The sequence below is a fragment of the Bos indicus genome, chromosome 25, assembly GCF_029378745.1.
Source record: "Bos indicus isolate NIAB-ARS_2022 breed Sahiwal x Tharparkar chromosome 25, NIAB-ARS_B.indTharparkar_mat_pri_1.0, whole genome shotgun sequence".
In the NCBI taxonomy this organism is placed as follows: Eukaryota; Metazoa; Chordata; class Mammalia; order Artiodactyla; family Bovidae; genus Bos; species Bos indicus.
The window spans coordinates 43,222,999-43,291,982 of record NC_091784.1 but is presented as its reverse complement, the minus strand read 5'-3'; the positions used below and the strand labels follow the sequence as shown (position 1 = coordinate 43,291,982).

Sequence of the window (68,984 nt, the reverse complement as noted above, 5' to 3'; positions counted from 1 at the left end):
AATGTCCACCCAGGTGGCTAGGTCCAAGCCCCCTCTGGGCCCGCACACCTTTTGTCCCGGTCCATTCGAATTTATGCAGAAGAGTGTTTTCCGTGACTGAGAAGGCCTGTTTATGTGCTCATTTTTTAATAGACAACTCCCTTGATTTGTTTTCATCTACTCTTGAGTGATTCCTGGGAATAACAGAGAGAGACATAAGTGCCCTTCACCCGGACACAGGTCCAGCACGCCCTCTGATGCGCTTCACTAAAACAGGTGAGAGCTGAGCTGGTATATTTTTAGATGAAATTTCATTGGGAAATAGTTTCTATTTTATCTATAATCCTCTGGCTAGTGTTTAAAACCAGTATTTATAATGCTGCCTAAGAACTTTGGAATGAATGGATTTTAATAAAGAGCTATTTCAGAGTTCTCTTTGGTAAGAGAGGCTCAGCAAGTGAGAGGAGTGGAGAGGAGACTAACAGAGGAGGAGACCCCGCAGGGCCCAGAGGCAGCACCCAGGAACCAGGCCAAAGTGAGCCCAGGGCAGCAGACAGCGGAGCCCAGGCCCGGGCCTCCCAGAGGCAGAGGCCTCAGCAGCTCACAGCAGCCTCAGACGCCCGCCGCCCGTTTAGAGTCCTGCAACGCGAGCACTGCCCGCGCCTCTGCCTCTCCTTCCGCTTTCACCTCCCAGCTCCTCTCAGACGCTCACTCTCCCTTTGTGAACCTGATGCATGAGCCTGTTGTTCTGGAGCCATAGTTAATCCCTGGCCTTGGTGTCAGGGGCTGTGTGCGTGCCTCACACCCCCTGTGTCTCCTCTTTCCTGGTTCCACCCACAATGGCCGCCAACCATCGCTCCCACTCTGTCAGTCCTGTGAGGTGTGGCTTGAACAGGGCCCGAGCAGGAGTGTTTATACCCCAGCTGTACTGCTTTCTGGAGTGTCTCGACTCAGTAAAAGGGTAGAGAAAATGTGCTGATTGTGCTCAATACTGTGTTGAAGCCAATACACCCAACAGCACAAGAAAATGGAGGAAATACTCTTTTCGTATTAGAAAACTAAGATCCGATTCAGGACAGAAATCACTGACAAGCAAGAAAAGATCAGACTGAGTTTTGTGGCTTCACTTTTGTCTTATCCATTAAGGCAAAAAAAAAATAATAATAATAATAAGGAGGAAATCCACCAACGTGTGGAAAGGACCCTTGCTGGTCACCTACAAGTATAGGTTACCAATAGATATGAGTTCTCCAAAAATCAACAGAAGTATTCTGTGAGAGTCAACTGGTTGTCTGGAACTTACAATGAAGAGTATTGTGTGTTTTTTAAATTATTTTTAAACTGTGTTTTCCAGACTCTTTACCAGAATGTACAATAGGCTTATGCACACGTGTGCGTGTGCACTTTCTTGTTTCTGAGATCTGGCTGTTAGACTGCAAAGTCCAGATGCAAGGAGATCAACTTGCTGCATGATGCACCCATTTTTGCATAGATTTTTGGTGATTTTCAGCTATTCTATTTGACTCATTATAATTGTGGCAAGCTGTGCATTTACTCTGCAAATGCCCCGTGGTCCATGCTGAGCACATCATGGCCAAGGATGGTGTTTCCTGGTCCTTGGGAGGTCAGACCCAGGTGGGACCCTGTGAGGGTCACCACACATTCCCAGGTACTCGTGGAAAACCAAGAGCCACTAGACAGCCTCCTTCTCCTCAGCAGCCTCTAAGAGACTGGTGGCCAGTGACCCATCCCCCCTCAGCGGCCGAGCTCTCCAGGGCGCTGTGGCTGAGCCCTCTGCCCCGGCCTTGGACCTGTTCTGCTCCACACCCGGCCTCGCCTGGGAGCCGAGCAGGCCCTGCAGCTGCCCTCAGGGGTCTGGCGCTTCCACAGACATTTGGGGCTGTTTGGGCTGGGGGACCATAGGCTCGTAGGCACTCCTGAGGGCGCAGAAGGCTGACCCTGGGGACAGCTGATTCGTGTCTGCCCGGACACAGTGTGGGTGGGTGGCTAGCCTGGGCTAGGCGGGCCACCTCCCTGGAGCAGGGCTGGAGAACCTGAAGGATTTTTCCCGGGACTGTTCGCCCAAGCTGCTTCTGAGTAGAACCCCCTCACATAGGACACAACAGGTGTGTCCGTGACAGTGGGTCTAAGTGACATCCCAGAGATGTCAAACAGGGGCGGCCGTGTGGCGGGAGCACCAAGCAGCCACGTGCCGCAGCCTGTGCCAGCGTCCTCTCGGCATCGGCCTGCTGCGTGCGTGCGGGCCGCACGGAAGAGGAGCACAGCTTTCACCTCAGGGTTGGATCTTCCTTGGAATAAAGAGGCCACAAGTGTAGCCTCCCATCAGTTCCCCTCACAAGCCCTCCCTAACTGTCCACCATCCAAACAGAGTGCTGCTCTCCAGACATAATTAAATAAAAATAAACGCTGATGGGAACGTTACAGCACACAGCCTTGCTGCCCTCTTTCTGAAGCTGCACCCACGACGGATGGCCCATTGTTGGATTAGTACAAAGGTGGGTCAGCTTACGAATTGCACTGGAATCTAAAACACCATCAGTGAGCACAGTCAGCTGAATGGATCATAAAACCACAGCTTCATTGCTGACACGAAAGGTCTAGAAGGAGGGCCTGGCCTTTCCCAGCAACCTCGGCCTGAGAACATGAATTTTCTCAGGAGCCTTTGTTTCTTCCTGTCCCATCCCTGGAGTTCTGCTGCCTCCGGAATCTGCATTCTCTACAGGACCTGTGTGTCTCGAAGAGCAACGTGGCTGCATTTTGGGAACAACTGCAGATGACCAGGCTGGCTCAGCTGCTCCTACGTGGGACTCAGGCCTCCTGGGCAGAGGACACACTCCCTCAGCAGGCAGGCGTTCCAGGTGGGGGAACTGACGCCCGGACACAGGCTGTGCACGGTTTACATCACAGCCTGTTCACACAGAGCAGATGTCAAGACAACACGTCGGTTTTGGACGGACCTTCAGCACATCCACTGTGTGAACTTGGGTGGTCACCTGCCTTCCATCCCCAGAGCTGGGGTGTCACTGCAGAGAGCATCACAAGGTACAAATGAGGAGGTGACAGGCCTCCTCGAGCCAGCCCGCGGCAGGCGGTTACTGCAGGCGTCCCTCCCAGGCCCCTCTGGAGACCTCTGCCTCCCTGTTGTGTTTCTGCTCGTGTCTCAGCCCAGAAGCTGTGACCGAGGGTGTGGTCTGCAGGGCAGAAGACCTGGGTCCAGGAGGTCTTACCTGGTGACGAGACCAGAAAGGTGAGACTTAACGTTAACTGGTGGGGGAGGGCCTGTGGTGCGCGGTGGACATCGAGGCAGAATTGGAGATGGTGCGGTGGGTTTTTACGTTAACTGGTGGGGGAGGGCCTGTGGTGCGAGGTGGACATTGAGGCAGAATTGGAGATGGTGCGGTGGGTTTCCTGGAACATGCAAAAGCTGCCTCCTGAGGAGGGTCGAAGTGGTCAGCTCTTCTCAGCACCCCGGGGACTGAGCCGTGTCAGCAATGCTGATGGAGGCCCTGTGTGTTCCGGTAGCAGCAGCCGCCTCGGAGCAGTCACAGATGTGGCCAGTCTTGTTTGCTACTCCCGTGATTAGGTTCAGCTGTGTAAACAGAAACCCAAAATAACAGTGGCTAAAATAAGTCAGAAGTGTATTTTATTTCATGTACAGGAAGCATGGAGGCTGGCATTCCCAGGTCACATGAATTCATACCAAGATCACTAATGACGAAGAATGCCTCTACCTTGCTCTCATGACTTCCCGTCTCTCTCCAGCTCTGCTGGAGCTCCAGCCTTCACATCTGACCACACCCCAACTTCAAGATTTCCAAAAGCTCTCAGACACTACTCCTGCTTACACATCTTCATCTCCAACTTACCTGCTGACCTGCAGCCGAGTCTGGAAAATGCAACTATGGTTCAGGTGACTGGGACTTCCCCGGCAGTCCAGTGGCTAAGATTCTACTCCCAATGCAGGGAGCCCAGGTTTGATCCCCGGTCAAGGAACTGAATCCCACATGCTGAGACTAAAGACCCTGCATGCCACAACTAAGATCTGGTGTAGCCAAATAAATAAATTTTCAAAAACTTAAAAAAAGAAATAAGTCAGGTGGCCATGTGCCCACCTAAAAGTCAGGCAGTCGTATCTAGGTCACACCGTTTACTATAATAAACGTAAGGAGTGTTTTCCTTTACTATAATAAAGAAGTAAACATAAAGCGTTTGTCACTTTAGCAGATCTCTGAACACCTCTATGACAAACCTAGACAGTGTATTAAGAAGTAGAGACATTTCTTTGCTGACAAAGTTACATCTAATCAAAGTTATGGCTTTTCCAGTAGTCACATACGGATGTGAGATTTGGACCATAAAGCTGAGCACCAAAGAATTGATTCTTTTGAACTGTGGTGTTGGAGAAGACTCTTGAGAGTCCCTTGGACTGCAAGATCAAATCTGTCAATCCTGAAGGAAATCAACCCTGAATATTCATTGGAAGGACTGATGCTGAAGCTCCATTTTGCCACCTCATGCAAAGAGCTGACTCACTAGAAAATACCCTGATTCTGGGAAAGATTGAAGGCAGGAGGAACAGGGAATGACAGAGGATGAGATGGTTGGATGGCATCACTGACTTGATGGACATGAGTTTCGGCAGGCTCCAAGAGATGGTGAAAGACAGGGAAGCCTAGAGTGCTCCCGTCCATGGGGTCGCAAAGAGTCGAACACGACTGAGCGACTGAACAACAAAGCTGTGGTCTGCGCCAGAATCACCTGGGACTTTATGAACATGCAGATTCCTGGGGCCTGCGGAGTAAGATCTGTGGTAGAGACCCTGCCGTCTGCATTTAATAAGCTTCCTCAGTGAATCCCACGTTCATGGGAGCTTGAGAAGGAAAGGCATTTGTTGGTGACGGGAGCCACGGGAGCTGAGAGAGGCTCCCCCTGTTCCCAGCCAGATGACCCTGGGCACCTCCCTGCCCATCTGTTCAGGGCTTCTGGCTGCCAGACCAAAGATGCCACAGACTGGTCTTTACTGGTCACAGTTCTGGGTCCAAGACCAGGGCACCAGCGGGGTCAGGGCAGGGCCCCCTCCCTGGTTCAGAGACGGCCATCTCCTGGCCTTGTCCTCACTCGGCAGAAGCGCACGGGGGACCCAGTCTCTTCTTACAAGGGCACTCACCCCATTTGTGAGGGCTCTGCCCCCATGACTTGGTCGCCTCCCAAAGGCCAGCGCAGACACCATGCCACAGGGGTTAGGATTTCACCATATGAATCTGGGGGCTTGAACATTCAGCCCACTGTATCATGTGAGTCTCACTTCTCTATTACAGGAGGAAGTAGCATCTCTCTAAGATTCTTCTGGTTTGAAATAAGATAAGTCAAAGCCAAACTAAATCAGACAAAATACAAAGTAAACATAATTTTATTAGCTCACATCATTGAAAATTTCCAGAAGCTGGACTCTGGCAGACAGATTGGCCTAGACACCACAGAGCCTCTGGGCCCTCCGTCCCTTGTCTTCAGGACTGCTCCCTGAGTGCAGCCTCGCCCTCCAGAAGCTCCTGCACAAATGTCAGCAAGACCTATTCTGGACTTACCTCTCTTGAGCTGGTGATCTTGAGAAACAGACCTTTCCTCTCTGTTCCAAACTTGAGTTCACATCAGCCTGCGAGGCAGTCTCTGAGGCCTTGGGGCTATGCTCAGCCAGGGCCCATCACACACTGGAAGGACCAGGGGCTCAGACTGGCCAGCCTCAGCCAGGTACCTGCCCACCAGGTCCCACCAGATCCACAAGGCCCCTCCAGGCCCCTCCAGGCCCCACCAGGCCCCACCAGGCCCCACCAGGCCCCTCCAGGCCACTCCAGGCCACTCCAGGCCCCACCAGGCCCCTCCAGGCCCCTCCAGGCCCCACCAGGCCCCACCAGGCCCCTCCAGGCCCCTCCAGGCCCCACCAGGCCCCACCAGGCCCCTCCAGGCCCCTCCAGGCCCCACCAGGCCCCACCAGGCCCCTCCAGGCCCCTCCAGGCCCCACCAGGCCCCTCCAGGCCACTCCAGGCCCCTCCAGGCCCCTCCAGGCCCCACCAGGCCCCTCCAGGCCCCTCCAGGCCCCACCAGGCCCCTCCAGGCCCCTCCAGGCCCCACCAGGCCCCTCCAGGCCCCACCAGGCCTCTCCAGGCCCCTCCAGGCCCCTCCAGGCCCCACCAGGCCCCTCCAGGCCCCTCCAGGCCCCACCAGGCCCCTCCAGGCCCCTCCAGGCCCCACCAGGCCCCTCCAGGCCCCACCAGGCCCCACCAGGCCCCCCCAGGCCCCACCAGGCCCCTCCAGGCCACTCCAGGCCCCACCAGGCCCCTCCAGGCCCCTCCAGGTCCCGCCAGGCCCCACCAGGCCCCTCCAGGCCCCACCAGGCCCCACCAGGCCCCTCCAGGCCCCACCAGGCCCCTCCAGGCCCCACCAGGCCCCTCCAGGCCCCTCCAGGCCCCACCAGGCCCCACCAGGCCCCCCCAGGCCCCACCAGGCCCCTCCAGGCCACTCCAGGCCCCACCAGGCCCCTCCAGGCCCCTCCAGGTCCTGCCAGGCCCCACCAGGCCCCTCCAGGCCCCACCAGGCCCCTCCAGGCCCCACCAGGCCCCACCAGGCCCCTCCAGGCCCCACCAGGTCCTGCCAGATGCCACCAGATCCAGGAAGAGCCCAGGCTGCTCCCCACAGCAGAGCTCATCTGAGGCTTCGGACAAAGCCCACCCCTGGCCTCACACAGGGAGGAGCTGGCGAGCTTGTGCCTGTGAAGGACACAGCCTGCATCTGTCAGGGCGAGGGCTCTCTCAGTCCAGCTCGGTGTGGTCGTGTCGTGTGTCACATTCACGGGTCTGCGTGGCCCTGGCTACTTCTAGGACCCAGAACCTAAGCAGATGGTACCAGAGCAAAAGCAGGACAGTCCTCTTAGCCTCACACCCACGTCTCCTACCAGTTCTCCCGGCTCCACAGGTGGACATCCAGGCCCTGCTGGACCAGGGGGTGGGCATCGCCCCACACGCACCAGGAGACCATGCTGGGTGTGCTGGGCAGACCTCCCCAAGTAGCCTTCTGATCTGCAAAGTAGAAGCAACAGCTCCTGGCCACTGTTTGCCAGAAGACAAAGAAATTGTTACCAAAATCTCGGCTCCCAGCCCACCGATGCTGAACAGAAATAGGGAGACAGAGTTTGGAAGAAACAGAGTGGCCTTATTGCTTTTCCCGGAGGAAGAACACGGCAGGCTAGCACCTCAAGAACTGTGCCCCCTCCCAGGGGATCATAAGGAGCCTTCCAGGTGGAACTCGTAGTCCAGGGTAAGTGGTTAGGATCAAAGAGGTGACGTGGGTTTGCACCCTTCTTCTCCTCGCGTTGTTTTAAAAGTCACCACTGAGGTCAGGCAGCCAGGTAGCTGGGTCCGCTCGTCTCTGGGTTATCGGCCTGGGGCCTTCTTTCTGCAAATGCAAACAGCTCTGAGGGGTGATTTGCTGTAAGATAGTGCAGGTGGAGCAAATACCAGCTGCAGGACGTGGTGTACACAGCGTCAGGGGGTGACAGGCCAGCTTCATGAAGGACAAGCCTAGTTATGGACACTACAGATTAGTAAAGTTAAAATGAAACTAAGGCTGAGGAACGCTTCACAACCACCCAGGAGTGTGGGTGGGTCTCGGGGCTTAGGCGAACACCCGGGGCCACAGCAGCTCCAGAGGACCAGCCAGGGCTCCTCAGATCGCGCACGGAGCAGATGCACGTCACAGGGCTTTGTCTTTAGCATTTCTACCCCGGCTGGGTCAGGCCTACAGGTCCGCCCTCACACCCGGCCGGCACACTGGCCTGCTCTGCCTCAGAAACGTGCGCAGGGAAGTCAGGCAGCCCACGAACGCGCAGCCGCAGCGATGGCACCGGCGTGCCCAGCGTTCTTAAAAGCAGAGGTGCTCGTGTCTCCCGGAGGACACGGGCGTGGAGCGGGGTGCACAGCGTCTCCGTGGAGGCGGCCGTCTGGCCCCGCTGCACTGCTGACGTCGGCGGGCTGATCACTGCTGCCCGAGTGGTCAGAGCCAGGGAGGTCAGTCCGCAGGATCCCTGTGCGCCTTTCTTCTGGCCTGCAGGGCAGGCAGAGGAGGCTCGGCCTCCGATGGGGGAGCAGAGCCAGCACCAGCAGGAGAAACAGGTCCTGGAGGGCCTCTCCATGGCGGTGGCAGTCGCCCACCCACTCCGTGCGAGGGCCGCTCATCCACCACCCCAGCTGTCTGGCAGTTACGTGATGTCCATGGTTCAGTGGTCTCTCAGGCAGCACAGTCCTCTTGGTCACGGAGACCATGCTTCTGTCCAGACCAACCAGCCTCCCAAACTGGAGTCTGCTTGCGGGGAGCCCCCGCTTTGGGTACCCCTGTGTGGTCTGGCTGGCTGCTCCCAATCTAAAGGGCCCAGGGTCTCCCCAGAGCCCCTCAGATCCTGCAGTGGTGTAGGGGTGTCCCTGGGCCCGCCAAAATCAGGGTCGAGAGATTCCAGGGTCCCCATCCCTTGCAGTTCCTTCAGCAACTCCATTTTGATGTTTTATCCACTTTTATTTACGTATATTTTTGGTTATCTATTCATCCGATCAATCTGTCAGGGTTGAACTTTAACTTTCTTTAATTTTTACTTTATACTGGAGAGTGGTAAAAGAACCCGCCTGCCGATGCAGGAGACGTAAGACACGCTGGTTCAATCCCTGGGCTGGGAAGGTCCCTGGAAGAGGGCGTGGCAGTCCCCGTGGACAGAGGTCCTGGCGGACTGCAGTCCACAGGGTCACAAAGAGCCGGACACGACCGACGCGACTTGGAACAGCACAGAATTGATTAACAGGGCTGTGCTAGTTTCAGGGATACGGCAAAGGGATGCACTCTCGCGTGTACAGGTATCTATTCTTTTTCAAATTCTTCTCCCATTTAGGTTATTAGAAAATATCGAGCAGCATTCCATGTAGAGCCTTGTTCGTCATCTGTGTTGAATACAGCAGTGTGTGCGAGTCAGTCCCAAACTCCCTAACTATCCCCCCCGCCTCAGCTCTCCCCGCCAGTAACTGTAAATTCCTTACCTAAGTCTGTGAGTCCGCTTCTGTTTTGTAAATAAGTTCATTTGTATCCTTTTTTTTTTTTTGATTCTACACATAAATAATATCATATGATATTTGTCTTCCTCTGGTTCCTATTAAATCTTTGAATGTGACGTGGGTTGAAAAAGGCTCATGAAGTCAGGCTGCTCCTGTCCTGATGCCCAGGACGGGGGTGTGTCTGTCCCTCGGAGGCTCCAGCCGCCCCCGCCCCCAAGCATGAGGCTGCCCTGCAGTTTCCTTGCTGTGTGGGCTCCAGCCTGGCCCTAGTCGCACCCACAGGATTGCAGGCAGAGGAAATGGGCCCCCGACTCTGTGCGGATAAGGATTCCCTGAATGTTCCCGCTGACCTTGGCTAAGTCCAGCCTCCTCAGCAGTGCATAAGTTCAAGCTCTCCTCAAGGTCAAAGCAGGACTGGGTGTCCGCTGCGCCTGCTTAACGAGCCATGAAATGAGCCGGGTGGGCAGTTGCTTCTCACGTCCCAGCCTCAGCTTGAATGAGGGCCTGGACGTTGGGGGAGGGAAGCTTCTTGTCACAACAGCTCCAGGCACTGCCCTGTGTGACCACCTCTGACTGAAGGATGAACATATATGCACACACCCCATTTCCCATTATCTTGAATTTTTCCTGTAATTAGTTCCTCCATTATCATTTTGGGAGAATGTTAACATCATTGATCTTCGTTTTTTTGTTATGAGGAGCCTGGATGGGAGGCCCCCAGAGTTGGGGCTCCCTCACTCAGACGCTCTCCCGACCTCCCCCCACAGACCCCCCTGCGCCCCGAGCCCCCAGGCCCTTCTGGCTCAGTGAGGACCCCAGCCCTGAGCTCTTGTCTCCTCTGTTAGCAAAGCCTGGGTCTCTGTTGGAGAGAAATCTGAGGAAACACCACCCGTAATCCTGAGACTGTAACAAATCCTTTTCCACGTTTTCAGCACTGATGTGGACACTGCACGTGACCTCTGTCTCAGGACACAGACCATTGTTCTAGAACGTACTTGACACTGTTTCTCAAGACCCAAGTCACGTTGGAGCCTGTTGTGACTACATCGTATTCAATAGCTTCCTCCGCTGCGATTCGCCTCCCGCCCTCCAGCGCTGAAAGGTCCTCTTCCTCCGTGTGTGCGTTTTACACATTTTGTTTGTTTGTTCGTTTGTTTAGTTGTGAAGTTGTGTCTGACTCTTTTTGACCCCGTGGACTGTAGCCCACCAGGCTCCTCTGTCTCTGGACTTCTCTAGGCAGGAGTCCTGGAGCGGGAGCCATTGCCTCCTCCAGGGGATCTTCCCAAACCAGCGATCGATCTCCTGTCTCCTGCATTGCAGGCGAGTTTTTTACCGCTGAGCCACTGGGGAAGCCATTACCACAAATATCTTTAGGAATGGAGGCCTTTTTGTTGTTGCTATTATGTTTTTATTTTTCAACTGAATAGTTTCCTTCTGAGGTCGATGGGATGAATAGTTTTAAGAGTCTTGACTTTCAAAAAGGCTGACTGACAGACTGCAGGGCTGTGACACTTGCCTCTGGGGGGGACCCGGGTGGGTCCTCAGGATGGAGCTGAGGCGGGCACTTGGGACAGAGGACAGGCCCGGCTCTGGGGTCCCCCGCAAGTGTCACGTCTCGGCGTCATCATCCCCAACAGGAGGCACCCTCCTGCAGCCCCTCACCGAGTGCGTGGCCAGGACCCTGGTCTAGGTTCCGCGGGACAGTGCAGGGCGGAGGCCTCCTCAGAGCTCAGTGATCCGGTTCTGACACCCCCACCTCCCTCCCTCTCTCTTCCCCTCTCTCTCTCTCTCCATTCTGCTGTGAGCAGAAGGAGGCAGAGAGGCCCGTGTGACCTGGACCTACCCCACCCCTTGACGGCCCTCAAGGCTGGAGACTCACCAGGCCACCAGAGCCCTGAGCACGGGAAGCATGAGAGGCCACACGCTGTCGAATTACGACGCTGAGCCTTGGCCTCAGCCGCGCCCACTGTGGGCCAGTTCACACTTCGTGCCTTCCCCCGTCAGGGGTCCACACGTCTGCCCTGGACAGCCAGCTTTGCAGCTGCCCACCGCAGGGCAAGGCCACGCTAGCCCAGGGCTGTCTGCGGGACGGGGCCCTGCTGTAGGAAGCGGCCTCCGCCCGGAGAGGCTGTCGTGGAGCCTCCAAGAAAGTGATTCTGGGGCCCCTGCTCACCCTGGAGAAGGAGCGAGGCGCCGCTTGCCTGGCCGTGAGCGGAGCCCCAGGCAGCCGTCCGGGGGTCCCGGGCCTCTCAGTCCTGGACGCAGCCACGCTCAAGGGCTGAGTGCGCCCGGCTCCCTGTGGGCGCGGTGCCACGTACGCTCAGCCAACAAACAGGTGAGTGGTCCAGAGGGTTAATCAAGATGTGTGAAAGTGCAGGGCCTCAACCCCAGGGGGCCCTTTCCAGGGAGCCATGGCCAGCAGCACAGGTGGAGGTGGGCGGGCGGGGCCGCCCAGGACCCACAGGAGGACGGGGCCGACGGCCGTCCTGCTGCCTCTGCTTGCTGCCCAGGGCGCCTGAACGGCTCCAGGCTGGAGCAGATGCCGCCTCCCAGGTGGGGACAAGAGCGGAGAGGGGGCTGTGGCCCTGGGGCATCAGTGGAGGGTGACCCTTCCAGACCAGCAGGGTCCGAGGGACTTGGACCCTCTCGGGTGATTCTAGCACTCGGTACAGCAGGGCCCGTGGCCCCGGGGGTCACTCACCTCCAGGCAGCTGCTCTAGGATACGGCCGACACCCAGCCTCCTGGATGGGGAGGAGCAGGGGCTTCCTGACCTCTGGGCCCGGGACAGGGCCCTGCACACGCTTGGTAGCTCAGCTGGTAAAGAATCCTCCTGCCTAAAAACCACTACAACATTGTAAAGTAATTAGCCTCCAATTAAAATAAATTAATCAATTGGGAAAAAAAAAGAATCCGCCTGCAATGTTCAATCCCCTGGTGAAGGGATAGGCTGCCTGCTCCAGCTTTCTTGCCTGGAGAATCCCATGGACAGAGGTGTCTGGCGGGCTACAGTCCATGGAGTTGCAAAGAGTCGGACACGACTGACTGACTGAGCACAGCACATGTGTACGCATATCAACACCCACATGTGTGCACACGTATGTCAATGCACCGGCACACATGTACATGCATCAGTACACATGTGTGCACACACCCCACACAGGAATGTGTGTACACACGTGCACACCCATCCACATCTGTGTGTGCACACGTATGTCCCTTGTCCTTCAGCTCCTCCCAAAGGGGCACGTCCTGATTTCCCTGTGATGGGCCTGAGTGTCCAGCGTCTGAGCCCTCGGGCACTGCTTGGGAAGGCCCTCCCCACTGTCAGAGCCCTGTGGGTGGCAGCCCTGCTCGCGCGGCTCCCCTGCCATCAGGACCAAGACCTGGGCCTTCTGGCCACCAGGGCCTTTGTTTCGGGGGCACCAGTACCCATGGCTCCAGGGCCTCCGTCTCAGGCCAAGCCTGGTGTGCCCACCTCGGTTTACCCACTTGTGCAGCGAGCTGAGGGGCCACCAACCCTGGTAGGGGACGACACAGTGCCACTTGCCCAGATCCTGGCCGGTTTTTCCTGCATCCCTGCGGTTTCCTGACAAAGGGGAGCATGTTAGCATTTCAAGTGTTCTCACCTCTTGCTATTTTTGCAAGAGGCCTGAGCACAATTGTTAAAAATAGAAATAATGAGGGAAAGCAGAAGCTCTGACCTTGAGTCCTGAGGCCGGGACAGGGTTCCCAGTCCCCTCTCTGGCTTGAGATGATAAATGATCATGGTGCTGTGTCTGCCCTTAGCTAATTTATCCTTGGCTTAAAGAGAAAGGTTCTGCCTTTTTTTCTTTGTGGGGGCAGGAGCTGGAATGGTGCTCAGGCCTCACCGCTGAATCCGGTCTTCTGAGGCATCCTCTGTCTGGACCTGCTGTGGGGACCCAGTTCCAGGGCCCCCAGGAGCCTCACACCCCCTATACTGGCTGAAGACCAGTGTGTCCCTCCCAGACGTCTGAGGATGTGCAGGAAATCAGCCTCCACCTCCTGCTGCCAAGCTGCACGTAAACACTGCCAAGCGATCAGAAGACGGGCCCTCCTGCACCCACGCCAGTGGGACCAGGGCGTCGTGCCCGCTATTCGCCTCCTGGGCTTGTTTGCAGCAGGTTGGAGATCTGGTATGTGGGGCGCACTGACCCTTCTGGGCTCTCCGGGGGCCCCAGCGGGCTCCTGAGGCCCCAGTGCGCTCCTGAGTCAGGAGGACCTGTGGGAGGACCCGGGTAGAGGCCTGGGACTCTTTTCCAGTTCCCACACCTGCGTATGGCTGTGTGCCAGCCCCCAGCCCAGGACGCGAGTCTCTGAAGTGCACGCACAGCTCTGTACAAGCTCCAGAGCAAGCTCCCCGCCGCTGTGGAGCCAGAGAGCTGGTGCCTCCGACCTCACATGGAGCCTGGGCCACCACTCGCCTCCCTCAGCTGGTGGCCAGCCCTTAGCACGTGGGGTCCTTTGGGCAGAAGGAGCTGCAGAGGGTGGGTGGGGTGGCCGGCCCGTGTGGTCTGATACGTGTGAGCTGGGGGCTGCGTGGTCTCAGGAGCTGCCCCCACCAAGGCTCTGGGACGGGTGGCCTGAGGCCCAGAAGTCTAGGAGGGACTCCAAATTCTGCAGCAGGCGTGCTCCTCGAGTAACACGGCCGTCTTTAAAAAAATGTGCATAAACAGAAACTTTATACAATATTCTGGTATATAAAGTTATGCAAACCAAAGTGGCTCTTTAAGAAGAGCCATCTGAGGCCGGGGCAGGATACTGCAGTTCTGGAATCCTGTTCTGCTTCCATCTTCACTTAGCAGCGAACTGAAATGATTTTTGTATATATAAGTGGAGGGAACAGATATAAAGAAGACTCTCTCTTGATGTGCGAATCTTATGAAATTGAAGTTCAGGTGTCCATGGTGAAGTTTCGTTGGGCCCCAGCCTCCCACCAGTGACACCGGCAGAGGCTAAGTCACCCCAGAGCCCTGACCTCCTGCGTTGGGCTTGATGAAGGGCTGGGGAGAGCCGAGGAGGCTGGTGACCCAGGCATCCCGGAGGCCCAGCTCTTCTAGGCAGAGGAGAAATGATGCATCTCAGGAACTGGGAATAACTTGCCCAGAGGCTGATGGATCATGGCTGAAGCAGCCACTTCTTTGAGCGCCGTCTGGAGGCCAGCCAGGCCCTCCTGCCTGCACCCGAGTAGACACAGAAACGGCAGGTCTGCAGGTGGTGTGGGGCAGAGGGTGATCAGGCCCCAGGGGAGCAGCGGCTGGGTTGGCAGCTGGGCCGGCAGGGGCCCCAAGGAAGCCCCTCAGGGCCTCTCTGCTGGAAGAGGAGCTCTCTGGCCTCCCCTTCCCCTTCCAGCGCTCTTCCCGGGCCGCGTGCCATCCACCGGGTGCTGGTCTGAGTTCTGGGCACTTCCCACACTGTTCCACTGCTCACGCTTCCCAGGTGGCTCAGGGGTAAAGATCCACCGGCCAATGCAGGAGACACCTGGGTCAGGAAGACCCCCTGCAGGAGGGCATGGCAACCCACCCCAGTATTCTTGCCTGGAAAGCTCCATGGACAGAGGAGCCTGGTGGTCTCCCGTCCGCAGGGTCAAAAGAGTCGCACACAACTGAGCACGCGATACTCACTGCCTACTCACCCTGCTGCTTACAAGGTGGGCGGGCGGGATGGTGGCTGGTCCAAGCAGGGGTCCGTCTCCTTCTGTCTCACCGATGGGGCTCTGGGGTGAGACGAGACCCAGGCGTCCCTGCACCATTTCTACTGCAGACTGAGCATTTGGGTCCCCAACACATTTGGGTATTGAGACCTAACACCCGAAGTGACTGTATCAGGAGATGGCTTTGGCGGGGGCGGGTGAGGTCCATGCGGTGCAAGCCTCGTGAACGGGGTCAGTGCCCTTGTGAGAGGAGACCCCAGGAAGCTCTTCTCCCCTTCGGCCAGGAGGACTCAGTGAGAAGGCAGCCAGCTGGTGACCAGGAAGGGAGATCTCACCAGACGCCCAGACCTAGACATCCAGCCTCCAGCAGAGAAATCAGCATTTCTGTTAAAGTCCCCTGACTGCCCTGAGAGACCCACGGGGACCACGGGAGCTGAAGGGACGTGGACGCGGGCGCCCTGCACCCCGCCGCTGCTGAAGGGATATGGACGCGGGCGCCCTGCACCCCGCTACTGCAGACATAGGACGGAGGCGGGACTGGAACAGGGGGCGGCGGGGGCGGTGAATATTCTGCTGCTTCCAAGCCCAGTGGTTTCAGAGAATGGTTTTGTTTTTCGATTGGCCTCGTAGGTATTTAAAACATCAGCCACACCCCAAATTCTTTGTTCTTGGTCCAAAGACACTGAATTGGGGTCACAGCTGAGGCTCCAGACCCTGGGGGTCTCCTCAGCCTTGTGGGAGCCTGGCGACTTTGTCCAAGGGGCCCTTCCCAGGTATTCAAGATGGAGCAATGCCCCCCAGTCGCGCCTCGGCCCCTGCTGCCCGTCGCTGCTGGCCGTGTGCCCAGAATCCGAGGGAGCTACTCCAGGTTCCTGTGAATTACGCAGGCCACACCCCTGCGGGCAATGCAGGGCCTTGGGAGCCTCTGAGGGAAACCAAACCCTGGGGTCTCCCCTCACCCATCCTGCAGCACAAAGGGTGTGTGTCCAGCAGGGGACGCCAGCCCGGGGGCAGGAAGCCGTGTGACTACAGGCGGAGTTTCTGGAGAGTTCCCATTCCTCTGTGTCATGGTGGGTACCAGTGTTTGTCCAGCCTTCCACTCCTGCTTCTTCACTTCTCATTAACCCTATTTTTACTCCAAAGTGCTGAGGCCTCTGAAAACCATTCAGATCTTCGCACCTGCCTTCTGAAGTGAGAGGGCAGGCTGAACGTCAGATGTGAAGCGGAAGAAGAGACCTTTGCCAAGGCTGTGTCCCAGGAAGGGTCCTCTCCCCTGCAGGCCCCCAAGGCCTGGGGCAGGGCACTTTCCAAAGAGAACTTGCTGCCCCCGCAGCCTCTCAGAGGCCTCCCCTGGCTCCTCAGAGAAAATCAAGACAGCTCTGGGCGGCCCCAGTGTGGACCACAGTCAGACCCTGTCTGCAGGGCACACCCCAGGGAGGGCTCTGTTCAGAGGGACGGGTGGGGACGGCGGTCCGGGAGGTTCGGGGCGCCTGCTGTGTTGACTCAGGTCACAGAAGAGCTTGAGAGAAGTGAGTCCACTTGGCACCTGGCTCTCCTCCAGCCTGGAGCTGGTGACATGGGCTTGGGCCATTGGGACCCCCTCCTGTCTTGGCCGGCCTCAGTCCCTCTGTCCCAACCTGGGATCAGTCCCCACCGAGGGCCCCGCCCTGCTGCTCCTGCCCTGGGTGCCACGCCCAGCCTTTCTCCAACCACTCCTCCTGTGGCTCAGCTGGTTCCCAGGAGCCGGCCCAGCTCTGGCGGGCCCATGTTCATCTTTGGAGAGAGTGCAGACGAGGAGCCGAAGCTTTGGGAAGAGGCTGAAGCCACAGGCTCTTTTGGCCAAACGCAGTGATTTCCCTGGAGCGCACTCAGCCCTGTCCTGATTCTGCTGCAGCACCGGCGAGGCTGGGGCGGGTCGGGCCTCAGTCACAGGAGCCCCGGGCCGGTGGGGGTCTGTCGACCTTGCGTCTGACAGAGTAAGCGGGGGTGGGGGGGATGGGGGGGCCTTTGGCTTTCACCCCTCGGTGAGGGCCTGGGCTGGAGAGGCTCAAAAAGGAGGAGCTGCTTTCCTTGTCTTCTCATAAAGACAACGGGATTTGGCCAAGGAGGTTCCTGCAGGTGTCTGCAGAACAAAGGGGGAGGAGGAAGGCCAGAGGCCTCCGTGGGGCCCGGAGTGAATGCCGTCCCTGTGAGACTGGTCTGGGCCAGGCCGTGCCCAGAGGCAGGGCGGGAGGGCGTGGGCGCTGTCGCTGCAACCGCTCGACGGGCAGGGAAGCTGGAGCGGGGAGCACACCTGGTCAGGCGTCACCTGGGCTGCCGCTCAAGGCTCGGTCTGCAGGCTCTGCCCACGTGTCCCAGGCAGCGCACCACCTGTCACCACAGTGATGGCACAGAGGTGTGATGAAAGCCATCTGCCGTCGTAAAGCACGACATCGCTTTTCTGCTAAGCCAAGCCTAGGGCTCAGCCAAGAAACGGCCTATAAAATCCCAAATAATGACCTCACGGCATACTTTCCAATGTAAAGACCATTCTGGGCAGCTGTTTCCAGATTCTTTAGGTTAAGCCACTTTACACCCTGGCTTTTACCGTGTTCGCCATCTGACCCTACCAAACGCTACCCCGCAAGCCGTCTCAAGATGCAGGCCCTGTCCTTCTGGGTGACATGTGGCAGGGCTGTGCTCCTGAGCCATTTGCCCGCAGACGCCCCGGCAGGCTGGGCCAGAAACACCCATGGCCTCCACGGTCTCCAGAGTGCCAGGAAGGAGGTGCCGGGCTCTGTCCTGTATCTGTTTCCATGGTAACAAAGAGAACACAGGTTTTGTCTGGTCTGGACATAAGGCCCTAATTCAGGGGGTTGCCCCTGGAGAGAGCTGTGGGAGGCCCCTCTGGCCAGGTCCCCCCGACTCTAGAGGAGTCATGGGATCTTCACAAGCTGGGTGGGGTCCTCAAACGTGGCTCGTCACTGGAAGCATGGCTGAGGCAGCCGGCAGCGTGTTGGACGGTGCCGTCAGGGTGGACCTGAAGCTGGAGGGGCGTCAGGGGACCCCGGGAGGACCGGCACCCCACCATGTCAGCAGGAGGTGTCTGCTCTAGAGCCAGAAAGTTGACAGCTCTGATTAAGAAGTTTTGCTGTAATTTATTCTCTCACTTGAATCTTGCATTTGCCTTTAAATATCAAATCTTATTTGTCTGATATTTGCATTTTCATTCTAATCAGTAAGCCTGTAAATTACATTCATGCATAAAATAATGATGTTTGTTGAACACCTTTTTACAAAATGCCTGCTTCTAAAATTATTCCCCTATACCCAGGAAAACACAGAATAGTGTCACTGGTAACTTGGAGACAAAATTGTCTAGTCCGTCTTCTCAGTTTTGGCTTTTGACACTCAGATTAGCAGTGGACAACCAGTAAAGTCCCTCGGCCGTCTCAGGGAAACGGACGACTCAGTGAATAATGTCTTTAGTTACCGGGCCCTCCTCCTGCCCGGACCTCCCAAACTGGGGGCCACGGCCTGGATGACGCAGGGCCCCAGTACTCAGTGTGCCTTTCTGCTTGGGTTGAAGGCGCCTCCACTGTGGTGCCTGGTTGTTCCCAGGACGGAGCACTGTGCTGTTGCCGGTGCCGCAGCCGGCCGACCCGGCAAGCAGCGTCCAGCCCCAGACCCACAAACCAGCCCTGGAGCTCCTGGGGGAGCGTCTCTGCCCCGGCGCCCAGACGCTCCGCCAGACCCGAGTCCTCCTCCTCCACCTGCAGGTCTCCACCCTCGGGGCGCGCCCCGGGCCACAGAGATCTCACACAGTTCTGAGCACCCCACCTTCCCCCACCCCTGCTATCCCAGAGGCCCGGCTTTCTCCTCTTTTCCGGCAGATTCCACAGCGTTTTCCCTCTCCCACTGGCCTTTTCAGAGAAATACCTCTTGTCTTACAACATCTGCCGTCCCCACTGTTTGCTTTCTACGGCGTTTGGTCTCGGTTTGTTCTGCCGGAATCATCCCTTCTTTATTTGGGCTTGTTTTATTGTTCTTTTCCTAGTTTCTTTAGCTGAAAGTTCGGTTCACTCAGTCATCGCCGTTTCCCAGCAAACGCAGTTTTCACTCCAGGTTTCCTCTGAGGCCCCTCTGGCAGCCATGCATGGGTTTTCATAGGGACTATTCTCATAGTGTTCACTTTCAAATAGTCTAATTTGCCTTTTCGTTTCCTTCATAAACCCCAAATTATTTATAGCAGTGTTTTCACTCCTGGTATTAATTTCCAGGTAGAAATATTTTTAAAGCTTACCTTTTTTTTAAAATGAAACTGCATTCTGTTCAGTGAACAGACTGTAGATGATACACGCCAAGTGTATCTGTATACACGTATGTGGGTATATGTAAATCCAGACTCCATGAACCAACCGTAGATTATATACGCTTATGTATGTGTATGCACGCACACACACACATGCACACACACACTCAGTGAATAGACTATAAATTTCCTTCCTTTAAAATTTCTTGACAATCTTCCTGATAGTCAGATGGTCAGTTTTTGGTGGCTATACTATGTGATAGAAAACAATATAAATTATGTATTTGAGCGATATCAAATGTACAAAATAAAGTCAAGCTTTTTTATTGTTTGATTCGCTCTTTCTCTTTTTTTCTGGCTTTTGATGTGTTGTGTTTTAGTTAGCACAAAGGGGCTCTGTTTCCCAGGGGCCCTCAGGCTCTGGCTGCACGCGGGGGAGTGAATGGGCCAGAGTCCCCGCAGGAGGTGCCTGATGGGCCGCCCGCCAGGTCAGGGGGCCGGGTTCATCCACAGGACGCTTCCCCCAACCCAGACGGCTCTGGTCTTCTTGTCCCCCTCCTGCTAGTGGTCAGAGTAAACCCCCTGCGGAGGCCCATCACTCCCACCAGCCCCAGGTCCAGGCAGGCGGGGAGGGCAGGGGTCTCCCCATGCTCTTTCATCCCCCAGACGAGGGTTAAAGCCCCGAAGCCTGGGACGCCTGGGCAGGCACAAACGGATACCCTGTGCAGACCAGGACCCCGCCCACCACCCGGAGGCCAGCGTTCCCACCAGGCCAGCTGCCCCCACCCCCAGCTCCCGGAATAGCCTGTGGCCAGGGCAGGCCTGTGGTAAACAGCCCAGGAGCCTCCCCGGTGGGTCTCAGATGAGTCATCCTCTGAAAACACAGGACTGTGGGTGCCGGCCCAAGGCGGAGGGCAGGGCCCTGCAGGCCTCCTTCCTGCTCGGCAGGCTGGACACAGGCTGGGCCGGGGGCGGGCAGGCTGAGCGAGCCACAGGGAGGGGCAAGCCAACGGGCAGGCTACGCTGCTCTCCTCTGTGCCTCGGGAAGGATGGTCCTGGCCCCCCGGAATGTCCCCCGGGCACTGAGGCAGGACCACGTTCACCCCGCACCCAGCAGTCCTGCCCACCCGGCACTCAACGCCCACGTCAGGGCACAGGGCTCCTCCCAGCCTGGCCCAGCCGCCTGGGCACCCCTTCCGAAGGTGACACTGGATTAGGTTCCAGGGCTGGTCCCACCACCTCACACGTCATCCACGAGGTGCTCACAACACCTCTTCGGCACAAAGGCCGCCACTTCCCTGCCCTTCCCTGTCCAGGCACCAGCTTTCTTGCTTGAAAAGACTAACTGTGCCCCTGCCAGGCCCTCTGGCCTCTCCCTGCACCCCCGGGAGGTTGGCACACCAAAACGTTCACTTCCCTGAGGATGACGGTCTCACCGAGGCAGGACTCAAGGAGCACCTGGCAAGTGGGGAACCAGGGGTCCTAAACGGGTACGAGGCAGGGACCTCACCCCTGGATCAATCCCCGGGACCTCGCCTCTCTCCGCCTGAAACACTCCCCCTCGTTGGGACTCCCCTTGTCCTCTGCCCAGCCCCTGCTTCCCGGGGCCCACCCAGCCCTGCAGCCAGCACCTCCTCCAGTCCTTGCAGGGCAGCCACGGGGCCCGGGGCAGATTGCCTTCAAGAAGCCCAGGGAGAGGTTGTCCAACGGAGAAAGGGGCTCCAGACCAGGATCCTCAACAGACACAGGACTGGGCTGGGCCTGCCCGGACGCCAGCCCCCCAGGCCTCCAAGCTGCTGTTCTCTCCAGGCCAGGTTTCTACACAAATGTCATTTTCTCAGGGGCTGTACCTGCTAAACAGCCATCTCCGCACCCAGAACGTGCGCTATTCCCTCTCTGGGGCACCAGCTTGATCTTCCCATGTAATTCCTGGGGCCGCTCGACTTGGCTAACACTGATGCGCTGGAGCGCCAGTCTTGGGAAGAAAGCCGTCCCCAGACCTGCCCCCTGGTCTCGGAGTAAGACATTTAGCCTCCCTGTGCCCTTCGTGAAGCAGCTCGCCTGGCCCAGTCTCTGCCCGGGACAGCACAGCGGAGGCCTGAGGGAGCTTCAGCCCCGCGCGTCTGTGTGCACATGTGCTTTACCGACTGCGCTACAGCCTTTGACCGTGTGGGTCACAAGAAGCTGCGGAACATTCTTAAAGAGAAGGGAATACCAGACCACCTGACTGCCTCCTGATAAATCTGTCTGCAGGCAAAGAAGCAACAGTTAGAACTGGACATGGAACAACAGACTGGTTCCAAATTGGGAAAGGAGTACGTCAAGGCTGTATATTGTCACCCTGCTTATTTAACTTCTATGCAGAGTACATCATGAGAAACACTGAGCTGGAGGAAGCACAAGCTGGAATCAAGATTGCTGGGAGAAATATCAATAACCTCAGATATGCAGATGACACCACCTTAATAGTAGAAAGCAAAGAGGAACTAAAGAGTCTCTTGAGGAAGGTGAAAAGGAAAGTGAAAAAGCTGGTTTAAAACTCAACATTCAAAAAACTAAGACCACTGGCATCTGGTCCCATCACTTCATGGCAAATAGATGGGGAAACAATGGAAACAGTGACAGACTTTATTTAATCACTGTGGATGGTGACTGCAGCCATGAAATTAAAAGATACTTGCTCCTTGGAGAAGGAAATGGCAACCCACTCCAGTGTTCTTGCCTGGAGAATCCCAGGGACGGGGAAGCCTGGTGGGCTGCCGTCTATGGGGTCGCACAGAGTCGGACATGACTGAAGCGACTTAGCAGCAGCAGCTCCTTGGAAGGAAAGCTATGAACAATCTAGACAGCATATTAAAAATCAGAGACATCATTTTACCAATAAAAGTCCATATAGTCAAAGTTATAGTTTTCCAATAGTCATGTGCAGATGTGAAAGTTGGACCATAAAGAAGGCTGAGCACTGAAGAACTGATGTTTTCAAATTGTGTTGTTGGAGAAGACTCTTGAGAGTCCCTTGGACTGCAAGGAGATCATACCAGTCAATCCTAAAGGAAATCAACCCTAAATATTCATTGGAAGGATTGATGCTGAAGCTGAAGCTCCAATACTTTGGCCACCTGATGAGAAGAGTCCACTCATTGAAAGACCCTGATGCTCAGCAAAGTTGAGGGCAAGAGAAGCGGGTGACAGAGGGTGAGATGGTTCGATGACATCACTAACTCAATGGATATGAGTTTGAACAAATTCAGGGAGACAGTGATGGACACGGAAGCCTGGTGTGCTGCGTCCGTGGGGTTGCAGAGTCAGACATGACTGAGTGACTGAATAGCACAGTGCATACCCGTCTGTGTGTCTGCGTATGTGTCATCTGTCTGTGCCTGTGCCTCTCTGTGTGTGGGTGTGTATGTGTGTGTCTGTGCATGTCTGTGCATGTATATGTTTCCTTTTTGTGATTTCCGAGGATGAGTCCATTAAACCAAACCAAATTACTTCTCAGAGCAAAATATGAAGGAACCAGGCAGAAAGATTTGGCCAGGAGTTTCCATTCTCTGACCTCCTGTGGTGGTGGTGGTGGTTTAGTCGCTAAGTCATGTCCAACTCTTGCAACCCCAAGGACTGTAGCCCACCATGCTCTTCTGTCCATGGGATTCTCCGGGCAAGAGTACTGGAGTGGGTGGCCAGGGATCGAAACCGGGTCTCCTGCATTGCAGGCGGACTCTTTACCAACTGAGCGACAAAGGAAGTCCCCTGACCTCCTGCGGTGAACACTCTGTTTTGAAAGGCTTCTGTCCTCTTTGCCTGTTGACACTGGACCCCAAGTTGGATAGTGGCTCGTGGTTCCTTCCTTGACACATGCCCTGCACCTGCCCAGGGCAAGGGTGTGAAGAAGGCGCTGATCTCAGTGGAGCATGTGTGTTTTGAGGGACAGAAACCATAAAAGAGAACCGAAGGTGGTTTGGTATCATGATGGCGTCAGTGGGAAAATAATTTGAGTGGCAGGTCGAGAAGAAGGTAGGTGGGGCTAGTGAGACAAGGCTTTTGCCAGATGCTAGTTGAAATAGAGCGAGAGCTGTGTGTGGGAGCCGTCGTATCTCCCAAGAGCATGGCGACTGCGCGGAGAGGTCACCGAAGTCACAGAGAGCCCCAGAGAGGCCCCCAGCCCTGACGTCCACGCTTTCTGGGGTCTGCCCACCCCATGGCCACTAAAGGACACTGAGTGTGCGAGGCCTGGGCCGTGGGGCTGGAGCCTACAGAACCCCAGGGCCAAGGGAGACACTCTGATGATCTCAGACCTAAGCGCCTTCCTGCCTGGTTCCCCTCCCCAGATGGGGGGCTGCTTCTCAACCTCCGACGCAGTTTGCGTCACCTCCTTGGTCTCTGAGTAACCCTGTGCAGAGCCTTATCTGCGCGCAAATGGCACTGTCAGTGCGAGAGGGGGGAAGGGATTCCACATCTGGGGGATGAATGCCCCCAAATCCCCATCTCCGGTCAAGCCCACCTCCGCCTTTTTTCCCCACCCACCCTCAGCCCTAGCCGCAACACATCACCCACACCAGCTCCAGGAGGGCTCAGCCTTCACCGGCTTCACATGGCCTCAGAAACATCTCTTTTACTGACTTGCTGGGCTGGGACTCCCTTTCTTCACCTCAAGTATCTAATGGGCACCTTCTGACTGTCAGGCACTGAGATTCAGTGCCGAGTCTCAGGGAAAGTGGACCCTGAATTCACACTCGAGGAAACATCGGTCCTGAGAGAGCAATACAGTGAGTTGGTGGGACAGTAGGGGTCCCACCCAGGGCCCCCACCAGAGACCGGCCTCCCCTCAGTCCTGCCAGAGAGGCCTCATCTATTTGCTCTGGAAACTTGCAGGGCCTAAGGACAGGGGGCAGGGAGACTGGTGGTGGGTGTGTTTGTGACGTCTCCCTTGGCAAAGTTCACCTCCCGTCCCAACTATGATTTCAGGCAGAAATGCACATTAATATTTCCTACTGGGGGTCCAGAAGCTGCGTGGGCCGAGGGGTACCGCCCCTCTAGCTGTAGGTGGCCGATTCTGCTAATGTGGGGAGGTCAATGCATACACACACACACACACACTCTGTCCACACAAACACACACTGTCCCGCCCAAAGCGAGGGAGGTTCGGCACACCCAGGCCCCTCTCTCCGTGCCAGGCGGATTCTAACCCGGGCGCCGGCGGGGCCAGAGTTAAGGAGCAGGCTGGTCCCCTGGAGGTGGAGTGGCCTGCGCGCAGTAGCCCCGAAGCTGCGCAGGCCTCCCCTCCGGGTTTGGGCCAAACACCCCGCCCCCCTCATCTTCTCCAGGGGCGGCGGCCACAACACCCCCGCCTCCCCGTCCGCCCGGCCAGGGGCGCGGGACCCGCCCGAGGCGGGGGCGTGGGGCACAAGGTCGCCGCCCGGGGGGAGCTCGTTCGGCGGCGCAGACGCCCAGCGGCCTCAGGGAGGGACTTGGCCCGGGTTTCGGCCCTCGGCTCTTCCGGGAGAGCCGGGAGGCTGAAGCGGGCCGAGGTCGGGGCGCAGGGCCCCTCTCGGCGGAGCCTGCTCAGCGCGGTCCCCGCGCCCTCCGCCTGGCTCTCCGCGCTCCCTCGGCACACCGCGGGGAGGAGGCGCCCTCTCCGTAGCGGGCCCAGCGCTGCAGAGCATCGCGGGGCGCGGCCGAGGGGAGGAGAAAGGAGACAGCGGAGTAGGCCCGGGCTCCCGGGACGCCGGCTCCGCCAATCTGCGGGCGCTGACGCGGGGGGCGGCTCCGCGGCGCTCGGATATCTGCCCGCCCGCCGGGGCGCCGGGCGCCGAGAGGTTGGGCCGCGAGGGCGCCGCGCTCGGGGACGGCCGCTGCACCTGCCCGGGACCACGCCGGCCGCTCCGCGCGCCCTGCCCCTGCCGGCCCTGCTCCCGCCCTCTCCTCAGTCCCAGCGGCCCCGCGCCCTGGTTCCCTACCAGGTCCCCACCTGCGGGCCGCGGCGCGCGCGCGCGCGAGAGAGCGCCGACCCCTGCCCAGGGAGCCACCCCTTCGCCTGGCCGGCCGGGCACCCAGCGCGGCCCACGAAGCCGTGGAGACTGTTCCGAGCCTCGGATCGGATTGCGCCGCACGGTTGCCGCCGCCACCTCCGGGCCGCCGCGCCTGGGCCGGGATGGGCCTAAGTATCCGGCCCCTGAGCGCCTGATGAGCGCGGCCGCGGCCCCGGAGACCCAAGCGGGCCGCTACGTGTGCGGGGCCTCACCAGGCTGTGCCCCTAGCTCCGCGGACCAGGACCGCTGGGCCGGGCCGGCCGAGGGCGCCGCCGCTCCGGAGAGGAGAGAGGGAACTGCCCGGACATGGCCGGGCGAGCGGGCGCTTTGGCGTCGGGCGCCCTCCGCATGGGACAGCCCCAGGGCTGGTAGCTGGCCGACGCCAGATGGACCTTGACCCGCGCGGCGGCACCGCGTTCGTGCCGAGTCAAGGCTAGAGGGGCACGGGCGGGCGGCGCTCCGGGGGCGCCCGGAGGTCCAGGCCGCGCTCGTCCGGGACCATGAAAATGATTCTGGTGCGCAGATTCCGCGTGCTCATCCTGATGGCCTTCCTGGCGGCTTGCGCGCTGCACCTCGTGCTGGATCTGCTGCCCAAGCTGGAGCGGAGCGCCGCGCGGCCCTCGGGGGAGCCCGGCTGCTCCTGCGCGCAGCCCGCGGCGGAGGCGGCGGCCCCCGGCTGGGCCCAGGCGCGCGGACACCCCGGAGGGGAGCTGGAGGCCGCAGCCTCCGCCGCCGGCGACGCGGGCTGGCCCAACAAGCACACGCTGCGCATCCTGCAGGACTTCAGCTCCGACCCTTCCTCCAATCTCACATCCCACTCGCTTGAGAAACTGCCCCCCGCAGCCGAAGCGGCCGAGGGCGCCCCGCCGGGGCAGGATCCTGGAGTCCGGCGCCCCCCAGATCCGGCTCACCGGCCGCTCCCCCGCGACCCCGGCCCGCGTGGACCTGTGCTGCCCCCTGGCCTGAGCGGGGACGGCTCCCTCCTAACCAGGCTGTTCCAGCACCCACTGTACCAGGTCCCCATTCCACCTCTAACGGAGGGCGATGTCCTCTTCAACGTGAACAGTGACATCAGGTTCAACCCCAAGGCAGCGACGGCGGAGAACCCAGACTGGTGAGTGGGGCGGTGGTCATTGAGGTGGGCGCTGGAAGGCTGGACTCCCGAGGCAGCCAGGAGCCATTTGAGAATAAAGACCCACCCAGGGCTGCTTCCCGGGAGGTGCCCTTGCACATCCGAGGTGCTGTGTACAGAGCGTCAGGGTCAGGGACTCCCTGGGGCGTGGACCCTGCAATAGGAGCCCCAGGAAGGGGAGTTTGGGGGCACGCAGTAGGCAGGCTCCAGGCACTGCCTTTGTCTCCAGAATGACCGCCTCCCTGAGGAGGACTGCTGGGCGGCTGGGAGCTCTTCCCTGTGGCCACTGGCCTGGAAGGCAGGCGGGGCAGGCGGGAGCCAGGAAGAGTCGGTTCTGCACTTCCCGGAAAGCAGTGCTGGCCTGCAGGGCCTGATCTCTGGCTCACAAAGGGACTCGGGCAGGGAGCGAAAGCGCTTCCTTGGGAAGCGACTGGCTGCCGGCTTCCGGGGACTTGGCAGCGCTGCTCTGGTGGACACGTCAGGAGGGTCTGAAGCAGCCTAAGGAGCTTTGTAAACCAGTCCCTGAGAACAAAATTAGTGAGGGCATGCTGACCCCCCTGAGGCATTACTGAGGGGTTCTCCTAGCCAGGGTGCCAACCTTGCCAGCTGCAGACAGCAGCGGCTCCCTAAAAGGCAAGTGGCGTCCCCCAGGGGCATCCCTTTAACCGCTTTAAACCCCTGCCCCCAAGGCCCTCGGCCACACAGACCAAAGTAAGCAGATGCTGCAGCCCAGGTGATGAAATATTAACCAGCAGCAAGGCCAACATAAATAACTACCTGCGAAAGGTTACCCAAGCAGCTGAGGGGAAAGGCCAGCTTTCCAAAACATCTCATAAAAGCCTTTCTCCTTTGCATTTGGATCAGGCCCAGGGTTTTCAGTCTAAACACACCAAGCTGTTTGGTAGCCTCTGAGCTTTGTCTGCTGGCCAGGTTCACCGAAATGCTCAGCAATTTGAGAGGCGGAGCCGTGAGCCAGGCCTGAGCCTCTTTGTAGGAGAGAGAGCGAGCCTGGAGCCAGCAGTCAGTGATGGGGCCCCTGGGCAGCTTCTTGTGACCGTCATGTCCGTCTTGGGGCAGCATTTGGCTGAAAAGGCCTCACTTGCAGGTGAATTAGCACTTCGACAAGTTCCGCTGTTCCCTCCGGCAGCAAACAGGCTCTGTCCTCCCTCCGACTGGCCCTTTGACTCCAGAGACAAGGACGGGCCACGTGGGCAGCAGGTCCTCGATTTGCGCCTGGGCTGGAGTGAGCACCACTTTCCTCTCTCCCCACCCAAGGCTGCTTCCTGAAAATCAAATTTAGCCTCTTGCATCATTGCTGCCCTGAAGCAGAAGACCCAGCGAAGGCTTCCGCCAGACTGGGCTCATCTGCTCCCAGGAAGGCAGCAGCCCCTCATACCCCAGGCTGGCAACGTGCTTGTCAGGCTGTTTCAGAGACCCCAGGACAGACCCGGCGGGGCCAGGCCCTGACAGTCTGGGTTTGGTCTCCTTTAGTTATAGCTGTCTGCGGCGTCTCTCGAGGGTAAGTGAGAATTACGGGCCCTCAGATATGTTATTAGTCGGTTGAACAACAGCCACAGAAAAAGTGCGGACGTCGCAGGGTCCTGTTTGAGCAGAGGCTCCTCTAAATAAACCCACATTTGTTTGGATCCACAGTGAAAACTTTGGCATCGGGGCCAACTCACCCGTCCGTCCTGAGGCCTTGCTGTTTGTCCTTTCCCTGCTGACCTGGGTCACCTTCATTTGTGCAGGCCACACGAAGGTCCTGAGGATGAATTCCTGCCCACCGGGGAGGCGGCCGTGGACTCCTATCCCAACTGGCTCAAGTTCCACATCGGCATCAACCGATATGAGCTGTACTCTAGACACAACCCAGCAGTGGGGGCCCTGCTCCAAGACCTGGGCACCCAGAAGATCACCAGTGTGGGTAGGTGCCCTTGTGCCCGGCCGGCTCCTTGCTGAAGTATCACCTCCTGGGCGAGTTATACCAGCAGCCTTCCTGGAGGAGGCACCCACAGGCCTTCAGTGCTCTCTGTAACTGAGGGGATGTGGGGGAGAGGGAAGGGCTGCTTTCTGCTCCAAAACAAGCGAGGCAGGACAGGATGCCGCCCAGCCCACCCTGTTGTCCCGCCGGGCAGGGGGGTGGGGGCCAACCCTGCAGGTGGGGAAGGGTCAGCCCTGGCAGCCGCAGGGAGACACCGCAGAGAGGCCAGAGGCTCCTGGAGCTCACATCTGCTCCTGGATTCGGGGTGGACGGGGAGTGACCGGGGCTCCACTCTGCCCGGGGCAGAGCGCCATGCACCGAGGTGACATCTCTGAGGACTTTGGGATCTGCAGAAGCAGAGGATTCAGGGCATCCAGTTACTGATTTCAAGAAAATGTGTCGGCGGTGGTCTCTAAGTGTGGAGGTTTGGTGCCATTGTTCTCGGGCCTGTAGGAGATTGTCTGTGAAGGTCCCCGGTTAGTCACCAGTGGCTCCCAGAGCAGAGGGGGCGGGCAGAGGCCCTGGGTGGGAGGAGAAGTCCTGGAAGGCCCAGAGGGTGGAGGAGGACTCGGGAGCATAGTGCTGGGAGCAGGGGGCTCCAGGCAACATCTTCCTGACGTCGGGACTGTCCTGTGTCTTAAAGGTTCTGCTAACCCGGGTTCTGTCTGTCTCTGGTGCCAGGGAGCTAGGTGTTGCCTGCGAGGCTGGCGGCTGGGGGTTCCCAAAGCTCCTCAGAGGCCGCGCTGGGTGTCTCAGCCCGGCGCTGAGTTATTTCTGGCACCCGCCCTCTTCCTAGCTGTTCACCCTGAGAACATGATGAACACCCTCCCGGCCGGGGCAAGGTGGTGGTCTCCCCTCCTCGACGCCACCCAGGAGGAATCTAAGCGCCTCCAGCCTACCTGTGTGCTGGAAGGCGGTCTGTGCGGCCGGCGGGGACTGCTGGGGAGAAGCTGCAGCTGCCGCATCCCCTGCCCTCCTGAGCAGACGAGGCTGTTAGAGAAACGCCCAGTGTGGTGACCGCTCATCGTCTGTTCAACAGGCTCTCTTGAGCACCTTCCGCGTCTCAGGGCCCTGTCTGGGCAGGCGGCTGGGGTAAGCCCAACCCCGGCAGGCTTCTGCAACATCCTGACTTGCTTGTTCCTGGGGGCCCAGAAGTGCACACAGGATGGGCAGAGAAAGTCCAGGGCGATAAGGGAGGAGGGGACCGCCAGCCCGCAGGACTGGGTCCTGGATGGGGCAAAGGCTTTCACAGTGGAAGCCAGCAGAGGACACAGGACTTTGGGGAGAAACTACACCAGCGTTTGAAAACTAGGGCTTAGGGGACCGAAGCATTCACGCTTGCAAGCCACTGCCCACCGTGGTCTCCCATCCGTCCAGTAGGCTTGGGCACATTGCGTCTTAGTCCGGGAAGCTGGCCTATGCGCCAGGCGTGTGCTGCACTGACTCGGGCTCTGAGCAGGGCCTTGGGCAGAGGCAGGGCTGGGAGGGCCCCACAGGCTGGCCAGGCTCCCCTCAGTCCTCAGGGCACGGCCGGCCGCATCGCTCTCACCAGACGTTGCTCTGCGCCCAGGGGCCTGGGAGCCCTGGAGGAAGAGGATGGGCCTCGTCCGTGCCCTGGGGACTGACCTTGGGCCACCCCGTCGGGTCTGCCCGTCCCAGGCTTGGTGCCCAGGCTGCCTGACATCCCAGTGGCCCACCCCCAAGCCCTAGCCTGCTCTGTGCCCAGCAGTGGGGCCTGGACTGAGGGCCTGCCCAGCTGTGTCCTGCGGGCTGTTGGAGCTGCCCTTGCTGCTGGACGACCCTGGCCAGCTGGCCCTAATCTGTGGGCCGGTCAGAACCCAGGCTGGCACTCACAGGCGCCCAGTGAGCATGGGAAGACTGGTGACGGTCCTGGGCGGCGTCCCCCGCAGTGAACAGCAGGCTCAGGGTGTCCCGGCTCCCCCAGTCATGGGCCGGAGTGGCTCTGGGCAGACAAATCCAGATCTGTGGGCCTCCTGGAGTCTCTGCGGATCACAGAGGTGGTCATAACCTCGACCCTGTAATCTCCAGCTTGCAAATCCAAAATCATAACCCATTTGACAGCAAAACCCGACCCAACATGAATGGACATGGAGGCAAAACCTAAAATGAGAGGCTGTTTCTGAATCTTCGTTTTTCTGTCTTGGAGTGAACGTTCTCATGTTCCTCTGCAGACACGGCAGTGTGTTTAAGTCCCGGGCTCTGCCCCTGCCCCGCCCCGCCCCGCCCCAGCTGCAGGCCCTCTGGGCTGGATGCCCTAGAGGGTGTGTGTCTGAGGCCTGCCTCGAGGGCTGCTGAGAGGTGGGAACAGAGGCTGGGGCACCTCTGCACAGGGTGGCAGTGCTGGGCAACCCGGAGCCTGGTGAAGGCCTCAGCTGGACGCTCAGCCCCACTCTGCATGGCCTTGGGCCTGGAGGCACTCCTGGGAACTCACACTCAGGAGGAGACCCTCTTCCTGGAGAAGCAGAGCATCTCACTGGGAGTGCGGCTGGTCTGGCCAGGCACAGGGCTCCCCTGGAGAATGGACGCTTTCCCTGGGGCGGGGGCGGTGGGGTTGGCTCTCCCATCTGGCTGGCTGTTTGGATTAAAAACCCCAGTGCTGAGACAGTGGCTTCTGCCTGGGCCCTTGGCCTCACAAAACCACAGGGTGGATTTAGAGACAGGGGTCCCTGGACAAGAGCTGTCTGCCGCTGGGGGCCCTGCCCTGGCACTACTCTGACCTGTGGGTGGGAGCAGCCCTCAGAGGCCCCTGGGAGCCTGGGGTGCAGCACTTTGGGGAGCCTGGAACCGCCCTTGGGGTCAGGGTTCAGCACCGCCGTCCTTTTGAGCTTAGAATGGAAGAAGAGCTAGAAATCCAGCCTGTCTCCCAAGTCCCATCCTGCAAATAAGCGAACAGGCCTCCGAGAGGGCGGGCTTGCCCTGGTCAGCTCATTCCCGCCCCCAGCTCCCGGCTCGGTCCCGCCCTGAGCGGTCTCTTCAGTCTTGGAACGTGAGAGAAGGTGTGGCAAAGAGAGTGGCTCCTTCCAGACCCCCAGAGACATTTCTTTACCGCTGGCTCCTGGCTTCGTGGTAATGGCCCTTGGCCGCCTTTAAAGAGTTCAGATATTGTCTGCCTCCGTGCAGCTTGAAGCCAGGCCTGTGGAGGTCTGGGCTTGCTGGTGACGGTGGTGACGATTAAATCGATATCGTGGACAATTACGCATACAGAGTAAATGACACAATTGACTACTCTGTGCTCTGAGTCATTTAAAAAGAAGTCACGTTGCAGGAGAGGATTCGGGCAGCCTCTGACCTGAAGCGCAGGCCCTGCTGTTGTTTGTCCAGGTCAGGACGGAGCTGTGGGTGGAGGTGAGCAGAGGAGATGGCTCCACTGGATGGACTCCCCGGACACTCACTGGCCTTCTCTGGCAGCTGCCCCAGGGGTCTGGGGGCCACGAGGCCACCCTGCCTAGTGAGCAGGCCCCTCAGGAGGGCAGCTCCTGTTCCAGGAAGGCCACAGTCCCAGGCCCACCCGGGGACACCACTGCTTCAGGCCCTAGTGCCCGGAGCTCTTCCGACTCAGCATCGGGGAATCAAGAGTACCCTGTAAGCCGGATGCCCAGCCTGGGGCCAGAAGGCCTCTGTCATCCCGGAGGAAGGACCCAGGCGCCTCAGGGCTCCAGGGGGAGGCGGCGAACAGCTGCATCCCTTCCCTGTTCTCTCCGCTGTCGGGCGAAGCGAAACACAGAGTCCCCATGGTGCTGACCCAGCGCCCGCTCCGTCCACGCTGAGCTGACGGTGGCCGCGGCCCTGGACTCCAGCGGACGGCGCTCTGAGTGGGTTCCCGAGCCCCGGGCGGGAGCTGCTTTCCACCGGGGGTGCTGTGGTTTCCCTTTCCTGGGAGTGGGTCTCAGCCCTGCCCCAGCCCCATGGGGGTGCTGGGCGAGGGTGCGGAGCCCCCTTCGAGAGAGGCGGCTGTGGGTGAGCGGGGAGCCAAGCGCCCCGCCCCCGTCTGCGGCCCTCCCATCCCTCCCATCCATCCACTGTCGCCCGTTTCCCAGGCCTGGCCACCCTCCTGCTACGGCTCCTCCAGCCCGGGCAGCCCTTCCTGACCCTGAACACACTGCCTGTCTCAGGCCTCCGTTCCTGACCCGCCGCGCCCGGGTCTCCGGCTCCCCTCTCCACCAGTGCGTCCGCGCTCACAGGCCTCTGTGGGCAGCAGGTGACCGGGCTCTTTCCCTCCCACTGCAGCCATGAAGTCCGGCGGCACACAGCTCAAGCTCATCATGACCTTCCAGAACTACGGGCAGGCGCTGTTCAAACCCATGAAGTAAGTGCCGGGGCAGGGGGCGAGGGTCGTGAGGTTGCGTCTCAGCCACTCAGCCCTGGTCTCCTCACCAGAAGGCAGCCAGGCTCTGTGTGCATGGGCTCAGCTGTGCCCGTGAAGCTTTATTTCTGAAGCTAGCACGTCAGCTGATTTGACCCCTGATCCCTATTCCAGATAAAATAGAAACTGTGCTCCCAAAATCAAAAGGAAGCACTCAGTGGCATCTGAAAATTGTGGGGACGGTGGAGAAGGGACGTTTGGAAGGCAGACAGCCCCGGAGACTCAGCACGTGCATCTGTGGCCTGTGGTGTCCACCCTGGCGGTCCCGGGGCTTGGGTGTCTCCCGTGGGCTGTTCGGTTAGTTTCACATGGGCCATTTCTGTCCTGACGAGAGGGTTCATCGTGTTTAAAGCACAGGTTGCACCCCCAGGGGCCCATGAGGCCACTCTGTCAGTGTGGAAAGGAGTCCACGTTTCCTGTGGACTCGGGGAGACCTCTGGCTGACCGCTGCTCTATGACTGTGACGACCACCTGAGCTCACATGCCCCGTGCTCAGGAAGGGTGAGGTGGGCTTCACATGGGCCCCTCGGGCCCTGGAGGAGACGGAACTCCCTGGCACCGTGGGCACCTGCGTGCCCTCTCAGGCTGCAGCTTGAGTAGAGGGGCCCCTTCAGGCCCTCGGCGATGTGCTGGGGAGGAGGATGCTCTGGGCAGGGGCAGGCTCCTACACTCACTGCTGGCCCAGTGACCAGTGGGCCTGGCGCTCCCTGGCAGTCACAGAAATCCAGGACAAGAACCAAAACCCACCACGTCCTTGTCACCCCCTCAGCCGCACTTTGGGGCACAGGCCTCTCGTCTCCAAGATGCATCAAACACAGTCCAGCAGATCAACCCCGGGTGTGCGCAGAGCCACGAGGTGGGGAGGGGGGCACGCCTGGCCCTGGAGGACAGGAGTCCAGTGGTGCGGGCAGGGCAGCCTCTGCAGGGGCCCCGGGGCTCGGGGCTTTGTGTTGCTGGGACTCTGGCGGCCCGCCAGGGCGGTGGCTCTGGGCTCCGCACCTTGGCTTGGGGTGGGGGTAGGGGCTCTCGGGGGACTGTCCCGGTCAGTCCTCACCTTGGGCGTCCAGCCGTGCCGTGCGTGCCAGTGCCCTGGGGCCACGCCTGTGTCGAGGGCTTGCACACTGTGGTTTGGTGCTCACGCACGTCTGTGGGTTAGAGGACGTCACTGTTATCATTCTTCTGCCGCATAAAGATGCGGGAACCAGGGCTTGGCAAGGCGGTGCAGACCCCCCAAGGCTGGCCCAGACTCTGGAGCCTCCCAAGGCCAGGGCACCCAGCCTTGAGCCCCTCTCGGCCTACCCAGCCTCCCCCTACCGCGAGGTGACCGTCACCTCCGTGGTCACAGGAGGCGTGAGTGGCAGCCTCTGTGCCCTGGCAGCCGGGGCAGCCAGGGTCCGGAGGCCGTGTGGAAAGGCTGCAGAGTTCACACCTGCCCTGAACTCTCTGCCCTCAGCCTGTGTGTCCTAGGAAGGACGTCAAAGTTCCTGTTGGAGGGCCGCGCACAGAGGGACAGCCTAGGGCGTGGCCCGTGTCCCATGGGCTGAGGCTGAGGCCGGGCTGAAGCGTGGAAACGGTGGGGAACCCCCCGGGGGCCGGGGAGGCTGAGGCCGGAGGACGGATGTGTGCACGGCCAGCCTCCCTGCACGCTGCACTCCCGGGCAGCTGGCCCTGGCCGCAGGGCAGGCTCTGCTAGGCTCACGCTGCTGACCTCATGCCCTGGCCAGCCCTCCTGCCACTCTGGCTGGCCTGGCCCAAGCCGACCCTGGCTCTGGGCTCTGACCCACCCCAAATCCGGCATCCACTGAGGTCTGGTCGCTGGCAGCCGCCACCCTCCCGATGACCCTGGGGCACACCGTTCCTGCCCCTGCGGCCGTGTTCTGAGCAGGAAAGCAGCTGTGGTTTCTGACCATAGCATTAAGAAAATAAATATGTGATTAATAATTCCCTTAAAAAAAAACCCAACTTTCTTCGGTGAGCTCGTAATAGCTCTGCAAGCTGAATGTTCTGAATTAATCAGGTGGTAGTTTTTCTCTGAGATCCTGAAGGACGTGTGCTGAGAGGACCCAGACAGGAGTGGTCCTGGGGCGGGAGGGGAGCCTGGCAGGGCTGCAGGCTGCGGTCCCCGTGGTGTGAGGGGGCCACTCATGGTCTAATGGGTATATTTTAATAGACGTTGAAAAATGGATAACTAGCACGTTGGCCTGTCAGTTGCTGGATAGTCTTGCTTTTAGTGTTAGAGTAAGATGTTTTAACACCTTTATCCACATACAATTCGCATAGAGCGCAATTCAGCCACTTGGAGTCTGTCACCCAGTAGCTCTCAGCACATTCACAGAACTGTGCGGCCGTCCCCACAGTGTTGAACTGCTCCGTTACTCCGGAAAGAAACCTTGTGAAGAGCTGCCCTTCCTCCAGGCCTGGACACCACTAGTCTGCTTCCCGTCTCCGTGGACTTGCCCGTCCTGGGATTTCACGTGGACAGCGTCAGTCACTGTTGGCCTCTGCATCTGCTTCTCTCGCAGAGCGCTGGGTGTTCAGGGTGCCCACAGCGTGGCGCGTACCTGAGCCTCCTTCCTTTCTGTGGCTGAACACTGGACAATGCTGCCTGGTGTGAGTGGGCCACGTTTTACTCGACTTAGTTGCTTTACTTTACTCTCGCCTGTCAACGGGTATTTGCCTCAGCTCCACTTCTCGAGTGCATGGGCGGCGTTGTGTGAGCATCTGTGTACAGGCCTCCACCTCTTTGGGTGAAGCTTGGGAGCGGCACTGCCGGGTCCAGAATAACGGTGCGGCTGCTGAGAAGCTGCAGCCGCCTCTCCCAGCGGCCGCCCTCCCCAGCGATCTCTGCAGGCTCCGCAGCCCTTGTCTTTATGGTCCTTGTTGATCCTCACCATCCTGGTGGGGGGTGGACGGTGTCTCTCTGCGGTTGTGACTCACAGTTCTCTCCGGACTGATGACTGCGAGCATCATCTCACGTCCTTGTTGGCCATTTGGATCTTCTTTGGAGAAGCGTCTGTTCAGGTCTTTGCCGCTTTCTGTTCAGTTGGTTGTCTTTCCGTTAGTAAGTTGCGAGAATTCTTATTTGGGTTCAAGGCCCTCATCACACACGGGAGTCTTCTGAGGCACAGGGTTCTCGTTTGGAGGACGTTGGATCCAACTATCGTGTTGCTGCCGCTCGTGCTCTGGTGTGGTATTTAAATTTTAATGTCAGAAGAAGTCCATGCTAGCTCGCAGCGGTGCTGGTGACGTGTGTGCCTAGATGGAAGCCCTGGTGTGTCCGCAGAGACAGGAGGCCTGGCAAGGCCATGCATGTGTGACCTCCAGTAAGTTCCTTCCCTCCCAGGGACTCAGTTTACCCAAATGTCAACGAGGGCATTGTAGGCAAAGGACTGAGGTCTAAACTCTACTGGACTGGCTTTAGGAGACAGGGCACCACGTTTATGAAAGGAAGCCGGGAGGGTTGGTGGTTTGGCGAAGCTGGGCGAGACTGCACAGATAAGCCAGAGTGTACATCAGATTTCACCATGCTTCTTAGTAAGGAAGCTTCCAGGCCTGCTCATGACACTGGCTGTGACCACCTCCTGGCATAAATGTATATTCAGCCACCGCACTCACACCGAGCCCAGCCCGGCCTCCTGCCAGGCTCAGGGGCAGGCTTGACTCAGGCCTGGTGCTCCTGCCTCTGAGGGCCTTGACCATGGGGTGCGGGGCCTGGTGCTCAGGCCTGGTCTGCAGGACGGATGGGGGAAGGAGGGCTGAACACGCGTGTGAACGTCAAGTGGGCATCACCCCAGGCCAGGAGTCCAGCCTGGAGGGGGTGACACATTCTAGGACTGGGTGGCCTCTGCAGGCTGGAGGAGCAGGGCCACTGTGTGGAGGACTACCATGTGGCTTTCTAAACTGAGATTAACTTAAACGAGATGAAGTTGCAGCCTAGTCTTTCGCCACACCTGGGCCATCAGGGGTTGCACGTGGCTGGTGGTGCCATGTTGGACATGCCCAGAGTCACAGAAAGTTCCCTGGGACAGAGCTTGTGGGGAGATGAGGCCAGGCAGCTGGAGAGAGGCAGGGGCCAGGCCCTGGCGGGCATCTGGACTGGATATGATCTCTTCCCGCGCTGTGCAGGGACAGAGCTGGGAGGGCGGGAGGGCTCCCCGGGAACAAGAGGTGAGGTGTGGGGTGAGGACGGGGACAAGCCTGGGTCCTAGAGACTCGTCGGGGCAGGGGGAGGCAGATGCCCTGGGCCCGGGGACAGACTTGCTGGGGCCGAGAGAGTGAAGGCTTCCGGCCTGGGGGACAGTGGCCAGGGGGCCCTGTCAGGGGTGTCCAGGCGGGCCAGGAGCATGGGGCAGGGCTGCATCGCAGAGGGCATCCTTTCTGTAAGACCTTGCAGCCCCCATGCCATCTGTGGGCTGCAGTCGCCTTCTGCTGCTTGAGGCTGGACAACAGGAAGCTTTGGGTCCCGGCCCTTCTGGGACTTATCTGTCTTCAGCCAGTGAGGCCGTGGGTTCGTACTGGTGGGGGTCTGGGAGCCACTGCAGCCCCCTCCCCAGGTCCGTCCTTCCTGACTGTCTGGGTGTCCTGAGGTTTTCAGTTTTGAGTTGTAGGCATTAGAAGGATGACAACGATTGAGTGAGCTGTTTAGGGTGCACAGCTGGACGCAGGCTGCAGACCCAGCTGCAGCTGTGCTTCTGCTCAGGTCGCTGGCCAGCAGAGACTCATCACTCCCCGCAGCCTGGCGAGGCTGCTTTGAAATCCCTGTCTCCACCAAAACAGCCGGGTGACCACCTGAGAGTTTGAAACCCAGAGCTACCACGCCCTCTGTGCTGCGTGTGGTTTGGGATCCAAAGCATGTTCAGATGCAGGGAGGGAAGGGAAGCACACGTCCCCCAGGTCGCTTTGAGGCAAGAATAACTCTAACAGCAAGGCGACACCCCCGGGACAGAGGGGCCTGCTGCTGGAACTCTGCAGACCCAGCCTTGCTCGCAAACCAGAAGAGAAAGAGAAAAGCCCCGTGGGCCAGGCTCAGGGAATCTGAAATGTGTCATTTCAAGTCTGGCTTAACGAGCACCTGTCATCCAGGGCTCGGGAGCTGGGGGGACAGTGGGAGGTGCCCCCAAGGAAGGCCCCAACCTGGCCTGGAGGCAGGTGGGGCTGAGGTCGTAGGTCCAGGAAAGGGCACCACGCCAGGCCTCATGGGCCAGACAGAGAGGCCACTGTTGCCTGTAGCCGTGGTTGTAGACAGGCAGGCTGAAACTCAGAGTGGCCGGGGACATGCCCGAGGGCACCAGCCAGCAGGAGGTGGAGCTGGAAAGACCACTGAGAGTGAGCGTCACTCAGTCGTGTCCAACTCTTTAGGGCCCCGTGGACTATACAGTCCATGGGATTTTCCAGGCCAGAATACTAGAGTGGGCGGCCATTCCCTTCTCCAGGGGATCTTCCCAACCCAGGGATCGAACCCAGGTCTCCTGCATTGCAGGTGGATTCTTTACCAGCTGAGCCACCAGGAAAGCCAGTGTGATGGAGTGGCCACTGCATGGTCCCTATTCAGATCTCAAAGCAGTGGCCACTGTGATCTTTGACGTCACTAACATGTAGGTTCCTTCCTGGCTCCTTAAGTGTAGTACAGTTCGATTGTAACCCCACCTGTCCACACCATGTGGGCATCAGGGCTGTTGTGGGGAGCCGTTACCGCTCGGGCCATGTGGGCATCGGGGCTGCCATGGGGAGCCGTTACCGCCCGGGCCATGTGGGCGTCGGGGCTACCATGGGGAGCCGTTACCGCCCGGGCCGCTCAAGGCATCGGGAAGCTTTTCTCGCTCCCAAGTCGGAGACCACGGTGCCGCCTCCCCAAAAGCTCCAGAGGGTCCCTCCTGCCTTTTCCCTCCTGAGTGTGGCGTCGAGTCTCGGCTCTGTGCCGTGGCCACGTCACCCGTGTTTCCACCTCCGTTCACGCGGCCTGTCCCGTGCATCCCAGTCCAGACCACCCTCTTCTTATGAGGACGTCGGGCACTGGATTCAGGACCAGCCCGATCCACGGGATCTTTTCCTAGTGAATCCCGTCTGCCACGTCCCTATTTCTGAGCAAGGCCACAGTTACAGGCTGGGTTAGGACTTGAGAAGACGGCGCAGCCCTCTCCCACACACAGGTGAGCCGAGCTCTGTGCTCACACCGCTGCCCGCATTGGTTTCCTCTGTATGTTGGACAGGGAGGGTGATTAGATCAAGGGCAAATGTCGTCAGTGCTCGTAAAACGCACCACAGCTTTAGCTTTACCAACGCTTTGAGTTCCCCACTGTCCCAACTTCTTAAAATATAGATTTGCATTGACTGGAGCGTTCATACAGAAATGCAGATGGTAAGCAGATCTTTGCAGCACAGGCAAGTAACCAGGTGCCCAGGTGCCCAGATCAGGAACAACGGGCAGCCCCCGGGCTCCCGTGACTCCTGCAGTTTCCGCCTCCCAGGGTGACCCCTGCCTTCCCGTTCCTGACACGGGAATCCTCACTGCCTTGCCCCCCTCCCTTGCTGCCGGTGGGTCTGTGAAATGCCTCCCCCAGTGCCCAGGCTGGATGCCAGTGCCCGTGATGGCGGTACACGCAGAGCCTGGACTGCTCACAGGCGGTGAACGACTTGCCCGCCTGGACCAGGCCAGGCCTAACCCATGTCTGGCCCGTGGAGCTCACTCCCTGCGTTTGCGGGCAGCAGCTCCCCTCTGTCCTGCCATGGGTGCCTTGGTCTGGAAGAAGCCCTATGGAGCCTGGCAGGGGAGGCATGTTGCTGCAGGCCCTGCAGGGACACACGCCCGCCGCTGCCCGCCGCGCGCGCTCCTTGTTCATGCTGCAGCTTGGTCTCTGTGAGGCTGCTGCGCTGGGCCAGGGTTTCCCGCTCCAGGGCCCATGCCCTCCCCGTCTCGAGCTCGTCAGGGTTCTACAGCCTCCGCTCCGGCCGGCAGAGGCAGGGACCCTGTCACTGACACGTCAGGTGGTTTTATTTTTATCACCAGCTCTCCTTCAAGGAGGAGGAAATTGAGGCTCCGAGGTCTAAATGTGAATCGGGAGTGGGCGGCGGGCCAGGCCTTGCTGGGGCCCGAGGGTCTGAGACGTCAGGTCCCTGCCTGTGGGGCACAGCCTGGCGGGGAGCCTGGACCCGGGGTCTCTGCTGGGGGTGGGGGGCGCCCATACCGCCCGCTCCTCAGGCGCCACGCATGAGGAGACTCTAGGTGTGCAGGCTCCTGTTACGAAGGAGAGGGTGTGTGCGCTCGAGAGCATGCGCGTGCGAGCCCCTCCCAGAGAATCCGGCCCTGAGCAGCTGTCAGGAGGCCCAAGGGGCACACACAGGCAGCCGCAGAAGCAGTGCAGGTGGGAGGCCGCCTCTCTTGGAGCTCAGCCTCCCCGCCCCCAGGCCGCGCTGTGCTCTGCCGGCCTGGCTGCCCTGCCTCAGCAGGCCGCTGGCACCCGGGTCCCCTTCCTGCATTTACCCCGGGGAGGCCCAGCCCCTGCCCTGGATGCCAGGCTGCCCGGAGCCCTGCGGTTTATCCGCAGCCTCAGTTGACCCCCATTGAGCCCTGGGTGCGGTGCTGTGGGGCTGCTATGTGACCTGTCCAGTGTCCCCGGGAAGCTGAGTCCAAGCGGAGGGCCCGCCTCGGGCCGCCCCACGGGTCCTAGTGGCTGGTCCAGCCCTTGTGCTGGGCGCTGCCATCCACGGGCTCGAGGGCCCGGGGCGACATCACTCCAGCTCCACTCACGCCTGCTGGCTCGCTGTGGGCCCAGACTGCGTAACTCAGGTGACAACAGGGGTCCACTGTCTTCTCCTGCTCCCACTGGGAATTTGGAGTGATTATTAAATCTGTAACCGTTGCAGGGAGGTTGGCAGGGAAGTAGCTACACAGAAAAAGCTTACCACAGCCTGCCGAGAGTGTGGTTCTGGCCCAGCCCCGCGTCGCCCCCGTCGAGCAGGTGGGGGCCGTGCTGTCTCCCAGGCCCCCAGCTCCTTCAGGACGCCCGCCCTCATGGGCCATGACACGTTTCCTTGGGAGCTTCTGGAAAAGATTATCCCCTTTGTTCAAATCAAAGCATCAAGTCATTCTTTCCGAAAACACCCTCCTGCACAGCAGGAGAGAGTCTCTTTGTGCTTCTCTCTGGTGTTCGGGTCTCGGCTCTGCTCCCTGGGGGTCGTCGCTGTGCTGTCGTGAAAGGGGCAGAAGATGAAAAGGAGGGAAGAAACTCCTGTCACAGTTCCCTCGTGCTGGGAAAGAGGCCACATTGGGGGTCTCAAGAGTCGTTTGATCAGCTAGTTGTTTTTTATGCCCCAAAAGGAAATATTGCAGACCCGAGCTCTTAAAAAGCCTTAAGAATGAGCCAGAATCTATTCCCTATGCTGGGGAGGAAAAACATCATAGCAGGCACCTTGGTGCTAAATACTTACTCCACAGTGTAGTAGATTAGGGGCATCTTTTCTTACCTTGAATAAAAAGATGAGGAACAGGGGCTTAAATACAGGAAGAAAAGAACTGGGGGCCTGTGTGCACGGTTGCCGGGGATAGCACTCATTTCCACTCTAATTCTATTCCTTAGTCACATCCTCAAACCCCAGACGAGCTGGCAGAACAGTATTTAGAGCAGAGTAGAGCTTCCACTTCCAAGCAAACCTACCCCCCATCCCCACCCCTTTGCTTTGGAAAGTGAGTGTCACTACAGCTCCTTTTAATGGAAGCGATGTCAGGCACGCTTTACAGTTACAGACCTTTGAACTGTTTTCAGATTGGTTTGCATGAAATCCACCTTAAGACACTTGAGTGTCTTATGAGTTAATTATTTTACCCAACCACGAGTGAGCGTCTTGTCCCGTGTCCCACTTTGAAGAGCTATCTCTTGGAGACCCTGGGAGGGGAGCGGGGATTGGCGGGGGTGAAAGCCCCTTGGGACCCCGAGGGCGGCCAGTCAGCGCTGGTCCCTGACACTCCGGCCACGTGGCCTGCGGGGGCCGGCTGCTCTGTGCCTGACTCCCGTCCTCAGGTTGGTCATCCTGAGGCCAGCGGCCTCCAGGAAAATCCTCCCGACAGGGAGATAGGATGGTAGGAGTGGAGCGCGGATGCCCGAGGTTCTGAGTAAGACAAGTGCGTTCTCCCAAACAGACCCCCACCCCCACAGGGGCCAGAATTAGCAGGAGCTTCTGAGGGAGCGACCTGCCCGCCCGCCCCAAGCATCTGCCACTGAAAACCTGATATTAAACAGCTTAATATATCTCCTTAATGACAAGGTGGCTGCCTTCTGCTGTGTGAGTGGCAGGGAGGCTCGGGACAGGAAGGCTGGTTTCTGCTCCCTCGCCCACCTGGTGCGTCTGGCAAGAAGCAAGGTCTCCCCATGGGCTTTGCCCCCATCGGGAGGCGGAGCCTCGTCCCCGAGGCGGCCTCTGCCCCAGGGTACCACCTGGTCAGCAGCAGGGTCTTCACGGAAGTGGCGGGGTCAGGGCCCGAGGTCGAGGCGGTCACCTGGACTCCTGAGCAGACTTGCCGTGCAGTTGTGTGTGTCCTTTGGAGACGAGAAACCAGAGGAGGGATGTGGTGACGGAGGCCGACCTGGGACCCAAGAAAGCCGGGCGGCCCGGAGCGGTTCCACCCCGGAGACACCTGGGTGGGGCCGGGCGGGCCGGAGCGCTCCGCACCCACGAGAGAGCCAGGCGGGGCCAGGGCGGTCCGCGCCCCCGAGAAACCTAGATGGGGCCGGGCGGGCCGGAGCGCTCCACACCCCCGAGAGAGCCAGGTGGGGCCAGGCGGGGCCGGAGCGCTCCACACCCCCGAGAGAGCCAGGCGGGGCCAGGGCGGTCCGCGCCCCCGAGAAACCTAGATGGGGCAGGGGTGGTCCGCGCCCCCGAGAAACCTAGATGGGGCCTGGGCGGTCCGCACCCCCGAGAGAGCCAGACGGGGCCAGGGCGCTCCGCAACCCCGAGAGAGCCAGGCGGGGCCGGAGCGGTCCGCGTCCCCGAGAGAGCCAGGCGGGGCCAGGGTGGTCCGCGCCCCCGAGAAACCTAGATGGGGCAGGGGTGGTCCGCGCCCCCGAGAAACCTAGATGGGGCCGGGCGGGGCCGGAGTGCTCCGCAACCCCGAGAGAGCCAGGCGGGGCCGGGGCCGTCAGCACCCCCGAGAGAGCCAGACGGGGCCAGGGCGGTCCGCGCCCCCGAGAAACCTAGATGGGGCCGGGGCGGTCCCCACCCCCGAGAAAGCTAGAAGTCTTGGACGGGGCAGAGCGGTCCACGCTCCCAAAGTGGAACGGGGCTGGAGTGATCCGCACCGCAGTCCATGGTGGGCTGTGACCTACCCAGGCCCTGGTTTTGGGTCCTGGTCCCCAGAACTGCAGGACACGGACCCCCCTCCCCGTGGCCCCAGCACCTGAAAGGAAGAGGGGACCTCCCCAGAGGCGGTGGGGAGACAGGAGCTGCTGGGCTCTGCGGTCTGTGGCCTCCCCCCACCCTGCCACCTCACCCGGAAGGGGATCCAGTCAGACTGCCTGCCCGTGAGCCCTGGCCGTGCGAGCCTGTGGGCACAGCCCTGGCAGCAGCGCCGGGCACTGGAGAGTTCTGCGGAGGCGGAGCTGTCGTTTGCTCAACAACTACAGAAGGGACTCGGGGGCCGGGGGAGGCCCGCGGGAGCCCCGTGCTGTCTGTGCCCCGGGCGAGTGGGCCCTGCAGGGGCGGCTCCCTGCCCTGGGATGCCGTGTCCCCGCCCGACGCGCTGCAGACCCCTCTGCCTGGGCCTCAGCTTCCGGCCTGAGTTCAGGCACTCGGGGCCCTCAGCGCAGACGGGACATAGGAAGGCCGTGTGACAGCTGTGTGTGCCCTGAGCGGTTGCACAGTGCTCTTTTTCCAGAGTTTGACCTGATGATTAGCTGCCTTCTCTCCCGCTCACCGCGTGGGAGTGCGTGGCCCCGTCCCACTCTGCACGGGCTGGCGGGGTGGGGCCGGGGGCTGTGGGGCTTTGCTCCCCCTGCAGGCATCCCCCCTGAGCCATCGCACCTGCCACACTTCAGAGGGCATCAGGGGCGCATCCGCTCCGTCAGCCTGGTGGGGGCGGCAGCCAGGGTGGGCCTGGGTGGGCAGAGCTTCCCCGCCAGTGTTCCTCCCAGATGTCCAGTGCAGAGGGGCCCCCTCCGCCCAGTGCAGCCCCAGCCTCCGTCTCAGACCCGGGCCCCGTGGGCTGAAGCAGGGCCTCGGACCCAGCGCTGGGCCCTGCACTGGGGCCCCTCTGTTCGCGAGCTGGACCCCCTCACTGTGTCCTTGTCTACAGGGTGGGGGACACTTCACGTCACAACCCAGGGAGTGTGCACACAGAAAGCGCTCAGCAGGGCACTCTGCTCGGAGGAAGAGCCAGTTAGATGTTGGCTTTTGTTCCTTCACAGATTTTGGTCATAAGCTGCCAATTTACTCTATTTTTAACCAAAGCAAAAGTTCTCTGTTTTCCCACAAGTTGAGGAAGGCTGAGATGCTGACGGTAACAGTGGGAATAGTCAGGGGGCTGCTCCTCTGCAGAGGGGACGGTGGTCCGGCAGCAGCTCTGGGGGGGCACCATGGTGAAGCCCTGTGGGGGCTGGGGCAGCACCTCGAAGAGACTAGATGCACCTCCTGGGAGGCACGTCCTCCCCTGGGAGCCAGGACCTTTCTTCGGGACATGGGGACGGTTTTTGCTGCCAACCCTCTGGGGCTGTGGCCCCTTCTCCTCTGTGAGCAGACACCTGACCAAGTGGCTGGAGGCCAGCACCCTCGAGCCTCACTGTGCCGGGAGGTGGTTCTGATCCTGGTAGATTCTGATTTTCAGGCCCCACAACTGGAGCCGTGTCTGACTTTGGGAGCCCAAAAGAAAGCCTCTGACTGGGTCAGACACGCAGTTCCTGGCCAGGGCCTGCCATTTCCAGATGTGTGTTTCTGCAGACGACCTGTGTCATTAAAACAAGGACAGGGGATGTCCCTGGCAGTTGAGTGGTTAGGACTCCATGCTCCCAGGGAAGGGGGTTCGATCCCTGCTTGGGGAACTAAGATCTCTGCCTCTCAGCCCCAAATCAAAAATGACCAGAAAACAGGGACAAGGATCAGAGCCTTGCGAGGCTGCCCCAGGATGAATCGTGCAGCCCAAGGAGGGCCCGCGAGGCTTCTGTGGAAACAGAGGCGCCTTCTCTCAGAACCTTCTGCGTCATTTCTTAAAAGTGTGGTGGTTTCAGCATGACCAGTTCTGGAGGAGACAGACTGGATTGCACAACCTTTCCAAGGTTGCTAAACCCCGGTGCCCTTTGTGCTGCTGTGGTGTTGCCAGAGATTCTGCATTCGCTTCCTGGTGCTGCTGTAGAAAGCGATATAGGGCCAGATTCAGACTGAAATTGAAGAAAGTAGGGAAAACCACTAGACCATTCAGGTATGACCTAAATCAAATCCCTTATGATTATACAGTGGAAGTGAGAAATAGATTTAAGGGCCTAGATCTGATAGACAGAGTGCCTGATGAACTATGGGATGAGGTTCGTGACATTGTACAGGAGACAGGGATCAAGACCATCCCCATGGAAAAGAAATGCAAAAAAGCAAAATGGCTGTCTGGGGAGGCCTTACAAATAGCTGTGAAAAGAAGAGAAGTGAAAAGCAAAGAAGAAAAGGAAAGATATAAGCATCTGAATGCAGAGTTCCAAAGAATAGCAAAGAGAGATAAGAAAGCCTTCTTCAGCGATCAATGCAAAGACATAGAGGAAAACAACAGAATGGGAAAGACTAGGGATCTCTTCAAGAAAATCAGAGATACCAAAGGAACATTTCATGCAAAGATGGGCTCGATAAAGGACAGAAATGGTATGGACCTAACAGAAGCAGAAGATATTAAGAAGAGATGGCAAGAATACACAGAAGAACTGTACAAAAAAGATCTTCATGACCCAGATAATCACGATGGTGTGATCACTGACCTAGAGCCAGACATCCTGGAATGCGAAGTCAAGTGGGCCTTAGAAACCATCACTACGAACAAAGCTAGTGGAGGTGATGGAATTCCAGTTGAGCTATTCCAAATCCTGAAAGATGATGCTGTGAAAGTGCTGCACTCAATATGCCAGCAAATTTGGAAAACTCAGCAGTGGGCACAGGACTGGAAAAGGTCAGTTTTCATTCTAATCCCAAAGAAAAGCAATGCCAAAGAATGCTCAAACTACCACACAATTGCACTCATCTCACACGCTAGTAAAGTAATGCTCAAAATTCTCCAAGCCAGGCTTCAGCAATATGTGAACCATGAACTTCCTGATGTTCAAGCTGGTTTTAGAAAAGGCAGAGGAACCAGAGATCAAATTGCCAACATCCGCTGGATCATGGAAAAAGCAAGAGAGTTCCAGAAAAACATCTATTTCTGCTTTATTGACTATGCCAAAGCCTTTCACTGTGTGGATCACAATCAACTGTGGAAAATTCTGAAAGACATGGGAATACCAGACCACCTGATCTACCTCTTGAGAAATCTGTATGTAGGTCAGGAAGCAACAGTTAGAACTGGACATAGACCAACAGACTGGTTCCAAATAGGAAAAGGAGTACATCAAGGCTGTATATTGTCACCCTGCTTATTTAACTTCTACGCAGAGTACATCATGAGAAACGCTGGACTGGAAGAAACACAAGCTGGAATCAAGATTGCCGGGAGAAATATCAATCACCTCAGATATGCAGATGACACCACCCTTATGGCAGAAAGTGAAGAGGAACTCAAAAGCCTCTTGATGAAAGTGAAAGTGGAGAGTGAAAAAGTTGGCTTAAAGCTCAACATTCAGAAAACGAAGATCATGGCATCCGGTCCCATCACTTCATGGGAAATAGATGGGGAAACAATGGAAACAGTGTCAGACTTTATTTTGGGGGGCTCCCAAATCACTGCAGATGGTGACTGCAGCCATGAAATGAAAAGACGCTTACTCCTTGGAAGGAAAGTTATCACCAACCTAGATAGCATATTCCAAAGCAGAGACATTACTTTGCCAACAAAGGTTCGTCTAGTCAAGGCTGTGGTTTTTCCAGTGGTCATGTATGGATGTGAGAGTTGGACTGTGAAGAAGGCTGAGCACCGAAGAATTGATGCTTTTGAACTGTGGTGTTGGAGAAGACTCGAGAGTCCCTTGGACTGCAAGGAGATCCAACCAGTCCATTCTGAAGGAGATCAGCCCTGGGTGTTCTTTGGAAGGACTGATGCTAAAGCTGAAACTCCAGTACTTTGGCCACCTCATGCAAAGAGTTGACTCATTGGAAAAGACTCTGATGCTGGGAGGGATTGGGGGCAGGAGGAGAAGGGGATGACAGAGGATGAGATGGCTGGATGGCATTGCTGACTCGATGGACATGAGTCTGAGTGAACTCCAGGAGTTGGTGATGGACAGGGAGGCCTAGTGTGCTGCGATTCATGGGGTCGCAGAGTCAGACATGACTGAGCGACTGATCTGATCTGAACGCCACACAGCCCTAGTCTCTTATGGTTCTGGAGGTCTGAATGTGAAATGGATCTGTGGGCTTCCAGAGACTCTGGAGGGAGTTGGCTTTCTGCTGAGGGATGCTGGAGAAGGCAACAGATCCCCTCCCAGAGCCTCTGTCTTCAAAGCCGTCAGTGTTGCCTCTCCTGCCTTCAAGTCTCCCTGCGCCTCCCTCTTTTAAGGACACTTTTGATGATGTTGGGTCCATGGAGATAATCTAGGATAATCTGTGCATCTCAAGATCCTTAACTAGATCACATATGCAGAGTTCCTCTTTCCATTTAAGGTAGTATATTCATAGGTTCTAGGGATTTCAATCACAGATTTCCTGGGGGAGGTCAGCATAGTAGTCAGTCTCACTTTAGTCTGAACAACCACAATCGGGTATTATTGTGCTTTCTTCTGAGCTCAGGGAAGTCCCTCTAAAGGAAGGGGCTTGGCTGTGGTCCTCTGGAGAGGCAGGAGAGAGGGGCACGCATGCGGCCACCAGAACACTGGCTGGGTTTCACAGGCCTGGGGTTTGAAGGTATCGGGGTGCCCTGCAGAGCCTGCTGTCTGGTGGCCTTGGGGCTTCTGAGCCAGGAGGCATGTGACATTCTAAGGCCTCCTCATTTCCACCAGCTTCTGCCTGTCTGCCCCTTCTCACCCCAGTCACCACTGCCAAGGCCCTCTTTCACTCCAGCGGCCACCTAAGCCCATGGTTTGCCTTATTCCCCAGTTGCTGACCAAGAAGTCAGCCTTAAAGCTTTTCATTTCTCTGCTGCGCAGGCCCCAGGCCAGGGTGCCAGGCTGACCTCCGAGGTAGTGTGGGGGCTCCAGGTGCTGACTGCTGTCCGTGGGGGTGGGCCCCGGGAGGCTCCTCTGGCCCCTGGTCCCGGGTCCCTTAGCAGAGGAGGACCGCACACCTGAGCTCCAGGGAACGCTGATCTCCACCCCCGACTCAGGGTGAGGCCCGGGTGCCCAGCCAGCCCCCACTCCGACAGCACCTCCTGTTCACATCCGCATGCTCCCCTTCCGAGGAAAAGGCCTGTGATGGGCCTCGCCCCACGACCCCCCTCCCACACCTGAAGGAAGGAGAGGCTGCCAGGCGACCTGGTTCAGCTGAGTTCACTCTCCCGCCCAGTGCACTGGGCTCAGTACTTTTCCAAAGCACCTGCTGCTCCCCAGCGCAACCCAGGAAGTGGCAGAAGAGTGGGCAGACAGGCGAGGAAAGAAGTCCTATTCTCCCCAGAGGGGCCAGTGCCCTGGGCCCGGCTTCCCACGGACACTCCCAGGTCGTGCCCGGCTCAGCAGCGGGGCCCTGGACACGCCAGCATCCACCACCCACCCTCCACACACACGCACAGCCCTGAACCCTGCGATGTCCTCTCAGGCTTGGGCTGCTGGAAAGGGCATCCAACAGTGGGTAAGCAGAGCTGCCTTCCTGTGGATGGCCCAGGGACGGAGGTCACCGGAAAACCCCGAGGTGGGAGATGGGAAGGAACAAGGAACTGTTCTGGAACCTGGTCACAGAGCCTCCAGGAAGTGTCTGGTCTTCTCCCAGAGCCGCAGGCTCAGAGCCACCTGCGTTGCAGGTGACCTCACTGGGGTGAGCCAAGGTCAAGGAGAGGGGACAAAGGCTAAAGCGGTGGTGGTGGTGGCGACTGAGGTCGGAGGCCCTGCTGAACCGCGCCGGGCTGCGGAGGGCAGTGCAGGCCGCTCTCAGCAGAGTTGGTGACCGCAGCCCTGGAGCGGGGTGGGGGGCCCCGGGACGGGGTCTGAGGGCCCACTGCAGCCCATGTTTGTAAAGGGCTCTGTTTGGAGGGCTCTGCGCCACAGGCTGGCAGTGAGTTCTGACGTACTTTCCAACAAAAATAATTCTTAATTCCACAACAGACTGAAAAAATAAAAGGCCAGGGACGTGTGGGGTGGGGTTTGCAGGCGACTGGAAGACGCCGCCTCTCGGAGGGGGCCATCCTGGGGTCTGCATGCTCCAGGCACACAGAGGGTCTGCAGAAAAGAAACCTGGTATAATCTGCACCACCCCGTTTCCAGTTAAACTCTGGAGAACCAGTGCTGTGTAGACAATGCTCGGCTCAACCAGGGACTTGAGTCAGCCACCACTGTCAGCCTCAGAAATGCCCAGCCCGCCAGCAGCTGCAGACACAGGGCCGTGGGCGGCTTCCAGTAAGGGAGCCGCGCTTATTTGGTTTGAACCACAGCATCTTCTGAAAAAAACTGGCTTGCCAGCATTTAAAATCAGGATATTCCACCAAGAAACGCGGACTCAGTCTCCATGAAGTCTCAGGATCTTCGCTAGTGTGGCCCTCCCTTCCGCTGGGCACCCTGCAGCCTGCGCCCCGCGTGCCAGCCCCCTCCAGGGTCTGTGACGGAGAAAGCCGCACCTGGGGACGAGGAGGCCTGCGCCTGGGCCACCAGCAGCCGTCCCGGGGGTGCGCTGTGCAGCTCACAAGGGGCCCGGGGCAAGGCCAGGCCGCCCCAGCCAGAGTCCTGTCCTGGCCAGTGTCACCCCTGCCGGAACTGTGGGCAGTGGTCTGTTGCCAGTCACAGGCTGGTTCCTGGAAAGGCTGATTCAGGTGACATTCAGGGAAGCCAGGAGGAAGGGGTGTGTCCTGCCAGGCGCTCTGAGAGCACAGGGAGCGAGGGGCCACCAGTGGGCTTGCGCCCTGCCGGCCTGAGCCTCACATCCTGAGGGTGGCCGTGTGGTCCCAGCACCTGCGCGCGTGTGGCTGGCAGTGCTGTCGGCCGGCACGGGCGTCGGACGCTCCAGGGGCTCTGGCTGAGCCCTGCTGCGTACTGGGGAGGAAGGCCTCGGACAGGGGAGCAGGCTGGGAAGCGTCACCTGGAAAATGCGCTGCGTCTCCTGGGCTGGCGCATTCCAGCCCCACCTCGGCCTCCGCCCTGAGGGGAGGTGTGCCGTGCGCCAGGCCACAGGAGGCCCGAGTTCTGGATCTGTGTTCCCAGCTTGGGGAAACGTCGCGACCTTTGCAGATTCTTGAGTTTGAGGGCTGCGCTTCCTCCTGGGTGGTGCTTCCTGGAGAGAGGGTCCTGGTGGTGGAAGCGGGCCCGGAGCAGACCTGGATCTCATCCAGGGAGGGTGCGTGCTCCTGCTCGGCCTCAGACATGTGCTCCACATGTGAGGTCAAACACCGGCCATCACTGTGTTTGCAGGATGACTGACGTTCGCAGGGTGACGTCTGCCCTTCAACGCTGTCCTGCATGTGGTCTCCTGCACATGGCTGGGTGGGGGGCTGTCTGCTGCTCACGGGGGTGCCCAGGACATCAGAGCCATGGGCTCCTGGAGCTCCTCAGTCCTCCCGTCTCGGGGGGACGTGGGGCCCAGGCAGGGCCAGGCTCTGCTCCCCTCACCACACGCGCCCATGGAGACTGGGCGGCCGGCCCAGCGGGGCTTCCCAGGGGCCCGGGGGATGGGGGATGTGAGGGATGGGGGTGGCCATGCTCGCTGTGGTTCAGGGGAGGCTTGGGAAAGGAGCCACCTCCGAGGAAGAGGCAACAGATTGCAGTGAGAGCTCAGCCGGCAGGTCTCACACGCGCACGACACGGTGTCCGCTGTGACCCCCATGGGCCGGGCTGCAGGCCTTGTCAGCTCTCAGGGTGCTCACGTGCCCCGTGGGCCAGGCTGCAGGCCTTGTCAGCTCTCAGGGTGCTCACGTGCCCCGTGGGCCGGGCTGCAGGCCTTGTCAGGTCTCAGGGTGCTCACGTGTGCTCTGTAGGACTTTTACCCAAACGCCGAATTCCTTTGACTGAGGACTGAATTTCTGAAGACTCCTTTTATGCTGGGAGCTGCAGGCTGGTGGGGACAGGAGGCTGACTGAGCTTGGGGAGACTCCAGGAAGGTGGGACAGCAGAGCGGACACCTCGGAGCAGGGCCCTCCCCATGACTACGTTTAACACTCACTCCCAGGGTTCCTGAGAGCCTGACAATCAGCTCCTCGGAGCTGGCACGAGCCGTGCACCTTCCACTGGGAGGATTTCTCCCTGAAAACTGCTTCAGCCTTGTCCTGTTCTTTCCAGGCAAACAAGGGAGCAGGAGACGCCTCCCGACTTCTTTTACTTCTCCGACTATGAGAGGCATAATGCGGAGATCGCCGCCTTCCACCTGGACAGGTGAGTCCCCTGCGGGCGCCCCGCATCATCGTCGTCCCCCCGCAGGCGCCCCGCGTCATCGCCACCACAGGCGTGGGCTGCTGTGAGCTGGCTGTCAGGAATCGGGGCCAGGAGACTTGGGGCGTCAGCTTCTCTGACGAGACCCAAGGTCGCGAGTCCCGCAAAACGGCCCTTCCCTTGGTGGCCCTGGGTCTGGTGCAGCTCTGCGGAAGAGGATAGACTGCTTTGGGGCTCTGCGGGGCCCCTGGCTTCTGGGGAGGAGTGGAGGTTGGGGCCTGACAGGGGAGAGCAAGTCCATTCAGATCGGTGGAGCGCCCAGAGGCATGAGTGAGGACGCCGCTCCCTGTCCTTCCACCAGGATCCTGGATTTCCGCCGGGTTCCTCCCGTGGCCGGCAGGCTAGTCAACATGACCAAGGAGATCCGGGACGTCACGAGGGACAAGAAGCTGTGGAGGACCTTCTTCATCTCCCCAGGTGAGCCCTCCCCAGTGAGCCCCCTCCCCGTGTGACCTCTCTCCCAGGTGACTCCCTTCCCTGGTGACCTCCTTCCCCAGGTGACCCCTCCCCGGGTGACTTTCTTCCCCGGAGGACCCCACTCCCCAGGTGACCCTGCTCCCGGGTGACCCCCCTCCCCAGATGACCCCCTTCCTGGGTGACCCCCTCCCCGGGTGACCGGGACTGCCCCTGCGCCATGAGCAGCCTGGCTTCAGTGCTGTGTCTGCGTTGCCGTAAGTCTCAGAGCTGCCAGGTGGTCTTCATCATTCCTGACTCTGCCCCTGGGCTGCGGGAGATGTTGCTGCTACCAAAGGCTGAGGCAAACTCCCACCCTCCTGGGAAGTCTTCTCCAGGTGGTGCAGCCAGAGCGGACCTCCGTTCTCTGGACACCCCGGAAAGACCCTCACGTGGCTCAGGGCCCTGCAGCTGCCCTCTCCTCTGTGCAGCGCTGGACACGGAGAGGGGCTTCCCCTGGCCCCTGGGGGGTGGCACTGCCCCGCCCTCGGGCCCCTGCCCACTCCAGGCGCATTAGGTCCCGACTGCCTGGTGTCACCCTTCAGCGCACGCACGAAGGAGGGCCAGGCTCAGTGGGGTCGTCTGCCCACTTGCGTCAGACCTGATCCTTGGGCTCCCTTCCTCACCACCCTCTTTGGGCCAGGCGACCCCTCCTGAGACTGGACCCCGAGGAACCCCTCCTACATCCTGGGGCTTTTGTTGCTTGTATTTCGTCTTGGAACGTTTTGCGTTGTCCCAGTGATGCTGGCACAGCAGAGTGGAGTGACCCAGCTGGGCCACCAAGACCCCACAGAGCATGGCCCTGGCCCCGACCCTGCAGGGATGCCTCAGCTGTGCCAGGCACCCGCCCAGCCAGTTCACACAGACAGAATCCACTCGCCAAGTCCAAATATCCACTGGCCCAGAAGCTCCTTCCTTGTAGGTCAGCATGCTTCTCAGCCGCGTGATGAACTGGTCAGAACTGAGGCCCACGGCCCTCGTCTCATTAGGGGCCGTCTCTGTCACCCAGTGCTCGCGGCTCCTCCTCTCCGAGCCCACAGAGAGGAGAGCAGGACGGGACCCCCGAGGCGAGAGGGCTCCATCCCCTTTGAACAAGTGTCTGGCCCACGTGACGAAACCAAGGGCCTGAGCGAGAGCCTTGTTGGGAGGGTCTCTGAGGTCCTCCCGGCCACCCTGCCCGAGCCCTGCAGGCCTGTGGGGGCACGTGCCCACCTCAGTCACTTCCAGGGGACACAGGCTCACCCAGCCACCTGGGGCCCCCCATCCCCACAACCCGGCTTTAAATGGTTTAGTTGCCACTTGGAGTCTGAGCAGTTTCGCTACATCTGGAAGCATCCTCACAGCGAAGGTGACTGGTCCATCCCCAGGGTCCCCTCCCAGCCCTGCGCCCGCCTTCTGTCTGGACGGGGCTGCTTCCGCCAGTCCCTCACTGGGGGGAGGCGCTGGGCAGCTGTCTCTCCGACCTCGGCGTTACCCTGAGTCGCCGGTTCTGCGGCCCGTCCCCTGTTGTCCCTTCCATTTCTGAACCAGTTGATGAGCCCGAGCAGAAGGGACAAAGTAGCTTGTCTCAAGGAAGCGGAGGGACTGAAGTCCGAAATCTCAGGAAACGGACACGAGTCAAGCAGTCTCTCCACTGGATCTCCCTCCCGCTGGGGCCCAGGGGCCTCCTAGCTGTGCCGCTGCTGTGTTCCTCGAGCTCGGTGGTCTTACGGAGGTTTGTAAAGGAGCAAGGGCTCCTTTCCACGGTCAGCAGACAGTCAATTGTTAGTCTAGGCGGGTGATCTGAGAGGCAGGCGTCCCACCCCGCCCTCGTACCCATTCACACCTGGACCGGGTCTCCCTCGTCGTCATCGGCAGGCGCTGACACCCGCCCTCGCGGCCCCAAGCCGCACCGTTGCTCAGCCTGGTCAGTCCCAGAGGCGGGACCCGTGGGGGTCCCGGCTCCTGGCCCCTCTCCTGGTCCTGTGGGCCCCCAGCTTGGCGTCTGGCCCTGCCTGGATGCGCTCCTGCTCCCTATCCTGGAGCCGCAGGCTCTGGGCTCAGCTCCGCCTGCTGCCGCTGACACCCGCCCTCTCCGCCCAGACTGTTTCTGTTCCCACCGCCTCTGCTCCGTCAGCCAGATTTCTCCCCCAAAGCCTTGGGAAGCGTTTGGTTTTCTCTTAAGCAGCAGGCTAGCAGGAAGCAGCTTTGATCGCACTGTAGAAAATGAGGTCTGTTCAGATTCGTTTGGGGCGTTTCTGCTTTGCTGGCGTTTCTGCGCCGTCGCGGGGTGTAGAAGCACCAGGAAGGCTGCAGAGGCCCAACTTTGCTGGAGCCGCCGATCCATGCCGCTGCCTCCAGCCTCAGGGCCCTGAGTAGCCCTGCTCCGGGGCCCGTCAAAATGGGGGAGACGTGTGCAGCCTGCAGAGGCTGGGGAGCCCGGTGGGCTAAGAGGTGGGGTGGCCAGCCAGCTGGGGGCAGCGTCAGGTAGGGGGCAGCAGAGTCCCCATCACCACGGGACTGAGTGGGGGCCAGCGGCCAAGCCCGCGTCTGCCGTGTGACACCTTTCTCCTGCTTTCCTGGTGACTGTCACCGCGTCTCTTATCCCGAGATCAGCCCGCGTCCTGTGCAGGTCTCAGCTGCGAGGGGTGGGTGCGCGGCAGATGGGGAGAGGGTGCGTCGTGCACCGCCCCCCCCAGCCTCTCCTGCCCCTCCCCGCCACTCAGCCACCTTTACATCAGCTCTTCCCCACACTAGGGGGTGGCCGGGTGGTCCCTGGGCCTCTGTTACTCTGTGGTCAGTGTCCAGACTCCCGCCGGGGGCCATACAGGTTCCCAGAGCAGACATACCCCTCCCCAGCAGCCCTGCCCCTTGTGACACCCCCCACACACCCTTGGGGAATCTGAGATGGGCAAGGACTCACCCCTCCTGCCAGCAAAGCCCCAAAACATTCAGAGGAACCAGCCTGGATTCTCCAGGACCCTCAGGCTGGCAGGCTGGGACCCCTTGATCCTCACGGAGACCAGGGCCCTCCCCAGGGAGCCTGTCCCGTTGGAGTCCTTGGGTCCTCCCCGCCATCTGGCCCGCTGCCCTGGGCATCACTGTCAAGGGGAACGGGCACTGCATCCCCAAGCCCAGCCTCTCCACACCTGTCCTCTCTGTTCCCTGGGTCAGGAATGGCACAGCCCCATGTTCAGGGACCGAGGCTTGGAGCAGTGAAGGCCCCAGCCCCACATGGGGCTACAGAGCGGAGAAGTGAGAGGCTGCAGGCTGGAGGAGCCCCACCCTGACGCCCCCGTACAGGCCCGGTTTGGGTTCCTGACAAGGAAAAGGCTGCGGGCCCAGGAAATGCTTCTCTCTTCACATGACTCCAACTAAAGCCAGCTTAGGCTTAGAGGTTACAGACAGGAATTCCAGGGCTCGGAGAGGATTTTCCTCCTGAAAACGGGCTGAGATTGAATCATGTCGACACAAGAGACCTCAGGCTGAGCCCGGTCTGCAGCAGTGGCTGCAGGATCCTGAGGTGCAGGGCGGGGACGGGCAGGCCTTGCTGCTGGCAGGGCGGGGGCCGGTGCGGAGGGGCCACGGGCTTGGGGCTTGTTTCCCCCACAAACAAAGGCAGTGATGGGGCGGGAGACCGTGGTTCCACAGGTAAACACACGCACAGACACGCCTGCCGCCCAGCCCAGACGCGCTGCTCGGCTCTCTCCCGTGGGGATGTGACCCACATGTCTTAAGTCTAGGGTTTGAAGTGTGCAGTTCAGTGGTTTTTAGTGCATTCTCCGTGTTGTGCAACAGTCCCCGCTGATTCCAGGATATTTGCTCACCCCGAAAGAAGCCGTCACTGTTCAAAGCCACCCCGCTCTCCCCTCCTCTCTGCTCTGAGAGCCGCCAGCTCCCGCCACTGTTCAAAGCCACCCCGCTCTCCCCTCCTCTCTGCTCTGAGAGCCGCCAGCTCCCGTGCACGTCTGTCTGTTCCCAGGGTTCCATGCACAGTGTCTGGCTTTGTCCATAATGTTCATGGTTCATCCACGCAGTGCTCCACTTCATTCCTTTTGTGGCTAAATGCTGTTCCGTGTTACGGGCAAACCACGCTGACTCTGGGGATGGTCTGCTGGGAACATGTCTGTCAAGGGTCTGCGTGGACGTGTGTCTTCCCTTCTCTCGGGTGTGTGCCTGGGCGTGGGGTAGCCAGATCACCGGTTCTGTGTCCAAGGCAGCAGCTGCGCCGTTCGACATTCCCACCACGGCTGCACCAGGGTGCAGCCACCGTCTCCACACCTTCAACCACACTGTTTATTATCTGTCCCAGTGGGTGAGAAATCGTGGATTTGATTTGCGTTTCCCCGATGACTCACGGTGCCCAGCATCTTTCCCTGAGCTTGTTGGTCATTTCTGTATTTTCTTTGGAGAAGGATGCTTGAACTCCTTTGCCCATTTACAGATTGGGTTATTTACCTTTTTATTACTGAGATGGAAGGGTTCTTGTGCGAGTACTAGGTGCTTATTCGGTCACGATTGCAAGCATGTCCCCCACGCTGCCTCACTTTGGAATGAGGCCTTTTGCAAACCACTGAACAGAACCTCCGCAGACCCCAGACTTAGTTTGGAGGGTAATGAGGAAGAACCCAGACTCCGATCCGAGCTCTGCGTCCCGAGCTGTGTGGTCCCGTGGTCTGCGACGCAGGGCTCGGGCAGGTGGCTGAAGTCCAGGGTGAGACCGTGGGCGGGCCCCGCCCGGGAAGGGACGAGTCAGACGTGGTGCCCACGCGCAGAGCCCGCCCGCGGGCCCCTGCTGACCGCCCCCTCCGCCCGCAGCCAACAACGTCTGCTTCTACGGGGAGTGTTCGTACTACTGCTCCACGGAGCACGCCCTGTGCGGGAAGCCGGACCAGATCGAGGGCTCGCTGGCCGCCTTCCTGCCCGACCTGGCCCTGGCCAAAAGGAAGACCTGGCGGAACCCCTGGCGACGCTCGTACCACAAGCGCAAGAAGGCAGAGTGCGTTGGGGGCGCGCTGGGCCGGGGACTCTGGAATCCTGCCTCCCTGGGGTCTCGGGAGGGCTGGCTCCTGCCTGACCTGCTGCAGAGAACAAGCCCCAGGGTCTCGTCCACAGCAGATGGTGTGAGGAGCAACGGGGCTATGCCTGAGGCCGAGACAATCAGAAAGGGCCCCTCACACGGGCTGGGCGCCGACTGCCCCCCGGCTCTCTCCACGACTGGACGAGGCTTCAGGTCCCCTCCCCCCTTGAGAGAGACGCTGACCCTCCAGCCGTGGAGATGTCCTTGCGAGAGTGCCGTCCCGGGCTGTCCACACACGTGGCCTCCGGGTGGCGTAGTCCAGTCACCTCCTGGCCCCGCAGTCCTGCTGCTGCTGCAGCCTCGGCCCACGCAGGCCGCTATCACCTGCAGGCAGACCCTGTGCTCTTCGGTGACACCTGCTCTCACTCGGTCCCGCCGGCTGCCCCGTGGGTCCGCTGTCCTGAGCCGGGCAGCCCCAGGGGTGGTTTGGGCCTCCTTGTCTTAGAGGAGCCGCCATTCTGATGCCGGGCCCCCTGCAGGTGGGAAGTGGACCCTGACTACTGCGAGGAGGTGAGGCAGACGCCCCCCTACGACAGCAGCCACCGCCTCCTGGACGTCATGGACATGACCATCTTCGACTTCCTCATGGGTACGTCCAGGGCCCCCGGCCCGCCCCGCGAGTGCCCCGCGCAGGCCCAGAGCCGCGCTCACACTCCATGCTCCCCGTGCGGACGCCAGACGGGCAGGGAGGGCTCGCCTCTGAGCCGCACGCAGGCTCCCAGCAGGCTTGTCCCCACAGGAAACATGGACCGGCACCACTATGAGACCTTCGAGAAGTTTGGGAACGAGACGTTTATCATCCACTTGGACAACGGGAGAGGGTGAGTCCTTCCAGCCACCGCAAGGGGTCAGCTGTCCCTCGGCCCAGACACACCCGGGGGTCAGGCGCTTTGTGGGAGGGATGGCCCGGCCCCCAAAGGCCTCTTTGGGTGACGCAGGGCCCTGGCCTGGGCTCCTGTGAGCTGGGGGACGGGGCCCCAGCGCGGGCATGTATGCAGGCTGTCAGGCAGCCTGGCTGTCAGCCCTCTGGCTGTCAGGGCTGCAAGTGCCTGGACGCCTCGGGGGATCAGCTCTGGGCACCTGGGCAGTGTGTGGGGCCCCACTCTCAGCTGTAAAAGACACCCCTGCAGCTGGATCCGAGGCCCCTTGCCCTCGGGCCTTGTCCACCCAGCCCGGCCAGGGCCTCTCACTGGCGAGCTTCTGCTCAGTCCAGCGGCCGAGGGTCCGACGGGTTGCGCTCACCTGCCTCATCCCAGGCCCTGCGTCTGGGCTGGGGACGGCAGGAAGCAGGCCCCCGCCCAGCCCCAGGGGCGGCCTGGCAGCTCTGCCCATGTGCCCCGCCCACCCCCCAGCTCTGCCCTTCTTCCCTCAGGTTTGGGAAGCACTCTCACGACGAGCTGTCCATCCTGGTGCCTCTACAGCAGTGCTGCAGGTACGGCCCTGCCCCGCAGACGCCCCGGCCCAGCCCTCCCGCAGCCACAGGCCAGACCGAGCCTTCCCACCCCACCGGGGGGAGTGCCTCCCGGGACCCGTCTCCCCGTCCCCACAGCAGCCCGCCCACCATGCAAAGGAAGACGCCGAGGCCCCTGGCCCCCATGTTCCCCACATGTGACTCCCGAACCCAGCCCCTCTCTTTAACAACCGGGGAGACAGGCCGTAGGGCCCAGCCTCCTGCTCCGCATGCCCCTGGCCCAGAGACGGAGCCAAGCCACGGCTGCCTCCCGCCCCACTCCCGCCAGAAAGGACGGGGCCTGCTGGACCCCCCTGCAGGTGGGACCCTCCCCGGCACACCCGAAGCCGGCCAGAGCAGGGATGAGGCTCAGGCAGGCTCCTCCCTGGGCGCCAGCCTGACCTCCATCTCCGGCAGGATCCGGCGGTCCACGTACCTGCGGCTGCAGCTCCTGGCCCAGGAGGAGCACCGGCTGAGCCTGCTGATGGCCGAGGCCCTGCGCGCGGACCGTGTGGCCCCCGTGCTGTTCCAGCCACACCTGGAGGCGCTGGACCGGCGGCTGCGCATCGTGCTGCGGGCGGTCGGGGACTGTGTGGAGAAGGACGGGCTGCACAGTGTCGTGGAGGACGACCTGGGCCCCGAGCACAGAGCCGCGGCTGGGAGGTAGTGAACGCGGGCCGCGGCCAGGCCAGCCGCCCGGGACCCAGGCCCACACGGGGCAGACAGGCTGCCGGGGCAGGCGCCTCGCTTCAGACCCGGGCAGCCGGGGGCGCGCGCTGTGCCCACGGACAGAGGCGGCCTGGTGGCGGGCCAGCACCCTTTTGTACGGAAAAGAAGCCTTTACTTACGATTTTGTATTTATACATGATGTAAATGTACGTGCACAGAGACGTTATCTGTACAGACCCTGACCACCCGCAGGCCACACTGGGGGCCACCCGGCCGGTCCAGACGGTCCTGAGAAGGGCTCCCACTCTGGACCGAGCTTGCAGTAGAAACTCTCCTCCCTTCCCGGGGCCACAGGAGGCTCCCGAGGCCCTCACGGACTCGCGTCGAGGGATGAACACCGCGTGGGTTTCAGGCAAAGTCAAGGGCCAGCCGCCCCCCAGGCACCGCGCAGTCCTCACACCGTCTGAAGCCAGTGCACACGCGACCAATCTTGCAGCTGGCTACCTTCGAGGCATTTTCATGGAATAGTTTGCAATGTGGTAAAAGTGCAATAAAGATGAAGCAAGTATGTGCTCGGGCCTCATTGGCATCTGGGTCCCTCACTTCCTGCTGCCCAGCAGCCTGTCCACCCTTGGGCATGGCCAGTGTCCGGCCTGGAAGGAGGGCGTGCCTGTCCCATGCCTGGTGTGGTTGCTTCCAGAGAACTGAGTGCAGCTCCCCGAGTCTCTCCAGGGCTGGCATCACATGGGCTCCGTGTTCACCTGCAGGAACTGGCACGCACTGGGGCTGAGCCAGGGGTGGCCGGAGAGACCCAGCCCCCCAGGGCCCCACTGACGGACGCAGGGGGTCAGAGCGCCTCCTGCAGGCAGGCCGGGCCCTGGAGGAGCCTGCTGGCCGAGGGCTCACCTGAACCTCCTGTTCTTCGGGCAGAGAAATCACAGCCCCTGTTCCTTTACTAGGCTTCCCTCACCTGTCCCTGTAAGTGTCCCGGGCACACAGATGGGGGCCACGTGGGGACTAGCGGAGGAGACGGCCGTCCGCAAGGTGGGAGAGAGGACCCGCCAGAAACTTGGCCTGGGCTTCCAGCTCCCAGAACACAGAGAAGAGCCTGCGTCTCAGCCGCCCCGTCTGTGGTGTTCCAGTACAGCAGCCTTTGAGCCCCGACCCAGAGCTTCCCCGTCCGTCAGAACTCCCTGAGCTGAAGACAGAAGGAGAAGGGAGCAGGGGAAGCCTGCTCTGGCCATGACCAGGGGGAGCAGGGCCAAGGCTGTGGTGGTTACATGCGTTTAAGTTCGTGCTCTCCCCAGTAAGAGTCTCTCTGGATCCAGAGTCACCCCCGCTTTGGGCGGAGAGGGACACTTGCAGAGAAAGATTCCCTCAGCCATGGAACATCCCTCCCCAAAGGGCAATGTCCCCTCCGTTCTTCAAAGTGATGGCCACGCCAAAGGGGCACACCTGGGGGACATCGCCTACCCCCCAGAGGGCACGCAGCCTCACCAAGGAGGCCCTGAGCTCCGCGGAGCTGCCCAGGGGCCCAGAGCTGGGCAGCAGGTGAGCCCTGGAGACAGCTTTGCTCGGCCTCAGTGCAGTGGGGACAAAGGGCCTCAGTCCAGGACTAGCTGGGAGCCCAGCGCGGCTGCAGGTGGGGCCGGCCAAGGGGTGGGTGGAGTTCCCGGTGACGGCTGGCTGGGGGTCTCCGGTCCACCTGAGTTAACAGGATTCTTGTGAAGACTGGGTGATGCACAGTCAGACCGCAGAGGAGCCTCGCTGCAAGAGGCTCCCAAAGAGTCTGACGGACACCCATCCGGTAGCACGGTCTCATCCCCTCACCGCAGGAGGCAGCGCTCAGAGGCTCAGAGCTGGGGCAGGCCCCTGAGGCCTCCCGGAAGCCGGGAGGTGAGGCTGGACAGATGGACATGCAGCAACCTGACTGCACACACACCGAGGGCCCGCAGACGCTGCTTGGTGGGCTGGGGACGGGCAGGAAGTCAGGGCAATGGGCAACGGCAGGCGGCCAGGCCCCAGTGTGACGGCGAAAGGCACAGAGCGGGCTCAGACCCAGGAAGACCAGGACAGAGGAGCCCTCGTCACGGTGAGGACAGGCCTAGGGACAGGTGACGTCTGGGTGACAGTCCGCTCGGCCGTGCTGAGCTTCCCAGCCACGGCCACAGCAGCACTCAGCGCTGTTTCCCTCCAAAGGAGAATGTGATACAGCTGAACTGAAAGGCAGTGGGGAGACCCAAGGCCTCTCTCAGGAAGATGGGAGGTTAAAAAAAGAAAAAAAAAAGGGGGGGGGGGAGTTATAAAACTTACAAAATAAAACGTTTGCCATTTCGAAACATGGAGATAGCATGCAAACAAGGCAGGAGAGCCCAGCCTAACCCTGACCCTGACCCAACCCTAACCCTAACCCTAACCCTAACCCAGGAAGGCGGACACAGAGCGACCTCTCTGGGCCTTGGTTTCAGGAACAGGGGTGAGGTGGGCAGGGGTCCGCTCTCCTCCCTGATCTGATCGGTAACGTTGTTTGACTTGAAACTGGGTCCGTCTATTCAGTCAGTCAGTTCGGTCCTTCAGTCGTGTCCGAGTCTTCGCGACCCCTTGGATGCAGCACGCCAGGCCTCCCTGTCCATCACCAACTCCCGGAGCTCACTCAAACTCATGTCCATTGACTTGGTGATGCCATCCAGCCATCTCATCCTCTGTCACCCCCTTCTCCTCCCACCTTCAATCTTTCCCAGCTTCGGGGGCTTTTGTAATGAGTCAGTTGTTCACATCAGGTGGCCAAAGTGTTGGAATTTCAGCTTCAGCATCAGTCTTCCAATGAATATTCCAATGATTTCCTTTAGGATGGACTGGTTTGATCTCCTTGCAGTCCAAGGGACTCTCAAGAGTCTTCTCCAACACCACAGTTCAAAAGCATCAGTTCTTCGGCGCTCAGCTTTCTTTATGATCCAACTCTCACATCCACACATGACTACTGGAAAAACCATAGCTTTCACTAGATGGACGTTTGTTGGCAAAGTAACGTCTCTGCTTTTTAATATGCTGTCTAGGTTGGTCATAGCTTTCCTTCCAGGAGCAAGTGTCTTTTAATTTCAGCTACAGTCACCATCTGCAGTGATCTTGGAGCTCAAAAAAAAATAAAGTCTCACCGTTTCCGTTCTTTCCCCATCTATTTGCCATGAAGTGATGATGCCATGATCTTAGTTTTTGAATGTTGAGTTTTAAGCCAGCTCTTTCACTCTCCTTTTTCACTTTCATCAAGAGGCTCTTTAGTTTCTCTTCACTTTCTGCCATAAGGGTGATGTCATCTCTGTATCTGAGGTTATGATACTCCTGCCAGCAATCTTGATTCCAGCTTGTGCTTCATCCAGCCTGGCATTTCACAGGATGTACTGTGCATATAAGTTAAATAAGCAGGGTGACAATATATAGCCTTGACCAATATACTCCTTTCCCAGTTTGGAACCAGTCCATTGTTCCATGTCTCGTTCTAACTGTGGCTTCTTGACTTGCATACAGATTTCTCAAGAGGCAGATCAGGTGGTCTGGTATTCCCATCTCTTTAAAAACTTTCCACAGATTGTGATCCACACAGTCAAAGATTTTAGCATAGTAAATGAAGCAGTAGTAGATGTTTTTCTGAAATTCTCTTGCTTTTTCTATGATTCAGGGGATGTTGGTAATTTGATCTCTGGTTCCTCTGCCTTTTCTAAAACCAGCTTGAACATCTGGAATTTCACAGTTCATGTACTGTTGAAGCCTGGCTTGGAGAATGTTGAGCATTACTTTGCTAGCGTGTGAGGTGAGTGCAATTGTGCAGTAGTTTGAACATTCCTTGGCATTGCCTTTCTTTGGAATTGGAATAAAAACTGATCTTTTCCAGTCCTGTGGCCACTGCTGAGTTTTCCAAATTTGTTGGCATATTGAGTGCAGCACTTTCACAGCATCATCTTTCAGGATTTGAAATAGCTCAACTGGAATTCCATCACCTCCAATAGCTTTGTTCGTAGTGATGCCTAAGGCCCACCTGACTGCATTCCAGGATGTCTGGCTCTAGGTGAGTGATCATACCATCATGGTTATCCAGGTCATTAAGATTTTTTTGTACAATTCTTATCAGTATTCTTGCTACCACTTCTTAATATCATCTGCTTCTGTTGGGTCCATATCATTTCTGTCCTTTATTGGGCCCATCTTTGTTTTCCTCTATTTCTTTGCACTGATCACTGAGGAAGGCTTTCTTATCTCTTCTTGCTATTCTTTGGAACTCTGCATTCAAATGGACATATTTTTAGTTTTCTCCTTTGCCTTTCACTTCTCTTCTTTTCTCAGCTATTTGTAAGGCCTCCTCAGACAATCATTTTGCCTTTTTGCATTTCTTTTTCTTGGGGATGGTCTTGATCACCACTTCCTGTACAATGTTATGAACCTCTGTCCATAGTTCATCAGGCACTCTGTCTATCAGATCTAATCCCTCAAATCTATTTGTCACTTCCCTGTATAATTGTAAGGGATTAGATTTAGGTCATACCTGAATGGTCTAGTGATTTTCCCTACTTTCTTCAATTTAAGTCTGAATTTGGCAATAAGGAGTTCATGATCTAAGCCACAGTCCATCTATTACTTTGATACAGGTTCAAACAGCAGATAAAGCTGCTGGACGGGAGGAGGGAGGGGGGCAGGGCTGAGCCGTGAGCTGGGCGAGGGCCCCCTGCCCGGTCCTGTGCGCGTCTCAGCGCAGCTGTGCAGGAAATCTGAATTCCGATGTGCCAGTTCACCATCTGAACCAATGCCCAGCTGGGTGAAGGGACTTTCCCAAATTATCATGGGAGTGCCTGGTCCCTGGGACTCAGACTGCTGCAGTGGGGGATTGGGGGGGGGGGGTTGCCGAGGGGGTCAGGGAGGCAGAGGACATTGTGAACAGGCCAGGAGAGGCTTTCAGTTAAATCCCTCTCTGGGAGCCGGCTTCCCCATGAGATTTGGGTGGCGTGCTGGGTCCACAAGCGTTATAGGACAGCACCTGCCACAGGGCCATGGAGAAAGTGGCAAGAATTCAAGCATGATTGAAAAAACAAATGGGGGAAATCCAAACAAAAGCCCTCCTCAGGCAGCCTGAGAGCTGGTTACGTAGGATCAGGGGGCAGGAGGCGGCGGCCGTCTGAGGGCAGAGAGCACTTTTTGAATTAAGTTCGTTGAGTGGACAAGTCAGCCAGTATCTGGGTGGGGAGGCATGTGCGGCCCCTGCCCCCTGGGTCTGAGGGCTGCAGTGTGTCCGGGAGGCTGCAGAGATGCAGGTTGGGGGCTCAGCGTCTCTCCTGGCCCCGCCCGCAAGCCTGAGACAGAGGACAGGGAGGCCCCGGCCCTGCCTCCCCACGGGGGAGCAAGTCAAGTGTGCAATTCTTGGGACCAGCCCCCCAAAGGCCATGCCCAGAGGTGCAGGTTCCTGGATTCAGGGGCCCCAGGCTACCCTCCCAGGGTCCTGCCCAGTTCCCCCAGAAACTCTCCCTCAACCCGCTGCCCCAGCCCTCGCCCAGATGGAACAGAAGCAGAGGCGCCCAGAAGCCTGGGGCAGGAGGGGCTTGGACGCAGCCCGCCTTGGTCAGGAGAGCCCGTGTTGGGGGCCCACGTGCACAGGGGGCTCTTTCTTACCTTCTTTAAATTGGGGTTAGTCGCTTTGTAACGCGTTAGTTTCTGCCGTACGACAGCATCAGCTACGTGAGTGTGCTCACAGATGTCCGGCTGCGACTCCATGGACCAAAGCCTGCTCCTCTGTCGATGGGATTTTCCAGGCAAGGATCCCCTCCTGCACCTCCCCCCACCCACACTGCACGGAGCGCCGCGGAGCACCGAGCTGGGCCCCCGCGTACGGCAGCCTCCCCCACCTGTCTGCTTCACATGGGGTCGTCCTGTGTGTCGATCCGTCTCCTGACTCTTCCCACCCCACCTTCCCCTCCTGTCTCTCCCTTCCCCCTCCCTCTCCAGCCCGGGGTCCACATGTTGTTCTGGACACCTGGGTCTTTCTTACTCTGCTTGGAGCTGGCGTTCAGGAGCAGGCGTTTGCGGGCCAGGCAGGGGCTGGGAACCATGTTCACCCTCCAGGGGGGTGGCTCCCAGCCTGCAGCTTAAATGGGATCAGAGGGTGCCTACGGCAGCAGGGGGCCTGTGGGGCCACAGTGGGCCGCCCAGGTCCAGAGCAGCCCCGCTGGGCTGCGGGGGCTCGGATTGGCGCCCCCCCCCCCGCCCCCTGAGGCCTGAGCTCTGTCCCGTCCCTGCTCCAGGTTGTAACCCCCCAGCTACACTCAGTCAGACGTGCCCTGTGGTCACTGTCGTCCTGGGGGAGCCTGGGAGGCGGTGGCGGACACGCTGTGCCCGGCTCCCTTGCACCATCTGGAGGAGACCCTGAGAAAAGCAAGAGCAGCCTCCTAGGGCATAGGCGACCAGTCCGGCCTGGGAAGCACCCGCCCCGACGACTCCTGCATTCACGATCAGAATCCAAGGCCTCAGAAGCAGTGACCTGCAGTTCTGGCCCGATGGGCCCGTCGGCCTGGTGAGCTGTCAGCAAGCCCTGCCCCCCACGGGGCCCGGAGTGGGCCGGCTGCCCGTTCAGTGACCAGGGCCCGGGGCCCCGCCAGCCCCCAGGGCAGGCCCGGAGCCGGGGGGGTGGCCTTGCCACGCTTTTGTCCAGGAGCCAGTGCAGCGCCCAGGCCCAAAAACACCCGTGGGGTCAACGGGTCATTCTTCAGCGAGTGCTGAACAGGAGTTCTGTGCACTGGTAAATATTTCAGCACCGAAGAAGGAGAGGACAGAATTTACATTGAGGGTTGAAGGGCCCTGGCCTTCCTGGAGCTTCTAGAAGTACCGTCTTAGGCAGCCCTGGGCTGTAGCCCCGCCTTCCACCCCACCCTTATTTCGTTCTGACCTCAGGTGCTGCCCAAATGCCTCATCCTGGAAGGTCTCCTGGCCCCCAGCCTGGGTGACTTCAGCATGCTCTCCCACGCCCCCTCCGACCACAGATCTGAGGTCGGGTCCACTTCCCACCAGACGGGGCCGTGTGAGGACTAGGGGGTGCGGCCCAGCACTCCAGCAGCTCTGCCCGCTCAGCCCCAACTCAGCGGCCCAGCCACCCCCGACCCTGAACTCCCGCTTCCGCAGGGCGCCTGCCCCCCAGCCCCGAGCCCAGGCCTTTCCGACCCGAGCCCGAGCCCACGCATACCCCATGGCCGGGCTCAAGGGTTCCCACTCCCCTGTTCATGGCCCCCAGTGGTCTCGCTTCCTGGGATTCAGGCCTGGCGAGCCCCCTCCCGAGAGGAGTCCAGATTGGTGAGGCTGAGAGGACCCTGGAGGGGCAGACGGTCACCGCCACAGCGGAACGACAGGGCACAGCGGGTCCTCTCTCCACCTTTGCAGAGGGGGACAGCTTCTGTCTCTGAGATTTTCTATTTTCAACCTTTTTGTCCTTTATGAACCTTCTGTAACACAACTTTTAATTACAAAATACAGAAGTGTGTAAGGGCAGAGGTCACACGAAGTCCCATCTTCGTCCTGTTCTCTGGGGTCGTCTGTGCCACGTCTGTGTCGGAAGTGCTGGTTGAGGGCTGCTGGGGCTCAGGGCTGCCCTCCCGCCCAGCTGGTGCCCCGTCTTCACACAGGCCCCCTGTGCCCAGGCATGTGAGCGCCCACAGGCCGCCCCTGACCCTGGAACTGCAGCCGCATCCTCCCCTGAAGGGCCTAGGTCCCACACGGGTGACCTGACTCAGGTGAGCTGGTCACCCTCCCGGCCCGTGGAGGGGACTGCACGGTCGGCCTGGCTCATGGGGTTGTTGCTCTCAGCGGTGTCTTGAGGACGTTTCCGGCTGACAGAGCGGAGAAGCCGTTCTTCCCACTGCCAGGCCCCAAATAATGACCCAAATAATATGTCATTTTCAGAAGGAAGCCAAGCAAGGCTCAGACACCTAAGGAACCAAAACACGTTGGGAAGGTTTTCTAACCAATCAGCCTTCATGTTTGATTCAATCAAACAAGTGACCAGGTTGAAGTGCCTCTCCCACCGTCCACTCTCTTATGCAGCAGAAGCTCATCCCGAGACCTGTCTCTGGACTGGCCACAGCCCGGGGACGAGGCCCTGGCTGGCTGGCCCTCCCCGGGCCGACGCTGAGGGGCCCCGGGGGGCACTGGGCACATCCGCGCCCCTAGACTGGCCCCTGCATCCTCTCCTCCCCTCCCAGGTGCAGCAAGGCCCACGGGGAGCCGGCCGCGCTCCCTCGGCTCCAGCAACGCCCCGCCCGGCCCGCCTACAGCAGGCGCGGGCTTTCAGGACTGCTCTCCTCTGACGGACCTGCTCCCCTGGGTTACAGTTGTTGCCCTGAAGCCTTAGCTCTCTGACAGATTCAAGAAAAGTCATGACTGTGCAGATCGCTGGTTTTCTCGCTGTGAGGGGGAGGGTTCTGCTCATTTCACTCTGTCGGGGGGCTTCCGGACCAGCCACCGGACCTCGGCGCCGTGGTGGTGCCTGGCGTGTGGCTGGACCACAGCTTGCCCCATGCCTCCCTGCTGATGGACATCCAGGCTGATTCCAATTTGGGGAAAAGAGGAATGAAATCATTCTGAACACGTCACAAGTGCTTGCATAAAGTTCTGTCTTCACTTGGGATAAACACCCATGAGTGCAGCTGCTGGGTCACGTGGTAGCTGCACGTTTAGTTTTTAAAGAAACAACCAAAATGTTTTCCTGAGGGGCTGCACCGTCTGATGTTCCCATATCCCAGCATTTCTCATTTTGACACCTGGTAGAGAGGATGCTGCGGAGCCCCTGACTGTGTCTGAGCCCGAGTGCACCTCAGATCCCACTGCAGGAGTTGGAGCCAGGAGGGAGCTGGCACGGTGCCCCTGGGTCCTGGGCGCCCACATCAGCAGGCCGGCCACCATCCCCTGCTGGGGCAACAGGCTGGATGGAGCACAGATCATTTCAGAGCTGCAGGTGCAGCTTCAAAGGTAGAATCTTCTGGAAGAAGACTATTCAGGTGTCCTGGCCTTGGGCAGTCGCACTGACAGGTCTCATGGCCAGAATTTTGCAGACTGTTCGTGGACATGCTTTTTGCTGGTACGGCCACCTTGAAACAAAGGGCCCTCCTTAAGATCCCACCTGACTTCTTGCTAAAACGTCCTCCCCCTGTCTTTTCTTCCCCAGGCGCCCACCCGTGACCCCCAGAAGGACCAGTGAAGCAGAGGCTTGGCTAATGAGGAAGTTACAGAGCAGGGGGCCACTGGGCTCAGAGCTCCACAAAGGGCCCCCCAAGGAGGATACGAGGGAGACAGCACAGCAGGGACAGAGCGTGCCAGGGTGGGTTGGACCCTGTGTCCAGCTCTGATCCAGGGTCCCGGCGGCACACACCCTGGCCACCATTGCACCGGGGCTGAAGGTAGAGGGGCAGAGCCTGGTGGGGAAGGGGCTACGCCCCCGCCCTCTCTGTGGTCGGGCTCCTGGCAGCTCCGAAGTGCGCTCTGAGGAGCCAGAAGCCAGGGAAGGACCTCTGAGTCTTGGGGTGCTCGCAGGCTTGGGGGACCCAGGGAGCTCCGCCCTTAAGTCTGGGACAGCGCAAAGAGCACGAGGCACAGTCGGCGGGAGCGGGAGGGGGTGGCCCCCCCACCCCACCCCACCCCCGCCACCCGTGGGACCACCCAGCGCGTGGCTCCCTCCTCCCCCGCGCCGGTCAGGGGGTCACCGCGAGCCTGCTCTCCGCTCCCCTCGGCCGCTTTACCGGCAACAGGGGCCTCCCCCGGTCCGGGATTGGATGCGAGACGACGGGTGGGGGCGGGCGGGGGGACCCGGGGAGCCCAGGTTCCCCGCTCAGGCGGAGAGCAGCCGGCAGCGCAGACGCCGCTGGTCCGCACAGGGGAGAACCTCCGCGCAGTCCTGGAGCGCGCCGGCGGGCGGCGCGGAGGAGGCGGCAGCACTGGCGACCCGCAGGCGGCAGGCGCACCGCGATGTTTGACAGCTCGCAGTATCCCTACAATTGTTTCAATTACGACGCCGACGACTACCCGGCGGGCAGCTCGGACGAGGAGAAGCGGCTCACGCGGCCAGCGTACAGGTGA

At 59.6% G+C, this 68,984-nt stretch overlaps 2 protein-coding genes across 2 annotated transcripts in view; both read left to right on the top strand.

Annotated features, from left to right (window-relative positions):
• Positions 1–24,924: 24,924 nt before the first annotated feature.
• Positions 24,925–59,451, top strand: FAM20C (FAM20C golgi associated secretory pathway kinase). Its single transcript, XM_019987205.2, has 10 exons — positions 24,925–26,195; positions 27,962–28,137; positions 32,443–32,521; positions 51,103–51,195; positions 51,554–51,669; positions 56,503–56,683; positions 57,244–57,353; positions 57,504–57,585; positions 58,137–58,196; positions 58,632–59,451. The coding sequence occupies exons 1-10, from the start codon at positions 25,582–25,584 to the stop codon at positions 58,879–58,881; spliced, it is 1,761 nt and encodes a 586-aa protein (XP_019842764.2). The 5' UTR covers positions 24,925–25,581; the 3' UTR covers positions 58,882–59,451.
• A 9,309-nt stretch (positions 59,452–68,760) lies between these two features.
• The window catches only part of FOXL3 (forkhead box L3), a 1,784-nt gene continuing 1,560 nt past the window's right edge, over positions 68,761–68,984 (top strand). The window contains exon 1 of the mRNA XM_070779249.1: positions 68,761–68,980. Within this exon, the coding sequence (XP_070635350.1) occupies positions 68,874–68,980 (107 nt within the window). The 5' untranslated portion in view covers positions 68,761–68,873. The remainder of the gene's footprint in view (positions 68,981–68,984) is intronic.

Bases quoted from the DNA above. Each gene is read 5' to 3' on its own strand.
- FAM20C (XM_019987205.2), top strand. From the start codon at position 25,582: ATGAAAATGATTCTGGTGCGCAGATTCCGCGTGCTCATCCTGATGGCC. The intron at 57,586-58,136 runs GTGAGTCCTTCC...TTCTTCCCTCAG, and splicing joins CACTTGGACAACGGGAGAGG to GTTTGGGAAGCACTCTCACG. The intron at 58,197-58,631 runs GTACGGCCCTGC...CATCTCCGGCAG, and splicing joins CCTCTACAGCAGTGCTGCAG to GATCCGGCGGTCCACGTACC.